Genomic DNA, 60,948 nt, shown 5'->3' with positions numbered 1-60,948 from the left:
GGGGCCAAGCCATTATTTTCTGGACTCCTTTTTCTTGTGTACACTGAAGATAGTTCTTAATGACATTGGCTGCATGTTTGAGTGTCGTTGTTCTGCTGCGGAATAAATTAGGGGCCAATCACACACCACAATGATGGTATGGCATGATGGATAAGTATCTGCCTGTATTTCTCAGCTTTGAGAACATCATTGATCCTGACCAAATCTCCAACTCCAAATCTTCAGCTCCATTTGCAGAAATACAGCCCCAAACTTGCAAGGAACCTCCACCATGCTTCTGTTACCTGCAGACACTCATTATTGTACTGCTCCCAAGCCCTTTGCAAACAAACTGCCTTCTACTACAACCAAATAGTTCAAATTTTGACTCATCGGCCCAGAACACCTGCTGCCATTTTTCTGCACCCCGGTTCCTATGTTTTCATGCATAAGATATGGAAACAAGGCCTAGGCGACTCAACTATGCATGAAAACTGGCGTGCAAAAAAATGACAGCAGATGCTGTGGTCCAATGAGTCAAAATATGAAATATTTGGCTGTGGCAAAAGGCAGGTAGTTTGCCAAAGGGCTGGAGTGCGGTATAATAATGAGTGTCTGCAGGCAATAATGAAGCATAGTGGAGATTCCATGCAAGTTTGGGGCTGCATTTCTGGAAGTGGAGTTGGAGATTTCCTTAAGATCAATGGAGTCCTCAATGCTGAGAGATACAGGCAGATAATTATCCATCATGCCATACCATCAGAGAGGCGTGTGATTGGCCCAAATGTATTCCTCAGCAGGAGAATGACCCCAAACATACAGCCAATGTCATTAAGAACTATCTCCAGTGTAAACAAGAACGAGAGTCTTGGTAGTGATGGTTTGGCCCCCATAGAGCCCTGATCTCAACATTATCATGTCTGTCTGTGACTACATGAAAAAACAGAAAGAGTTGCGGCAGCCTACAGCCATAGAAGATCTTTGGTTAGTTCTCCAAGATGTTTGGAACAACCTACCTGCCGGGTTCCTTCAGAAACTGTATGCAGGTGTACCTGGAAGAATTTATGCTGTTTTGAAGGCAGAGGGTGGTCACACCAAATATTGATTTGATTTGGATTCCTCTTCTGTTCAATTACTTTCCATTTTGTTCATTAATAAAAATAAATGATTAACACTTCTATTTCTGAAAGCATTCCTTATTGACAGCAATATATATATAAAATCTGTCTAAAGTTCCTCAAAGTATAGGTGGAAGAACTACTCACCCCCCTGCCTCTAGGTCAGGCTGTTCTCCACCTCCTACCCACTCCTAGCACAACCCTTTGTCTGAGCCGCCCCCTCCTTCTAGCATTGCTCTACATCTGCCTGAGCTACATGCAAACAGCCTATAGAAGTAGATGCATGTCACAATCTGGATCATCTGCACGGCCCTGTGTGCACACAATCTGCATTTGGGGCTGCGCAGCTATCACATTTTGACATGTGGCTGTGTCATTGCAGCTGCTGCATCTGCATCCGCTTCTGTAGTTTGTTTCTGCATCCACCCTGAGCTGCATGCAGGCAAAGGCAGCCTGCACACAGGACGGGGTCCAATGCCCATCTGAATGAGGCTTTAATTGCGATATTTGGCATGGATGCGCTTCATATTGTTGCGCTCTACTACTCCGTGCCTGGTGGGTGACAGAGAAGTTGAGGGCTCATGCACATAGGCCCTCTGAGCCATATAGTGTAATACCAGGCATATCTTTGCCATAGGTCTTATATATAGTTGTCTGCCAACAGCCTGTAGAAATCAATACCAGAATGATATACGCAGCAGCTGTATTCATATTTACACATCCCAGCAGTAATTCCATACAGGGACAAATACCTACAGGGATGCAGAGCATATGTCCCTATACACATCAATCACAAAACTCCAGTACCACGGGGGATGGGCATTAATAAATGGGAACTGCTGCTGTGTGTTGCACCTTGGCATTGATTTCTACTAGCTGAATGCAAGACCTGTTATTTGCTAGCACAGGAACATGCCCAGTTTTTATACAGTACAGCTCTCAGTTCCCATGTGCATGAGCCATTAGAACACATCTTTGCATGAACGATAACCCCCACTGACTACGGGAATTATAGGCCCCTTCTAGCAACAATAGTTACCCCAGCAGGAAGAATATATACCCCAACAACAACAGTAGATGTATGAGCAACAATAGATAGCAGTAATAGTTACCCCAGCAGCAAGAATATATACCCCAACAACAACAGTAGATGTATGAGCAACAATAGATAGCAACAATAGTTACCCCAGCAGCAAGAATATATACCCCAACAACAACAGTAGATGTATGAGCAACAATAGATAGCAAGAATAGTTACCCCAGCAGCAAGAATATATACCCCAACAACAACAGTAGATGTATGAGCAACAATAGATAGCAATAATAGTTACCCCAGCAGCAAGAATTTATACCCCAACAACAACAGTAGATGTATGAGCAACAATAGATAGCAATAATAGTTACCCCAGCAGCAAGAATATATACCCCAACAACAACAGTAGGTGTATGAGCAACAATAGATAGCAAGAATAGTTACCCCAGCAGCAACAATAATTAGCCAAGCATCAAGAAAAGATAGCCCAGCAGTAACAATAGATACCCCAGCAGCAATAATGTGCCTCTTAGCAGCAACAATAGATGCCCATACTGTTCCTCAGCAGCAACAATAGATCCACATTCTCTATGTAACATGAACAATTAGTTATGGGGAAACTGTGCACTCAGCCAGGAGGAGCGAGGACACTAGGAGTGGGCACAGGCAGCAAACCTACAGGCAGCAGATCTCTCTCAGTCCCTGCAGCCTGTTCCTGGCTCCCCTGTCAAGGCATATCCCCTACCCTATACAGGGAGAGGGCAGCTTCACATAGATCTCTGCTGGAGACTGTCAGAACTGCTGCAGCCGCCGGCCAGCACTATAGAGGCAGCGTTGGCAAATGCATCCGCCTGCTTACTCTGTGGCCGGCACAGCTGCAGAGAGCTGAGAAAGTCCCACTCGTTCCCCGCGTACATCAGTGGGGGTGTCAGACCCTAGTTCAGCCAGAAGGAAAGCCCTGTGTATATATATATATCTATCTATCTCACACATGGACATGTTTTCTGTTCAGCATTAGGGACTCAAGCCTCCACATCACAAGGCCCCAATGATGAAGAGAACTGAATGACATGTCACTTGGGACACTTCAATAACATTCTAGCAAAATGTAAACAACCCCATCCACCAAAATCTGATCTAGTGAATGAATTCTACAAATTCTACATAATTAGGGGATTAAAAATGCATTGTATGACAAGTGTATTATAAGGAAAAATCTATTGTTGCTATTAGCAACCAGTCAGAATTCATTTCACAGCCTGGTGCAGCACTGACAGCTAGAGGCTGACTGGTTGCTAGGGGCAACAAGAGATTTCTGTCACAGCACACTTCTCCTACATCATCCCCAGACAGGGCTTTCAGTGATTGCTGCATAGGGATGATGGCAGGCTGTGCATAACACACAGCCCTGATACCCAAAGGGATGCTGGGACTTGTAGTCTGCACAGACTCCAGCCTCAGGCTCATCACTACATCCTATATCATGGCATATGGGAGGGGCCTGGAAACCACAGGGCAGACCTACCACACCAAACCCCACCCACAGGGAGAATAACTAGTCCTCTAGAGGAGGGGTAGGCCTTGTAGGTGGGGCTAGCACTGTAATTGGGATTACTGGTGGGCCATTCAGATTCCTAGGGATACTGCTGGGGACAGGCCCATCAAAACAGAGAAACGGTAACCATAGCAACGGTTTAAAAAATTTATTTAATAACACTCACTTATTGTCTCTGGGCGTTCAGACGTCATCTCCGGTCTTCTCTGAAACGAAATCACTGTAAAATCGCTGTGGATGTGACTAGAAATTTCCATTCAAGTCTCTCTGCTTCCCTCCTCTCCAATCTCTCAAAGCAGAGTGAGCTGTTAGTGTCAGAAGTGACAGTTGGAGGTCACCTGACCCTGACCGACCAATCACTGGAGACTTTCTTCATTTTCTTGCACTCCGGCTAAACTGCACGATTTGTGGCTCACAATGACTTTATATTCCTAATAAATTATATATTTTCCGAAAGCAGAGACTCTGGAGAACACATTGATGCTAGTTTCAAATTTTTATCTTACAGCATACTAGCACAGCGGTTTAATAAACCCCCTATTGTTAGTAAAAAAATGTATATAAGTTAGTTTTGATGTATACAAACACTAAAAAATTCTCATTGTTTGATGAAATATAAAAGATAAGGTTGAGCCAAGTACAAACCCAACATGTCAAGCCATAAAATTGAAATGGCAACAAACTTTGATACCCCAAATTATCCATAGGTGATGCTTTAAAGGGCTCTTTGCAGGTCATCAGTTTTGTCTTTTTAGATCTGTCCTAATAAAGAAATGGTTTTATCGGATGGCAGTCATTCCTCCATGCTTAGATCTAAGCTAGACTAGCACTTGATAGTCCTGGCAGACAAGGGTGGACCAGCCTGGAGCAGTAGTTTTGGTGTTCTTCAGTTCACAGTTAACCATGAATGATGGCCCTAGAATTGTTCTCTCATTCATATTTAATATGTGTGATACAATCAGTTTTTCTTTGGCACACTCTACATACGTGTTTACATTTGTATGTGCATGCACTTATGTAGACGGTGGGGGGCATTACCCCTTGGTGACCAAAGGTAAAACAAATGTTAATGCCTGAACACCATTTTGCAACTTTGGCAAGTGTTAGTACAACTGTACATATCGGTGCGACTACTTATTGTATCCAGGTCCATTATACCATGGTGTATTTCAGGACAAATGGGGCTTTCTTATAGTGGTAAATGGTAATGGATAGCTCCTGATTTTTATTTTTATTATCAAAGGGAAACTGATTCAAATTATTTAAAAAGAAAAGCAAAAACTTATTTTTAAAAATTTAGCTTTTGTATTTTTTGCTATTACCATGCTTTACCACCAAGAAACAACCCAAAATAATATCTCCTACTCCTGATGATCGCAGCGATACCACATATGTGTACATTATTTGTTTGTACCCGTAGTACAGCCCATAGACAACAGTGTGTATTTTGCTTTTTTTATCCTACCTAAACAGTACTAATTAATAATTTAAAAAAAAAATTTATTTTTTAAATCCTACTTAAAATATACTGTCCTTGACCTTTTACCTTTACCTTAACCCTAATGCTGACCCTGGCATTGATTTAGATCGTACCATGGTATAGCTAATTTTTTCTTTGTTTTCATTTTTTCTAATATATTTTCTTTACACACATTTGTTTATTTACTTCTTCCTCTCGTGCAAGAAGAGAAAGATACAATGTATCCTCCTCCCACCTAGAGTAGGAAACACATGATCCACAATAATATAAAAATCCTGGGCACATGCTACATACGTGTTTACTTTTAAATATGCGTGGGGGTGGCGGCTTAAAACAATTTTTTTAATTCATTTTTTTCACAGGAACAGGTCTCTCCACTACGCCATTTCATTTCACTTCTTGCTCTAGTGGAAATGCTAACATTCTGCATTTTGTCGCACTTTCTGTCCCAGTAGCAGTGGTCTGCAGGATGCATAGAGAGGGTGAAGGGTGAATCTCCCCAGATGGGGACACCAATAGAAAAAAAGAAAAAGACAAAAATCGAACCCTTCCCCCAGACTATTTCAGTTTCATTCAGTAACAATGGTTGCTAAAACCAATGAAATGCAAAAAAAAAAAAAAATCCTTGCCCAGAGTAGTACAATATTACTATGGTAACATTGTATTGCTTTGGGCACCATATGTTGAAAATGGTAATAAAATAAAAAAGTAATAAAAAAACTGAAAAAAATAATTAAATTATTATTTATTTTTACATACTGTCACCAGGTCAGTGTCCCTAATCACCACCACACCACTTATATGATAATACTGGACTGGACTGGTGACAATATGTTAAAAAAAAATATATATATATATATATATTTATTTACAACTTCAAAAAACTTGCCGTGCCTCTTACTAAATAACTTTGGCTGTCTATTTTCCAAAAATGGGTCATTTGGGGGGTATTGGTACTGTCCTGGCATTTTTGGGCCTCAAGAATTGAGATTGGCCATCAGTACATTAGAATTGATTGATTGGTAGATATACAGTGGGGATCAAAAGTTTGGGCACCCCAGCTAAAAATTTGTATTAATGTGCATAAAGAAGCCAAGGAAAGATGGAAAAATCTCCAAAAGGCATCAAATTACAGATTAGACATTATTATAATATGTCAACAAAACTTAGATTTTATTTCCATCATTTACACTTTCAAAATAACAGAAAACAAAAAAATGGCATCTGCAAAAGTTTGGGCACCCTGCAGAATTTATAGCATGCACTGCCCCCTTTGCAAATCTGAGACCTGCCATTGTCATGGATTGTTCTCAATCATCGTCTGGGAAGACCAGGTGATGTCAAGCTCAAAGGTTTTAAATGCCCAGACTCATCTGACCTTGCCCCAACAATCAGCACCATGGGTTCTTCTAAGCAGTTGTCTAGAAAACTGAAACTGAAAATCGTTGACGCTCACAAAGCTGGAGAAAGCTATAAGAAGATAGCAAAGCATTTTCAGATGTCAATATCCTCTGTTCGAAATGTAATTAAGAAATGGCAATCATCAGGAACAGTGGAAGTTAAAGCAACATCTGGAAGACCAAGAAAAATATCAGACAGAACAGCTCACAGGATTGTGAGAAAAACAATTCAAAACCCACGTTTGACTGCACAATCCCTCCAGAAAGATCTGGCAGACACTGGAGCTGTGGTACACTATTCCACTATAAAGAGATACTTGTACAAATATGGTCTTCATGGAAGAGTCATCAGAAGAAAACCTCTTCTACGTCCTCACCACAAAAATCATCGTTTGAACTTTGCAAATGAACATATAGACAAGCCTGATGCATTTTGGAAACAAGTTCTGTGGACCGATGAGGTTAAAATTGAACTATTTGGCCGGAATGAGCAAAGGTACGTTTGGAGAAGAAGGGGCACAGAATTTAATGAAAAGAACCTCTGTCCAACTGTTAAGCATGGGGTTGGATCAATCATGCTTTGGGGTTGTGTTGCAGCCAGTGGCACAGGGAACATCTCACGAGTAGAAGGAAAAATGGATTCAATAAAATTTCAGCAAATTTTGGATGGTAACTTGATGCCATCTGTGAAAAAGCTGAAGTTAAAGAGAGGATGGCTTCTACAAATGGATAATGATCCTAAACACACCTCAAAATCCATGGGGGATTACATCAAGAGGCGTAAACGGAAGGTTTTGCCATGGCCTTCACAATCTCCTGACCTCAACATAATTGAAAATCTATGGATAGACCTTAAAAGAGCAGTGCGTGACAGACAGCCCAGAAATCTCAAAGAACTGGAAGACTTTTGTAAGGAAGAATGGGCAAAGATACCTCAAACAAGAATTGAAAGACTCTTGGCTGGCTACTGAAGGAATCAGCCTTTCAGCATTACCATACCGCCATTTTGTCTCTTAGCCTAAGCTCTGCCATTTTAAGATAAGTATCCATTTTAAAACTTAGTACTTAAAGATGAATTTGTGTTTTAAGACTGTTTTTTACTTTCGATAAGAGCCTAAGGTTCCTCTTTTCCCTTCAGGTATAACTTCCCTTTTTCTTTTAGCTAGCACAAGACTGAAAGTCTGCGGTTGGATATATCCTGTTGCAAGATTATTAATAATTATAGCCAATGTTAAATAGGGAAATTGTCTACTTTCTATACTGAACAAAAGGTCATGTTTGACGCACTTAATAATAATTTACATAAATGCCAAATGATTGGGCATGACTGACGTATGTAATATTCTGATTGGTTTATGCATATCTGACAATTGATTGGTTCTTCTATTTCCATGCATTGTTTTAAGTTTCATATATAAGTTTAAACACGGAAGAATAAATTCAGTTCCTTCTGAGATACCACCTTGTGTCTGTGTGCATTTCCTGTGTCTCAGAGGGGGCTCCAGGCCTGAGGACAGACACTGATCAAGGCCAGGGACTGACGGGGGTCAGTGGCTCGAGAGGAACGACAGTCAATTCCTTTCAATTGGGGGCTCGTGTCCGGGATGAGATAATCACCCTTCGGTAAGTAAGATTTTTTGTCATTCTGCCAAATAAGTCTCTTGCCGTTAAGGCTCTGATAAAAATTTCATGCCCTATTGTAGCACTGGACCTCACGTCATAAGACGCCAGTGGCCAGGCGCAGAGTGCTGTGGGAAGCACTCTGGAAAGACCGGAGCAGTTTTGGGAACTGCAAGTCTCTTAAGAGAAGGGACTGAAAAGAGTTTCTTTGAGAAGAAACCAGAAAAAGTCCGGGGTTGATCAGTTCTGTCCTGCAACTCTTTGCTTTTCTTCCTATCGCATAGAAGTATAAGATAATTTGTTTGTGTGACACAAGTGTCCAGGTGGTAAGTGTATGGACCAGCAGTTACTGAAGGTATTGTCAATTTCAGTGTGACATGCCCCACCCCTTCAGCTAAACCTTATTGGTTGATGATTTGGATGGGGTGATTGCGTGGCAACACTGAGTTGGGTGCCTATGTAAATGTCTTGTTCAAATTGTGTTGTAGGCTTATTGTTAGAAAAAGTGGGAGGTAGTCAGAGTCAGGATATTATTAGAAGTATTGTATATCCAGGTTATAATCTCCACTTTTGGTCAACCACTAGAGAAAGACCCAATCAATATCTTAAGTCCAGACATTTTTATAAAGTAAATTGTCATTTGGAAGTTGACCCCTGTCTTTTGGGACAGCCTATAGGACAGATTTGTAACACAGACCTTTGTAAGTGTAAAAAATGGGAAGTGGTCGAAGTAAGGATAAACTCCCCCCCCAAATGTTGGTGAGATATGTAAAGATTATGTAGCCCGTATCTGTGGGACAGATTACTATCTAGTTAACCCCTGGGTGGATAAATTAGCAGACTGGAGTGAATTCATGGGAAGTGTTGACCCGTTTCCCCGTGATGGGAGTAATGATACTTTTCATATGGATATGATTAGGGGTCTCTGTCTGGGGGATAAACAGGCTTTTCCATGGTATGAGGGAGATCCTGCGTGGGATCAGAAATATATGGCCAGAGGAGGACAAAATTGGTTAGAATTTGCCCCTCTCTGGTTTCATAGACAAACTGGGAAACAAAATAAAGCCAAAGCTAGAAATGTAGATGCCACTAAAAGACATGAATTAGAGTCAGAAATAGACAGACCCACACACCCTCTCATGCCATTCCCTCCCCCATATGTCCCACCTGTCCCACAGCCCACAAAACTTTATCCATCTCTAAGAAGATATTGATTTTTTAGCCAGACATTATGCAGTCCAGCACCCCACTGCACCTCCAGCACCAACACTTCCACAGACCCCTCAAATACCTAGTGCTGTTTACATTTGTACCACACAGCCTAGTACAGTTCAAACTCCCGCGCACTCCCAGGGTGTGGTTCAAATTCCTACCACACAGGGAGTGACAGGGGGAATAGCTGTTTCTTCAACTACTGAAGCAGATGACTCACTTGTTGATGATTCCTCTAGTTCAGGCTCTCTGCTGTTCAGAGCAGCTAATAGTCTAGGTATAGTGGACATGCTAAGTCCATCACACACACGCCATAATACCCAATATGGTATTGATTCCAATACACAACAGATGCCCTTCATGACAATAGGAGACAATCTATTAAAGATCCATTGAGATAGAAGACATAAATAGGATTGTCAAACATTGTCCAAGACCCACTGTTTCTTCAACGGCTACTGTGAGCTATTTGAAGAAAGCATGTAAAGGTAGAAATTACACACAAGAGGATATGCGCCTTATCCTCGATGGAATATTGGGACAAACATCCCCTTGGAATTGGGGTAATGTTGGGACCATATCCATCTTAGAAGCAGGCAACATTACTGCCACAAATTATAAATTAAACACAGAAGATGATAGGGACAATATGTGGAGAGAGGTCTCAGAAGAAATGGAATGAGCTTTCCAATCTAGATCCTCCCTCCCTACCGCAGTAGCCTGCAAGCAAAAGTCAGGAGAAACTGTGTTAGATTTTTGGAAAAGATTTAATGAGACATGGACACAAGAGGCAGGATTGACATTGCAAGACACCATGCATAGTCTACTGATTCAGACTTTCCTGTCCAATCTAAAACCCAGTGTCATGTTAACTGTAAAACAGATGATTTCTGAATGGCCCACTTGTACCAGAGAACAATTTCAATTAAAATTGACTGAGAAAGATGCTGCCGGATGTCTAGAGATACCCAAGGCGGTGGCCACTCATTTTCAGGAAGATCCTTTTCCCCACACAAACCCGCCGTACAAGAGAAGGGGGGGTTTCAATAACCGAGGCAGAGGCCGGTTTAGGGGAAGAGGGAGGAATAATAGGGGACGGGACACGGGTTGTTTCAACTGTGGGGCTGAGGATCATTGGAGAAATCAATGTCCATATGAAACTCAGGACCACGCCCAGCATAGCCCCTCCCCAGGCCAACCACAAAGGGACCTCCCACAGCAGAATGTGAGGTTTCCTATCTCTTGGCAGACACAATCACAAAATAAATGAAGGTGCCCAGAAGGTGGTATCCCAGCATTCCCGCTTGCCTCTCATTCTTATAAGGAACAACCCCTTGTATCCTTACATATACAGGGCAAATTAATCCCATTTTTGTTGGACTCCGGGGCCACTCGTTCGAGTCTGAGTGAGGATTATTATAAGGGAGAGGTAATGAATGCTGAACCTTCCATGGGAATAAATGGGATACTGACCAAGACTTATAAAACACCGCCTCTTCCAATTTTTGACCCCATACAGGGAATCACTCTGCTAGATCACTCATTCAGAATCATACCCAATTGTACAGTTAATTTGTTAGGGAGAGACCTCCTGGGAGAGTTGAACATCAACTTGAAATCCACAAAGAGAGGTGGTATTGTGGCTCACTCTGCCAAAATGCCAATCATCCCTGCCATGACAATGATTACTAAAGAAGACCCCTCATTTCCTGCTGGAATAATTAATGACAAAGTTTGGGCAAAAAGTGCCTTGGATGTGGGATCCATTTCCTGCACTCCATATAAGGCCACACTGAAACCATGGGCTCAACCTGTGTTTCACAAACAATACCCTTTGTCAAAAGAAAAGGAGGAAGGAATAACGCCCATGGTGGAACACTTTCTCAAGGAAGGAGTTCTTGAAGAGGTGATTTCACCATACAACAGCCCAATAAATCCAGTTAAGAAGCCGGACGGCTCTTACAGATTTGTGCAGGACCTGAGGGCCATTAATGATCTTGTGATTCCCATTGCCCCAATAGTGCCTGATGTACCAACACTCATTTCCTCCATCCCAGCTGATGCTGAGTTTTTCACAGTGATTGATCTGACAAATGCATTTTTTTCAATCCCTGTTGCCAAGGAGACACGCCCAATTTTTGCGTTTCATTACAGGAGAAAGACCCTTGCTTGGTGTAAGTTACCGTAAGGGTATGTAGATTTGCCTGTGGTCTACTCTGTCGTCCTCCAGGCTACCTTAAAGCCATGGACTCCTCGCCATGGTTCAGTTTTGGTTCAATACGCAGATGATTTGCTTCTCTGTAGTGTTAATCGGGCAGCCAGCCAGGGGGATAGTGTAGATCTCATGAACTGGTTATATGAATGTGGTCATAAAGTGTCTAAGAAAAAGCTACAATGGTGTCAGAAAACTGTTGAATACCTTGGTTTTGTTCTCACAAAAGGTGAAAGGAAAGTCAGCCACAAAAGAGCTGCGGCTCTTATGGGTCTGCCCCGCCCATTGACCAAGAAAGACATGCTCACCTTTCTTGGTATGATTGGTTACTGCCGCCAATGGATACCTGACTGTTCCTACTATGACAACATTTTGAGACAAGCCACAGGTTCAGAAATGTCAGATCTTGTGAAATGGTCAGATGATATGTGCAATGCTTTTGTGTATCTGAAAAATGCTATGGTAATAGCCCCTGGTCTTGGTCTGCCCGCATATGATCAAATGTTTCATCTGTATGCTAGGGAAAATTGTAAAACTATGGCAGGGATCCTGGCCCAGGAGCATGGAGGAAAACTCCGCCCTGTTGCTTTTTTCTCAAAAATGGTTCCAGTACAGGTCCAAGGCATGCCTGCGTGTCTCAGAGCACTAGCATCATGCGCTATGGTGGTCCAAATGGCTACGTCACTCACTCTGGGACATGAGACCACCTTACATACCACCCACAATGTGTCTATTCTACTCAAGAATATACATACCCAACACATGTCAGCCCAGAGACTTAGTGGATATGAGGTTATACTGTTGTCAAACCCTAAGTTGAGAATAAAATATACCTCTCCCACTTCAGGTCCAGCTCCAATTTTGAATGCCTTATTAGGCTTAAAGGGAGAGCAGGATGAAGTTGTTCCACAGCATGATTGCCTGGAATTGATTCATCAGGACACCTCCCCAAGACAGGATATGTCTTCTGTGGCTCTTCCAGAGGCACAGAATGTTTTTGTAGATGGTTCTTGCTCGAGACCCACTGATACTGTTTACCATGTAGGATATGCGGTGGTGCAGTTGCCAGATAAAGTACTTGAAGCAAAACCCATCCCATACCAGTCAGCTCAGGCCGCTGAGCTGATAGCCCTTACAAGAGCATGTCAGCTTTTTGAGGGACAGGATGTAAATATTTACACAGATTCCAGATATGCGTTTGGCGTGTGCCACGATTTTGGAATAATTTGGGAAAAGAGAGGAAAATCCATCTCACATTCATCTCTGGTGAAGGCTTTACTCAAAGCCATACAACTGCCAAGATCCCTTGCTATCCTACACTGTAGGGCACACACAAATGAACAAACTGATATTGCAAAGGGAAATGCTCTAGCTGACAAAGTAGCAAAAGAGGCGGCCCTTACCCAGCCTGCCATGATCCAGATGCCAATGCTCACCCCTGAAATGCCACTGTTGGATCAAACATTGCAGGATTTACAGACATATGCTACCTCAGAAGATATTAAGCAGTGGAATGCAGCTGGTGTGACCAAAGATCCATAAACTGGACTTTGTGTCACAGAGGGGAGACCATGCATTCCAAAGGCTAGTGCACCTCTGTTCATCTCACAGTATCATGGAGTAGGTCACAGGGGATGGCAGGTTACATGTGAACTGCTGGATAATGATTTTTTCATTCCTGGCCTTCCCTCTTTGGTAAAATCTTATGTGTCTAGATGCATTACATGCATAAGGAATAACCCAAACAATCCTCACAAGTCACAAGGCAAGACATGAACACCTGACATACCCATCAACACCTTTTACCCACCTACAAGTAGACTTTACACACATGCCAAAGGTAGGAAAAAGACAAGAATATCTTTTGGTAATTGTGGACATGTTTAGCCGCTGGGTAGAAAACTTTGTAACCACAAAAGAAGATGCCCAAACTGTAGTGAGGATCCTCACACGGGAAATTATTCCCAGGTGGGGATGTCCACTCCAGATTAATTCTGACAACGGTCCAGCATTTGTGGCCAAGGTATGTCAGGAATGTCCCACTCCCTGGGCCAGACAGCCACTCATGGTAGAAAGAGGGGATTTGGAATTGATTCAGGAGGAATATGTGAGAAAACGTATTGAAACTTTGGACAAGGTTGAAAGAAATGTTGCTCGCACCTTTCCTCTTTCTTCACAGGAACCAACTCACTCTTTCCAAGTCGGGGACCGTGTGGTGATACAAGCCCTCCATAGGAATCGGAAGCAAGAGTATCCCTTTGGGCCCCCTACTTCTGTGATCGCTGTCACCAGGACCGCTGTCCTGACTGAGGATTCCAAGGCCTGGATCCATGCCAGTCGTGTAAAAATGGTGAACCAAGCCCCTAAGAAGCAAGACAAAGACACAGATACAGAAGAAGAAAAAGGAAGTGAAGCCGGTGTAAAAGTCTTTGAAGAAGATGACCTTTCTGATGCTCTCACAGAACTCTGGGCAGACATTTTGCTTCCTCATACTAGCAACCCTGACTGTGTTCCTCCCAGTATGGACAATAACTAACTGTATTTATCACCCAGATGATTATGGAGTGATTAAGAGTATATGTAATACCCCCATCCAAGCTAATGACCCAGATAATGCAGAACCAGTGCACACACAAAACCATAGTACACAACATTCTAGTGTCAGAAAGAAACGAGGTCTAACCCGCACTAAGAGAAGGATGAGAAGAATGTCAATACAAGATAAGGGATGGGGGTTACAGGAAACACCAGTCTTGACTACTGAGGATGTAAATCAGACCATAGCGTTTACTCTGACTAAAAACCAGGTGTTTGACCCGACTAAAGTTACTTATGATATTGGACCTTATAATGTGTACATGTGTGGGAGGAATAAGCCCTGTGGTTACTGGGAGAATATATGGTGGACAACAGACCCTCATAAATGGGAGACCCAATCAGCTAGAATTCCCCTAGAGGACATAGGCACCTATCAAAGAATCTCTATAGCAAAAGGCCAAGGGAATATCATTTTCACAATAAGGAACCCACAGGTCAGAGATAGTGGGGAATATAGGTTGGGAATAACTGTGTCAGGAACAGACCCCTGGGCCAACCTCATATTACAGGTAAAACCCTCCCCAAGAGTCCATGTCAATACCATAGACAATTCATTCCCCAAAGTTAGGGATCGACTGGATAATGAGGTGACAGGAGTAGTGATGCAATCAGAAGACAGATTAAGCATTGAAACTGGTTACTCTGACAAAAATGAATGGATTGAATGGGTGAGATGGACCACTAAGAGCAAGGGACAGGGAGACTGTGTTTCATGTGCCAATCCCCGCCCCCTACTTGCCACAGTTCCTTTGTTAGAAGAAGAAACTAATATGTCCTGCCTAATTAGAATGTATAAAGATAACATCACTGAGAAGGAATGTTCTGATTTTGTTAAGAAGTTCCCTGTTACCGGATTACGAAATTTACCTTTGGCCTCTAAACCGGTACCAGGAAATTTCACCTGCTTTGAACATGATGATGCTAAGGGTAAAGATTTAGGTACATTTCCACCTAATTACTGTATTAAGACCAACCGCACCTCCGCAGAAGGCTACCGGAAGGAATGGTTTCAGGACCACCGGCAGCAACTGTCAGATGTGTGGTGGCTGTGTGGAGATATGAGACTCAGAGCCAGACTCCCCAGCAGATGGAAGGGAAGCTGCGCTCTGACCCATCTTCTCATGCCTTTCTTTATGATCAAAGTAGAAGATGGGATAAGAAGCTTGCCCATCTTGGAAAAATCCAGATCTAGAAGGTATAAAAGAAATGCACCCAGTGGTTCCTTTGACAATAGAGTTTACATAGATGCTATAGGTGTACCAAGAGGAGTCCCTGATGAATTTAAAGCTCAGGACCAGATTGCTGCAGGGTTTGCCTCTATTGCTATATGGGTACAGCCTAACAAAAATGTGGATTGGATTATTTACATTTATTATAATCAACAAAGGTTTGTTAACTATACTAGAGATGCTCTAAAGGGGGTCTCTGCCCAACTTGATGCAACATCCCTTACTGCTTGGCAAAACCGCATTGCTCTTGATATGTTATTAGCTGAGAAAGGAGGGGTATGTAAAATGTTTGGTTCCTACTGCTGTACTTTTATCCCCAATAACACCGCTCCTGATGGAAGCATTACTAGAGCCCTTCAAGGCCTCCAAATGTTGTCTGAAGAATTGGCTGAAAACTCAGGAGTAGAAAATCCACTAGCTGGTTTATTTGAAAATTGGTTTGGTAAATGGGGAACCCTGATGAAAACTATGCTGATTTCCATAGTAATGGCTGCTGCAGTATTAACTCTGTGTGGTTGCTATTGTATCCCCTGCATCCGAGGTTTAATGCAGAAACTTATTGACGCCACCATTACTAGAACCATGTGGAATCAGTATCTTGATAAAGGACCTACTAAGGGCCCCAGGTACCAACCTGTAAAAAAGGTGTAAGGTCACGTGCGTGACCTAAGAGGGGGTTTGAAGGAATCAGCCTCTCAGCATTACCATACCGCCATTTTGTCTCTTAGCCTAAGCTCTGCCATTTTAAGATAAGTATCCATTTTAAAACTTAGTCAGTACTTAAAGATGAATTTGTGTTTTAAGACTGTTTTTTACTTTCGATAAGAGCCTAAGGTTCCTCTTTTCCCTTCAGGTGTAACTTCCCTTTTTCTTTTAGCTAGCACAAGACTGAAAGTCTGCGGTTGGATATATCCTGTTGCAAGATTATTAATAATTATAGCCAATGTTAAATAGGGAAATTGTCTACTTTCTATACTGAGCAAAATTTCATGTTTGACGCACTTAATAATAATTTACATAAATGCCAAATGATTGGGCATGACTGACGTATGTAATATTCTGATTGGTTTATGCATATCTGACAATTGATTGGTTCTTCTATTTCCATGCATTGTTTTAAGTTTCATATATAAGTTTAAACACGGAAGAATAAATTCAGTTCCTTCTGAGATACCACCTTGTGTCTGTGTGCATTTCCTGTGTCTCAGAGGGGGCTCCGGGCCTGAGGACAGACACTGATCAAGGCCAGGGACTGACGGGGGTCAGTGGCTCGAGAGGAACGAGAGTCAATTCCTTTCAGCTACAAAAAGCGTTTACAAGCTGTGATACTTGCCAAAGGGGGCAGTACAAGATATTAACTCTGCAGGGTGCCCAAACTTTTGCAGATGCCATTTTTTTGTTTTCTGTTATTTTGAAAGTGTAAATGATGGAAATAAAATCTAACTTTTGTTGACATATTATAAGAATGTCTAATCTGTAATTTGATGCCTTTTGGAGATTTTTCCATCTTTCCTTGGCTTCTTTATGCACATTAATACAAATATTTAGCTGGGGTGCCCAAACTTTCGATCCCCACTGTATATACCATGGTTTGTGGACTCTATAACTTTCCTACAGACTAATAATATACAATAATTTGGGTTATTTTCACTAAAGAAATGTAGCAGAATACATTTTGACCTGAATTTGTGAAAAAAGGTTATTTATTTAAAACATTTTATAACAGAAACAAAGAAAAATGCGTGGTTTTTTTTTCAAAAGTTTGTGTTTTTTTGTTTATTTAGCAAAAAAAAACTCAGTGGTGAATAAATACCACCATAAAAAGCACCTTACAGCATCTGTCTCCATCCTGGGGATAATGGGATCCTGCCGACATTGGGGATCCCTGTAGACCTGCTCCGCTGCCTGGAGCGGGGGAATCGGGTTCTGTTTGACCCCCATCCGTAGAGCTGGAGGTTCACGGCCTACGTGGCTTCCGAGAGGGGCCACACTATATGCCACGGCTCATATATCCCCTCCCCTCGATGTGCTAGTGTCCTGCGATACCATGGGCAGAGTTGCTTCCCTCTGATGTGGGTTCAGTTTCCACCTAGTTTAAACTTATTCAGTAATATTCAAGAAAATATTTTTCCTAACAAATTCATTCAAGACCATATTGCAAAAATGAATACACCTCAATGAAAGTCTTAGACGCAAAGCTAAGTTTTAGACAATAAAATCCTAATTAACAAGAATTCAACTACAGGTGAGTCTAAATATTCATTAAACAGGTGTACAGCAGTTGATTATAAAAGGGCATTACTTAACAAAGAAAACCCCTCCCATTTCATGCTGTCAGCAATGGCACCACATGGAAGAGAAATGTCACAAGGCCTGAGAAAGAAAATAATTTCTTTACACAAGAAAGGTGAAGGCTACAAGAAGATCAGCAACACTTTACTTATCAGTCAGAATTCTGTATCAAAAGTGATACAAAAATTTAAAAAATATGGAACTGCAACCATCTCACAGAGACTTCCAGGCTGTCCACGGAAGTTGACACCTCGACAAGAGCGTCTTCTGATGAGAGGGGTTAAAGAAAATCTCCATGCAAGTTCATTGCAGTTGTCTAAAATAGAAAGCAAAAACTGGGGCAATTGTTTCCTATGACGCAATATGGCGTATACTGCAATGGCATGCATAGGAATGGCATGCATGGGTGTCATCCACATAGGAAACCTCTCCCATGCACAAAAAATCCTGCCTAGAATTTGCCAGGGAGCATACTCAAAAAGAAGACTACTGGGACTCTGTACTCTGGAGTGATGAGACCAAGATAAATGTTTTTGGAACTGATGGCTTCAAAACTGTACGGTGTTGCAAAGGTGAGGAGTACAAAGAAAAATGCATGGTGCCTACAGTGAAACATAGTGGTGGCAATGTCCTTCTGTGCTGCCGCATGAGTGCTGCTGGTGTCGGGGAGCTGAATTTAATTCATGGTATCATGAATTCACTGATGTACTGCTCTGTATTGAAAGAGAAGTTGTGCACTTTTCCAACATGACAATGATCCAAAACACACATCTAAGGCCACTGTTGCATTTCTGAAGAACAAGGTGAAAGTGATTCAGTGGCCAAGTATGTCTCCTGATCTGAACCCAATCGAACACCTATGGGGAAATCTTAAAAGACAAGTTGAGCATCACTTTCCATCCAGCATCCAGGCTCTAAGAGGTTGTTCTCGAAGAATGGAAAAATGTAGATGTTGCAATGTTGCCAACTTGTTCATTCCAAGCTTAGAAGACTTGGTGCTGTCCTTACAAATCATGGAGGTCATACAAAATACTAGATATAGTAGTTTTTGTTGTGGGGTGTATTCATTTTTGCATCAACTAATTGGAGTAAAACTGAAGATTTTGTAATCTACGTTATACTATTAACCTTACTTTCATGTAATGAGCAAAACAAATGTTACATAAAACTCAGTTTTGCCAACATTTTGGAAATTGTTCTTGTGTTGAGATGTTGAATAAAATCTTACTTTTCAAAAGGGGTGTACTCATTTATGCTGAGCACTGCATATATGGAATGCCTTTAAATTCTCAGTAGCACATAATGGTGTGATTTTATATAAAGTTTTATTACAGCCCAGTAAACATCAAATAGGAAAGTCCAACAGTTACTTATGGTGTCATTGAGTAAAAATGACAATTTTCAATTACGGAAGGTGTTGTGTAGTCTTTACTCAGTATGGTCTATAACTGAAAACAACCCTCAACAAAGAGCAGAGCCCACAACCCCAATTACCATGGCACTTTGTTGCCATTTTGGTTTGAAGGTCACGCTGCTGACAATAAACTGTACATGAATCCATGTTTCTAGGAAGTAGCAGAAGTCCATGGCCTTATCACACTGGTGTCCCTGTTTTGGCTCTCCTCACTTTAAGCTCCTTTTGGAGCTCATGATCAGATTCCCGTAATCTCCCAATGTCCAGCATGGGCTCTGTTAAAGGCTTTCCTTCTTTCTGCAACTGAGCCAGAGCAATAGCCCTCAGTAGTGGTGGGTATGGCACATAGCGGACAGGTTCTGGCTCCGGCAGAGGGATAAATTGCTTGAAGTTCTCTTCTTCATGCCGTGGTATAAGACGCCAGTCATGGTACATGACTTTGCTGATCTCCTGCTCTTCAGGCACGGTTTTACCTGGGTGAATGAAGAAGATGACCATCAATATAAGATCATCAAGTCACTCTACCTAAGATAGGCTCTGCTTATGATCCTGGATGAGAAATACGCTATATGGCCAAAGCTACAAGGACCCCACTCCAAATAATTGAGTGAATGTGTTTTAGTGAAGGGTACTGTTCATTCTACAATTCTCTAGCATACAAAGACATTTAGATTTGGATGTCAAGCCTACTACACACGGGCCAAATGTCGAGCGGTATTTTGGCATCTTCCAATTTTTATTGGATATTTGGCCCGATGTGGTAGCCGGTCTGTCAGAAGCCAGACGTTCGGTCGGCTTCTGTCAAAGAGGCATGATTGAAGAAGGTCTGCTGATCAGCTCCTGATCAGTGCTCTCAGCCAATGGCTGACAGTGTTGACCGAAGTGTTCTGTCCGGGATGGGGGGCATCCCTGTCAGAACCCAATAGCACAGCAGGGGAGCTCGCTGTACCAATATCGGATCATTAGTATACTATGACATACAAAGCCATCCACAACACTGCCCCAATTTACATATCTGATCTTATCTCTATCACCTAAACCGTACTCTTTGCTCCTCGCAAGACCTCCTACTCTCTAGCTCCCTTATCTCCTCCTCCCATGCTCATCTCCAAGACTTCTCCAAGGCATCACCCATTCTCTGGAACTCCCTACCCAAATCTATCAGACTATCACCTACTCTACTTACCTTTAGGCGATCATTAAAATCTCTCTCTTCAGGGAAGCCTATCCCGCCCTCTGCTAATACTGGAATCCTCTATGCTTCCAACCACTCCATCCCCCACAGTTTTACCTATTGTACCACTCACCCCTCCCTCCTAGATTGTAAGCTCCAAGGATCAGGGCCCTCAATTCCCTCTTGTATTGAACTGTATTGTTACTGTATTGTCTCCCACTATAATGTAAAGCACTGAGCAAACCATTGGCGCTATAAAAATCCTATATAACAATAATAATTAGTACAGTGGCTCCTCCTGAGCTGTCCGTTTTTTTTCTCATTCAGTGTGTACCAGGCTTTAGTGCAAATAAAAAAAGTATCATGGACAATACTCGATTGTTCCTAAAGACATTCAGACAATTACAATCTGGTGGCAATTGTTCAATACGAATACCCTTAATTAACCTGAGATGTCCAACAAACTCATATGGGTTTGATGGTCAATAAATGTCCGCAAATCGTTAACCATATAGTGTACTTCACTCTCTTTCTTAACTACCTGCCGACCGCAGATAGCCGAATGACGGCTTCACTGCGGCCGGCCAGTTCTGAGTGGACGTCATATGACGTTCCCCCCAGAACGCGCTCTCCTGCGCGCCCCAGGGGGCGCGCACCCGGCGATCTCCGTGATCGCTGTGTCCTACAGACACAGCTGATCACGTGATGTGGTAAAAGGCCAATCACAGCGCCTTTTACCACCTGATCAGCGGTGTCCAATGACACGCTGATCAGAGGGAAATGCAAGTGCCGGTTCTCGGCTGCACTTTCCTCACGCTGTCAGATCGTGAGGAAAGTACTGCCGAGAACCTGCAGTTGTCAGAGCGGGGATCGGCACCGATCATCAGGGCACTGATGATCAGTGCCCTGATGATCGGTGCCCAGCAGTGCCACCCGCAAGTTCCGCCCACCTGTGCCCAGCAGTGCGCCCACTAGCTCCGCCCACCTGTGCCCAGCAGATCACCCACCTGTGCCCAGCAGTGCATCCACCTGTGCCACTCTGCAGTGCCACCTACCTGTGCCCAGAAGTGCCACCTACATGTGCCCAACAGTGCCACCCACCTGTGCCCACCCACCTGTGCCCACCAGTGCCACCCACCAGTGCAGCCCAGCAGTGCTGCCAGTCAGTGCCACCAGTCAGTGCCCAGGGGTTGTGCCAGTCAGTGCTGCCAGTCAGTGCCCAGCAGTGATGCCAGTCAGTGCCGTCTATCAGTACCCATCATCAGTGTCACCTATCAGTGCCACCTATCAGTGCTGCATATTAGTGCCGCCTATCCGTGACACCTCATTAGTGCTGTCTATCAGTGCCGCCTATCCGTGCCACCTCATTAGTACTGCCTATCAGTGCCCTTTAGTGCTGCCTATCAGTGCCCATCAGGGCCGCCTATCAGTGCCCATCAGTGCTGCCTCATTAACGCACATCAGTGAAGGAGAAAAAAATGCCTGTTTGAAAAATGTTATAATAGAAACAAAGAAACTTTTTTTTTTTTCAAATTTTTTGCACTTTTTTATTTATAGCGCAAAAAGTAAAGCGCCCAGTGGCGATTAAATACCACCAAAAGAAAGCTCTATTTGTGAGAAAAAAATTATCAAAATTTCATATGGGTACAATGTTGCATGACCGTGCAATTGTCAATCAAAGTGCGGCAGCGCTGAAAGCTGAAAATTGGCCTGGTAAATAAGGGGGTATAAGTGCCTGGTAGGCAAGTGGTTAAACAGCTTAGTTCATCAATTACTTTTCTACACTGTTTACCAAACAATTCACTGCAAACTCTACAAAGAATTAAAAGGAAACAATAGGGGTTATCTACTTAAACTGGAGGGTGCAAAAGCTGGTGCAGCTCTGCATAGAAACCAATCAGCTTCCAGGTTTTGTCAAAGCTTAATTGAACAAGCTGAAGTTAGAAGCTGATTGGCTACCATGCACAGCTGCACCAGATCCTGAACGCTCCAGTTTTAGTAAATCTATTCCTATGTATATGTGTAAGAATTTATACTAGAATTTGGAAAATTAATATAATGAGTTAGTTTGGCCAATTATTTTTTTTTTTCACATTTCATAACCCCTCATTTGCTGTGGCTTCAGTTTGTGTTGCTTGCCTATGAGTAAAAGGTCGGATGTTGCAATCAAATTTTATGGCATACTCCCTTTCAGATGCTATCATTTGAAGGCTGCACTGGGTTCTAAGCAGTCCTGCCAGAAAGACTTGCTTTTTTTTTTTTTCTTCAATAAAGTCATCTGCAGACAACAGGATCTATGAAAACAGAATTATATAACAAAATGCATCCACAAGATTCCTCTACGTTGATATGTTCCCTCAAGACTAGCTGGACGGGATCATCAGAGAGCATGTACGCACGGTTTTAAGCAAACTCCCACACCCCTTCCTTTATAGAAAACAGTATTTTAGATGTCATCCAGACATTTTTACCACCAACCTTAATTATTAAACTAATTGTAAAGGATTGCTTTTTATTTTTTTTTAACCACTTCCTGTCCAGCTGTTGTATATAAACGGCCAGACGGTGGCAGTACAGGGTCGGGTAAACATTTATAAACAGCCTCCCCGCCCCCTGCTTGTGCGCACTCCCTGGGAGCACTGTGATCTAGTGCCCGCTGTGTCCTCCGGACACAGTGGAACACCGATCGTCGTATGGGACCTCTGTGCAAGGTACCGATCATGTAATCACTGATTGGCCAATCAGTGATCACATGCAGAGTATTAAGCAAGATGTTACTTCTGACATCATTGCTTACTACGTGTGAAATCTGTGAATGATCACAGAGGTCACATGGTACAAAGCTATTCACAACAGCCTTGTACCATGTGACAAGCTGTGACCAATCACAGCTCACACAGTAGTTCTCAATGGCTACAAGAATGCAGCCAGAGAGAAGGAGCAATGATTGCTTTTATAGCCTTTATGGGTGTAAAAGCAATCAGTGTAAAAAAAAAAAAAAAAATCTTCATCACCCCCCACAAGTAGTAGTGTCACCATGGTGACACTGTACTGCTAGGGCGACAGTATGTTAACATAATAATAATAATAATAATAAAAAATAAAATAAAAATGTACAAACAAATGTTTAAAAATTATAATTTTGGTTATAAACTAATTTGGGTTATTTATTTATTTTTTTTACTAAAAAGATAAACGGAATAAATTTTGGCCAAGATTTACGATGAAATATTATTTGCAAACTTTTGTAAGAAAAACACTTTTTTTCAAAATTTTGGGACTTTTTCATTTACATAGCAAAAAAAAATCTCAGTGGTGAATAAATACCACCAAAATAAAGCTTTATCTGTTTAAAAAAAATGCTAAAAAATTCATATGGGTACAGTGATGCATGACCGCGCAATTGTCATTCAAAGTGTGATAGCACTGAAAGCTGAAAATTGGCCTGGACAGGAAGGGGGTAAAAGTGTCCGGACTTGAAGTGGTTAAATAACAAACATGTTATACTTAACTGCTGTGTGCAATGGTTTTGCACAGAGCAGCCCCAATTCTCCTCTCCGTGAGTTCCCCTGCTGGCACTCCTGGCTCTTTGCCCCCACCGAGTGCCCTCATAGCAAGCATGCTTGCTTCCGAGCTGGCTCTGTGTGTCCATAGACGCACAGAGCGCGGCTCCTCCCTGGCTCTGATTGACAGCAGTGGGAACCAATGAGGAGGGAGAGAGCCAAGAGAACGGCTGCTCCTGTGCACACTGCTGGATTGAGATTGGGCTCAGGTGAGTACAAGGGGAAGCTACATGCAGAAGGTTTTTTTTACCTTAATACACATTAACTTTCCCTTAATAATTTCGTTGAACTAAAATATTAACATGGATTTCTATTAAACTTTTTACAGTATGTTTTTGGTCTGTTGCTTTTTTTTTAAATTTGTAATGACATTTAATGTACCAGGACCTACCGCGATATGTTAAATAACCCCAGGCTTGCCCATGGTCCATGTTCTGGAAGACACAAACACAAGTTAAAATATGTAAATTAAGATTAAAGAATGAGCACACTGTTAACAAAACCTAGCTAGTTTCATATATTATTTAGGAAAATCAAGCAAGTTGGCAAACATAACCTTTCAAATTTATCCATCCTCCTTCGGTCACCTTAGGTCTTCAGAGTTCTTCAGTGGTATTCTAGAATCCTGCAGCTATCTTCACTGGAGTACATAAAAAAAAACACCCCTTAAACCCCTTTATGTGTGCGTGCTCTTAGCTGACAGTCTTTCAATAACAACTCTAAATTATAATCTGTCCCTATCATAAGTATACACTGGAGGTTTAACTAAAGTTCTGCAAGATGTAGCTGGTACATCTATCATGAAATCAACAGCTCTCAGTTTGTGCTATCTAAACATACACTATATTGCCAAAAGTATTGGGACACCTGCCTTTACACACACATGAACTTTAATAGCATCTCAGTCTTAGTCCGTAGGGTTCAATATTGAGTTGGCCCCGCCCTTTGCAGCTATAACAGCTTCAACTCTTCTGGGAAGGCCGTCCACAAGGTTTAGGAGGGTGTCTATGGGAAGGTTTGATCATTCTTCCAGAAGCAAATTTGTCAGGTCAGGCACGAATGTTGGATGAGAAGGCCTGGCTCACAGTCTCCGCTCTAGTTCATCCCAAAGGTGTTCTATGGGGTTGAGGTCAGGACTCTGTGCAGGCCAGTCAAGTTCCTCCACCCCAAACTCAATCATCCATGTCTTTATGGACCTTCTTTTGTGCACTGGTGCACAATCATGTTGGAACAAGAAGGGAACATACCCAAACTGTTCCCACAAAGTTGGGAGCATGAAATTGTCCAAAATATCTTGGTATGCTGATGCCTTAAGAGTTCCCTTCACTGGAACTAAGGAGCCAAGCCCAACCCCTGAAAAACAACCCCACACCGTAATCCCCCCTCCACCAAACTTTACACTTGGCACAATGCAGTCAGGCAAGTACCGTTTTACTGGCAACCGCCAAACCCAGACACGTCCACTGGATTACCAGACAGAGAAACATCTCCACTGCTCTAGAGTCCAGTGGTGGCATGCTTTACACTACTGCATTCAATGCTTTGGATTGTACTTGGTGATGTAATGCCCGGATGCAGCTGCTTGGCCATGGAAACCCATTCCATGAAGCTCTCTACACACTGTTGTTGTGCTAATCTAAAGGCCACACAAAGTATGGAGGCCTTTAGCTACTTACTCTGCAGACAGTTGGCGACATCTGTACACTGTGCGATTCAGCATTCGCTGACCCCACTCTGTCATTTTACGTGGCCTACCACTTTGTGGCTGAGTTGCTGTTCTTCCCAGTTTGTTATAATACCACTAACAGTTGACCATGGAATATTTAGTAGTAAGGAAATGTCACGGATGGACTTACTGCACAGGTGGCAACCTATCACAGGACCACACTTCAATACACTGAGCTCCTGAGAGTGACCCATTCTTTCACAAATGTTTGTAGAAGGAGTCTGCATGCCTAGGTGATGATTTTATACACCTGTGGCCATGAAAATGATTGGAACCCCTGAATCCAATGATTTAGAGGGGTGTCCCAATACTTTTGGCAATATAGTGTATATACTGGAGCAGGGTGGATAAAAATCAATGATTTTTTTAAAAAAAATCTGATTTGTTTTTATTTAAATCTGATTTTTTTTATTTAAAATCGGATTTTTTTGAATAAAATGCTTTTTGAGAAAAATATATTACCATCCAAAGGTTATTCCATCATGAAATAAAGATTAGTTTTTTAATTATGTAGAATAAGGCTGTATATGTTTAATTTTTTTTGGTAAATAAATTCCATTACTACATTCACAATGTCATGCTCTTCCAGAGGTTTTTTTAAGATTATTGGGCAGTTTCTCTGCCTACAAGATATTATCACAGATGCTTGGTTTACTTTTGCAGTTCTCAAAACTGAATTTTACACAGCGGAGATCACATGCCTCTTCTTCACAGCAAAAATGTTATAACATGAACAGAGTTAAGAAAAAGACCTTAATCCTAACTTCTACAAACCTATGAATACAGAATCAACCCCTTCACTGCTAAGTTTCAAGAAGTTCAGTGAATAGAATAGAAACAATATTTTTCTGATTGTTTGGAGTGGAATAGATCTGCACAAAAAGAAAGTGAAACTAAGTGTGAGGAGGAAGGGGCTGACAGTCTAAGTTTCTTAAAATATATATATTTTGTTTAGCCAAATTAGTTACCAAACATGGATGTTTGTTTAAGGAAATCACATATGCTGGAATGTTATTGTTTCAGTTGAATAAATCTATTTAAATTGTTATTATTAAGGTAATGATTATTTTTCTCCTTCCTAAGTACAACAGAAAAGTTGTCCAAATATGAATGATTAACCTATTAAACTGGGGATAAAAAAACTAATATGAAAAGTTGTTATTCTAAAAATCTTCATCTACTTGCATATTAAAGATATACCAGCAAGAATCAGTCTTTATGTAGAAAACTAGGATTTAAATCAAGCCTTACTGACTAGTGATTTAAATTGTGATTTAACTCAGTTTGATTTAAATCAAATCCACCCTGTACTGGAGTATTTGTTACATCTGAACCTATGTCACCATACAATAAATAATTTACTATAAGAATAGTGATATGTAGAACTGTAGGGAAAATTATGGCAATAGATCTAGGAAGGTTCTATGTATTATTAAAAGAGCAACCTCAATGACCCTTTACCATCCCTGTGTTCTATTTTTGTTCCCCTCCTATCTTGTTAGCAGGGTTACCTTCAAAATACATACTTACACATCCAGCTGATATAGTGTTGTCCTGGGTCAAACCACCGATCCACTGCAGCATTCCAGGTCTTGCTCCACCATCTCATTTACTTACAACATCAGGGGGGAACTATCTATTTTGGGTTCTTGTAGCTGGCCTCATGATGGCATGCATGTTTCACTTCATCAGGGGGCTGGCTGCAAGAACCAGAGCCTCAGCAAGCCCCCTGATGACGTGGCATTGTAAAGTACCCCAAGGCCTCCCTCCCTTGATGCACCAGGAGGGAAAAAAAAAATGAAATGAGGTTCCCATGGCATCACCACAGCCCCATATTACACATGACCCCACCTTGGCTTCTAGCCCACAAAAATGAACACAACATGCAGAAGACGTAAGAGGCAGGCAAGCAAGTGTGCTGTCTTGTCTACCATGTCCATGTGTGCAGTATCCTTAAGGGCTGATTCACACTAGAATGCTGCGCGGGTTTCGTGCACCGCATTCTGAATGCGCTGCCCTTGCGACCTGCAGTGGGTGTCAGTGCAATATTACTGACACAGTAAACACAGTGCATTGGCCCACACCACATTGCATGGTACAAAAGTACCATGCAATCCAGTTGTAGTGCGTTTACAAAAGTAGTGCATGCACTAATTTAGGTGCAGTGCAGTACAATTTCAGCCCATTTAAAATGAATAGGCTGAAATCGTACTGCACATAACTGCATATGAATCGTACAGGAACGTGCAGCGCATACCGGTGCGATTCCTAGTGTGAATCAGTCCTTAGAGTCTGATGAGCTTAAATACCATGGTGTGTATTCTGGCTAAGATTGTCAGCGCCACTTTCTACCCTCTCAATTTTGCAGGACGGCGGTCATGATCTTCTGAACACTCCCTCACCTCAGCTCTGTAATCCACTTTGACCTTAGTAATATTCCAGTAGCAAGGCTCATCGAATTGCTCCAGCCAGGACTTCTTGGTCACCTCTATGTTCTTACATGCAGGGTTTACAAACAAATGGGGCACATTGAGAACTGGCTATATATATATATATATATATATATATATATAGTCTTTTGGCGCAAGCTACCATTTCAGATTAGTGTTTGGCAGCTTTTTTGGAGGACCAGAAGAGGGTATCTGCAAGGTTAGGCCTTGTGTTCTTACATGTAGAGTTTACAAGCAAATTTGACTCATTGAGAGTTGGCACTATATAAATTGTCTTTTGGTGCTTGCTAACATTACAGATCAACTTTTTGCATCATTGCAAATCACACATATATGTCTACATTGCGTTGTTGATTGATCTCTTATTGCGCAGGTCTTCTCCAAGATGCAGGGTCAGAAGGTATGCTGGAAGCTCTGAGTTCAGCTGGGTATACTTACTCCTTAGAGCCACACTCTGTGCCATGGAGCATTACCTGGAGAAGAGAGATGCCTGCTGACTGGACATGTGTAGTAAGTTGTGATTGGAACAGACAACACGTTTTTGTATTAGAGCCGCTTATATTTAAAGTGGAAGGATCAGTCAACTCCAAACTGATATTTTAGTTCTTTGTAGGTGCTGCTGAGATAAAATGCCTGTTAGTTCTTTATATCTCCTGGGGATTCTCTTATTGAGATCTTTGTTGAGCATCACAGGTTTTCACAACTGATGTGGCCATTATGAGATGTCCCATTCTCTCTATTGGGTTTTCATATTTATTCTAGACTGCGGAAAACATAGCCAGAGCAAAGGTGGCCAGGAACAGTCATGGATTATAGCAGGAAGATCTCCCTGTAAGAGCAATCAAGATCTAAGAAAGAAACCTGGGGCAGTCTCAGTCTGCCAGACGTCACCTGCAATAAAATATCCATCTGAGAGGGTTAGTCCTATTTGAGGAAATCTGTACTATTATTATTATGCAGGATTTATATAGCGCCAGCAGTTTGCACAAAGGATGACAGTACAGTTACAATACAAATTAATACAGGAGGGATCAGAGGGCCCTGCTCAGTAGAGCTTACAATCTAAGAGGGAGGGTCAATTGATACAAAAAGTAATAACTGCGGGGGATGGGCTGATAGAGAAAAATACATGTACCGTTGCTAGGAGGGGGCAGGATAAGCCTCTCTTAAGAGATGAGGTTTTTAGGGATTGTCTAAAAGTGGACAGGGTAGGAGATAGTCGGACACATTGGGGAAGGGAGTTTCAGAGGATGGGAGTACCTTTGGAAAAGTACTGAAGGCAAGAATAAGAGGAGGTAACAAAGGAGCTGGAGAGCAGGACGTCTTGGGAGGAAGGAAAAGAACTGGAAGACTGGAATTTTGAGACTAGGTTAGTGATGTAGCTGGGGGCTGAGTTGTGGATGGCTTTAGAAGTTGTTGTAAGTACCTTGAATTTAATTAGTTGAGTAAGCGGAAGCCAGTGGAGGTATTGTCAGAGAGGGGTGGAGGACACTGAATGGAAGCCAGTAGAGGGATTGTCAGAGAGGGGTGGAGGACACTGAATGGAAGCCAGTGGAGGGATTGGCAGAGAGGGGTGGAGGACACTGAATGGAAGCCAGTGGAGGGATTGGCAGAGAGGGGTGGAGGACACTGAATGGGGGCCAGTGGAGGGATTGGCAGAGAGCGGTGGAGGACACTGAATGGAAGTCAGTGGAGGGATTGGCAGAGAGGGGTGGAGGACACTGAATGGAAGCCAGTGGAGGGATTGGCAGAGAGGGGTGGAGAACACTGAATGGAAGCCAGTGGAGGGATTGGCAGAGAGGGATGGAGAACACTGAATGGATGCCAGTGGAGGGATTGGCAGAGAGGGGTGGAGGACACTGAATGGAAGCCAGTGGAGGGATTGGCAGAGAGGGGTGGAGGACACTGAATGGAAGCCAGTGGAGGGATTGGCAGAGAGGGGTGGAGGACACTGAATGGAGGCCAGTAGAGGGATTGGCAGAGAGGGGTGGAGGACACTGAATGGAGGCCAGTGGAGGGATTGGCAGAGAGGGGTGGCAGACACTGAACAATTGGTAAGAGCAAATAGGAGCTGTCAGTACTAAAGTCTCTTTTGGAAATTCTAGTTGCTGGACTATTATGCTAACCCAAAGGCTTTCAGTACTTTGAGTCAATAACTCAGATTAGATGAGCCGTTCTGATTTTTCTCTGGGTTCATTAGCTAAATTCTTGCCCTAGGTTGGAAGTAGAGATGAGCGAATCGAACCAGGCGAAGTGGAATTCGTTTCGAATTTCAGGAAAAATCCGAATATTAGCCAACTTCGGATGCACGAATCGAATTTTTCCCGATCAGCCGGCAAAAAGTGTCCCTGCAGAGAGCTCCACTATTTCTGACAGTTCTCTGACAGTTCCTTCACATTTACAGCGGTTGAAACATTGTATCTATTTGTTTCCATTTAGGATACAGATGTTTTTATTCGGAAACAGATACAATGTTTCAACCGCTGTAAATGTGAAGGAACTGTCAGAGAACTGTCAGAAATAGCGGAGCTCTCTGCAGATACACTTTTTGCTGTACTGGAATACTTCTTCTTTTCATTCTTCTTTTCATTCTTCTCATTCTTCTTTTCATTCTTCTTTTCATTCTTCTTCTCATTCTTCTTTTCATTCTTCTTCTTTTCATTCTTCTTTTCATTCTTCTCATTCTTCTTTTCATTCTTCTTTTCATTCTTCTTCTTCTTCTTTTCATTCTTCTCATTCTTCTTTTCATTCTTCTTTTCATTCTTCTTCTTCTTCTTTTCATTCTTCTTCTTCTTCTTTTCATTCTTCTTCTTCTTCTTCTTTTCATTCTTCTTCTTCTTCTTTTCATTCTTCTTTTCATTCTTCTTCTTTTCATTCTTCTTCTTCTTCTTTTCATTCTTCTTTTCATTCTTCTTCTTCTTCTTTTCATTCTTCTTCTTCTTCTTTTCATTCTTCTTTTCATTCTTCTTCTTCTTCTTTTCATTCTTCTCATTCTTCTTTTCATTCTTCTTTTCATTCTTCTTCTTCTTCTTTTCATTCTTCTTCTTTTCATTCTTCTTCTTCTTCGTTGTGCCCCGTGACTGCCCAAATGAGTGAAGTGTGCGGTGATTCTAAGATCGACGGCACTCATCTGCATGTCATACTGACTGACAGTATTATTTCTCTTCCCCAGCAGACTCCAAGGGCATTTAAATTAAAGGTACAGTGTTCTGCACTAATATAAAGGCTCTCTGAAGCCTAGAAACCCTTTTAATAAGTTAAATTCGCAGCGAATAAATTCGCATTGAATCAAATTTCTCCCGCAAATTCGGCGAATCAGCCGAATTGAATTTTTGAATAATTCGCTCATCTCTAGTTGGAAGCTCTGAATTTATTGATGCCAAAAATAGCCAAACAACAAACATTTTCAGGGGAAGGTCAGTAATGAAGGCATCCAGGCTGTGTCAGTACTGGTTTCCTTTATGTTATTATGTTAAAAAGAGAATAATACATTCCAATAATTCATATTTTATGAGAAAAGGTTTCCATTGTATTCTTTTTATGGCACCACCTTTGTGCACAAACAGCAAGCCACTGCACACAATGTAATTCTCACACACTGTTTTCTGTAATTCCTTTTACCTATATGCAGAATACATTTTTTAAACCTGAATGCCAAATGCTAAGCATGTATATAATGTCATCATGTAATCTGGTAAGTATTCAGTAAACTATAATCAATGTATCATAAAACTAGCATACAGTGTTAAAGTGGAATTTCACACAAAAGAGGGAGTTCTTCTTTTTTGCCGCCAACTCACCCCCCAACATGTTTGGTCATACGTTGTTACGTTACGGTCATACTGGGGGGGGGGTCGAGCGGGTATCTAGTTTTGACAGGTATCTGCTCCCACTTCCACTTGGATCGCTTAGGCAATCCGAGTGAAACTTCGCCCAGGCGATCCAAGAGAAACTTCACCCCCCTCTTAACCCGCAACATTTTGGGACACATCACAAGTCCCAGAAAGCTGCAAGACCATTCACAAAGTGCAGCTCAACTTGTGCATGCGCAGTAGGTAGCTGGCTGTGAAGCTGTTAGGGCTCACTGCGCACTTCAATTAATAAACATGCTTGCACCGGGCTGCCAAAGACCAGTGAGTAACCAGCCCAGGTGAGGGCGGCACTTGATCCATGGATATCTAAATATCCTTATAATGAAAGTCAGTAGCTACAGTATTTGTAATTTTTAATTTTTTGGGGGGGACTTTGAAAATCCTCTGACTTGATATCAGCCTGCACAGGGGGCACTAAGACTGAGAGAGGTATTCTGAGCTTATCATGGCTAACACTGGGAGCAGCCTCCAAGGGTGGGAATCAGAGGGATGAGATCATCAGTATTGGGCAGGGTGGATAAAAATCAATGCTTTTTTTAAAAAATCTGATTTTTTTATTTAAATCGGATTTTTTTTTAATAAAATTTTTTTTGAGGAAAATATATTACCATCCAAAGGTTATTCCATCATGAAATAAAGATTAGTTTTTTAATTATGTAGAATAAGGCTGTATATGTTTAATTTTTTGGGTAAATAAATTCCATGAATCCATTCACAATGTCTTGCTCTTCCAGAGGTTTTTGTAAGATTATTGGGCAGTTTCTCTGCCTACAAGATATTATCACAGATGCTTGGTTTATTTTTGCAGTTCTCAAAACTGAATTTGACTCAGCGGAGATCACATGCCTCTTCTTCACAGCAAAAATGTTTTAACATGAACAGAGTTAAGAAAAAGACCTTCATCCTAACTTCTACAAACCTATGAATACAGAATCAACCCCTTCACTGCTAAGTTTCAAGAAGTTCAGTGAATAGAATAGAAACAATATTTTTCTGATTGTTTGGAGTGGAATAGATCTGCACAAGAAAAAAGTGAAACTAAGTGTGAGGAGGAAGGGGCTGACAGTCTAAGTTTCTTAAAATATATATATTTTGTTTAGCCAAATTAGTAAATAAACATGGATGTTTGTTTAAGCAAATAACATATGCTGGAATGTTATTGTTTCAGTTGAATAAATCTATTTAAATTGTTATTATTAAGGTAATGATTATTTTTCTCCTTCCTAAGTACAACAGAAAAGTTGTCCAAATATGAATGATTAACCTATTAAACTGGGGATAAAAAAACTAATATGAAAAGTTGTTATTCTAAAAATCTTCATCTACTTGCATATTAAAGTTATACCAGCAAGAATTAGTCTTTATGTAGAAAACTCTGATTTAAATCAAGCCTTACTGACTAGTGATTTAAATCGTAATTTAAATCAGTTTGATTTAAATCAAATCCACCCTGGTATTGGGGGATTAAGTAAGAAAATTGTTACTCTACCGGGACCAAAGAAGAGAATTTTTACCAAAACAACAGCAAAATTATACAACAAGAACACAAACAGTAACACTAGCACTGTAATAATAATATGTTATGAGGCAAAAAGAAGTGTGTGTGTGTGTGTGGGGGGGGGGGATAAGGAGTGCACATAAGACCTACTACAAATATTTACTCAGAATGGTGATATAATGCCAGCTATTGAGAGCTGCTATCTTGGGGTGTCCTCTCTTCCTCTTAGATTTGGTTCACACCTGCAGATGCAACCAAATGCAGGTGCATTTCCATGTGTGGCATGAATGGCAGCCTGTTCATTTCCATGGACTGCTCTACACACGAGAAACACAGAAATTAAGTTCCGAACTCTTTTCATTCAGCTAACACAAAAATATTTATGGATTTTCCAATCGCTGTTTTTATATTCCAGGATGGTCTGGATCTATGTAAAGGGAAAGAAGAGCAAATGCTGATTCTGGTGGAGCCTAGAGAATTTCTCAAGAGTGTCTTCTATTACATTCAGGTAAAATTTGGAAAGGTGAAGAACATGCAGATTTATATATATTCTGTATCTGCCACCCCTCTCTGCCAATCCCTCCACTGGCTTCCCATTGCCCAACGGATAAAATTCAAAACATTAACAATAACATATAAAGCCATTTATAACTCTGCCCCAAATTACATCACCAATCTTGTCTCCAAATATCATCCAAACCGTACTCTCCGCTCCTTGCACGACCTTCTACTCTCTAGCTCCCTTGTCTCCTCCTCCCATGCTCATCTCCAGGACTTCTCCAGAGCTTCCCCCATGCTCTGGAACTCTCTACCCCAATTTATCAGAATATCGCCTACTCTGCTCACTTTTAGGTGATCTCTGAAAACCTATCTCTTCAGGAAAGCCTATCCTGCCCTCAGCTAATAATGGAATCTTCTACTCCTCCTACCAGTCCATCCCCCACAGTTACTAACTTTTGAACCACTAGCCCCTCCCTCTTAGATTGTAAGCTCCAAGGAGCAAGGCCCTCCTATCCCTCTTGTATTGTTGCTGTATTGTCTCCCGTTATATTGTAAAACGCTGAGCAAACTGTTGGCGCTATATAAATCCTGTATAATAATATACTAATAATAATATAGGGACCCATGGGGCATATAGCTCAATATCCATGTGCCATATGTACAATAATTGCATTTGCTGAGGTCAATTATAATAGATGTAAAAAAAGGTTTACAGTATGTGTCCTAGATTTTTTATTTTTTTGTGCTTAAAGTGTTACTAAACCCACAACAGTAAAATCAGTCTGTATATGCAGTAAATCATGCTTGTTATACTCACTGTGGAACCTAAGGGGTTAATCCTCTGCACTGTGTAAAAATTATGTTTGATCCAGACTTCTCTGATCCTCCCCTTCTACTGCTGTCCCCAATCCATCTGCTGATAGAACAGAGCCTTGGAGACAAGCTGCACATGCACAGTTTGGTGTGTATTGCTAGAGACCTTTTTTTATTTTCTTGGGAGAGTGCATATATCCAGCACAGGGTCAATAAGCACTGTCCAGACAGAGGTTTAGGGGTCATGCAGCCTCATAAGTCAGTCGGGAGAATGAAAACTCCTCCTACCATCTTTATCCAGTACTCTGCTGGACATTGATAGAAGTCTCAAGACTGCTCTACCCGCTGATAAAATAAAAGGTACTTAGCAGTTTATATTTACTAAAATAATTATATTTCCATGTTCTATGTACTGTGGGAGGCCAGATATAGTTAATGCAGGGTCCAGGGTTTAGTAACACTTTAAAGTGGAGTTCTACTCACTTGTCAAAAAATAACTCATTAGCTACAAAAACTGCTGACTTTTAAAAAACAGCCATTTACCTGTCCCTCGGTCCTGTGGTGTGTCTCCCGCAGCCCGTTTCACCGGCCGTCCTGGATTCCAGGAGGCCAGCAGGCCGTCATGTATTCCAGGAGGCCGGCATCTTCAGTGTGGGCACCCAGCTGTGATAGCTTGCGGCTTCACAGCCGGGTACCCACTGCACATGCGCGAGTAGTGCTGCACTTCCTGAATGGTCCTGTAGTCTTCTGGGACCTGTCACGTGTCCCAAAAGACTACAGAGAGGGAGGGAGGACAACTTCTGTTTCCAATCGCCTAGGCAATCAGACCGGAAATGGGAGCAGGTACCTGTCAAATTTGGGCACCCAAAGGTGCCAGTCCTTAATGGGGAGCGGGGGAGCAGTCCTTAAAGCGGAACTTCACCTTTTGGGAGGAGCTCCGCCTTAAGGCTCAGTTTACATCTGTGCGTTTAACTGCGTTTTTATCAAGTTCCTGTGAGTTATGTGTGGATCAGTTTATTAATTTCAGTGGGCTTCCCTACATATAGGAATCATGGTAAAGAAGCCCCTGACCCCTGTTAAAAATTATGCCGCATCAAAACGTACCCTGCATTTCAGTATGTGTGAAAACAGACGCATGGGAGTGCCATTAGGAGTTGATAAATACTACTACTAATAATAATAATTAATTAATTCAGAAATATTGGCACTGCCACGTGTCTGCCAAAGGACAGCCCTTTTGTTACCATTTAGTAACTTATATAAAGAGAAGTACAGACTCCTGTAGTGTTGGCTCTGAAGAAGTGGTTGTGTCCTCGAAACGCGTTAGCCAGTTGGTCATCCAGGGTTCCATCGTATGGACTCAGATGTTGTTTGGATCATACACCTTGTTCAGTTTGACATACCTGTGTTATTATGTCCATTGTGAGTATGATACCTATTTTTGTTTCTTTAATACATTATTTTAAACGATAATGCACTAGGTCGGTGCGCCCTTTTTCTGTTTCTCCATTTGTATCCAGTGTATTCGGACCACCCCGGTCTGTTGAGGGCAGCAAGCAGTGCATATTCCAGAAAATTCCAGAACATTCTTATTAGGTCTACTGAGTCCTTTCCTAGCGCAGGAGTAAAGTGTTTGTTGTACAGGATGTTTTGCGTCAGGAAAGCGCACAATTTTGTTCACAACCAACAGTAGTGTGAATCTTACCTTAGAGAGACTTGAAGTAGTAAAATGTTGCTAAATGTCTATGTATATTTCAGTTGTTTTCATTTTGGGAGATTATACGTGGAAGTAGTTTAATTACAAAGGAATATGTAAGAAAAGGCATGTACTGTAGATGGATATAGAAAAGATATGAAGTATACAGATAGAACAAAGGGGAAAACAAGGGAGTGATGCGAACTGAACCCACATTTTCTTCCACTCAGGCTTTAGATCACCTGAGCAGCCATTTTTTTTAATAACAACAAAAAGGTACTTTTTTTACTCAAAAGAATGTCATGGTAAAATGTTCCCATATTGATTCATGTGCTTTCTAATTTGTAATGATAGATCCGCTTTCATTGGTATTAAAAGCATGGCATGATCGGGGTGGAGGTTGTGTTTAATCCTTTCACTGGCACTGATGTAAGGGCAGAACTGCTTGCAGTAGGCCATGTCAGTAATCCTTTTTGCAGTTGCATTCCCTTAAGCCAAGGGTCTCCAAACTTCCTAAACAAAGAGCCATTACTGTGCTTCAGACTTTTGGGGAGCCGGATTGTGGCCCTTGGGAGTAGAAAGGTCCTAACATGAGTGGGAAAACGCAATGCCCCATTTTTGGTGTCAGTGGGAGGAATTGTGCTCCATCATTGGTGTCAATTGTTGATGTCATTAAAGGGAGTTGTGTCCCTTCATTGGGATCAGTGATGGGGGGAGGTATGGTTGGTATCAGTGGAAGAAATAGTGCCCTAAGGGCTGGAAAAAACAAGCAAAGGCCTGCATCTGGCCCCCGGGACACAGTTTGGAGACCACTGCCTTAGTCTATAAGCTAATAGCCACTACGCTGATCATGAACTTATGGCAGAGTGGTACCTGAGACTCTCCTAATTCATGAAGGGCCACAATCAGCAGCTGCCGATCATAACCAGTGAAAACATTGCCAAAGTGGTCTGGGTATGTGAGGTGAAAAAATGGACATCGGGCCCAGCAGTGAAAAAGTTAATAACAGCCTTGTAAGATCTAAAGTAGCTGATCCCTCTCCATTCCTGGCTCCTGAAAACGCCATGACTCCGACCTCTGTGTTTGGAATAGATAGGAAGTGTTCTGGAAAGAAGATCACCATGGCTGTTTTGGGGCTACATGATTATAGAAGGTAAGTTGGATTACAGACTGCAACTTTCATTAAAGAGGACCTTTCACTTTTGAAATAATACCATTAGTCTGATTCAAGTTAAACATTTTTATTTACATTTTTTTGTCCAAAAAACTTTCTGTTCAAAGCTACAGTGTTCAATAGTCAGTCTGATTTTAAGATGCAAGTCTGGTTTACAGATTGAAATTTAAAGCAGAACTCCATGTAAAATTTTACTTTCCCATGCAGTGGGGCTGTGCGCTGCATGGGAAAACTGCTCGTTTTGTCCAGGGGTTTAGTGGAAAAGCTATATATATCCCGTCCTCCGATCCTCCGGAAAACCACGCTCCCCCAAGTCCAGCGGTGGACTGTTCCTGCCATCCTCAGGCTCTGAGACGGTCTGTTGGCATGATGACGTCAGGAACAGTCCATTGACAAGACCGCTAGTATGCGGGGGGGGGGGGGGGAAGCGGCAAGGACCAGTGTTGCGCTCTGAGGATCATCTGATTCGGTAAGTATATTTTCACTCTTATGACCCCTAGACAAAAACGAGCAGATGGCCCGTGCAGTATGGGCACAGCACCACTGAATGGTTCAAAAAACATTTTGCCCCGATTTCTGCTTAAAGGTTAAGTGTTGAAGGTGAGGTTGCACACACATTAATAAAATCAAAAATGTGCATTTATTAAAAGAGAAGTATGGGCTATACAAAGAGAAAATCTTCTACTCACCTAGGTTGATGCAGCATCAATCTGATGCTGCATCTGTCCCCCACCGGCTATCCACTGAGAATTAAGTGATCAGACACTGCTGATCGCTCAGTTCTCCCCTCCACTCTGAGAAGGGAGCAGTGATTGTCAGTGACTGGCTCTCTGCTCTGCCCCTCCAGCACTCACTGGAGTGATAGGCGGGGGTGGGAGTGGCTGGCTCAGGATATCAGTGGATTGCTGAGAAGCTGAGTCAGTTGCCGGTCCAGGATTCTGGGTGGATTCCAACCATGTGGTTAGGATCTTTCGGAGCCTGGACTGGCTCTGTGAGGTCAGAAAATGGATCACAGGAGTGCAGAACAAGCTGCACACCTATGATCCATAGGAGACGATTGGCAATGCTTCTCTTTTAAATATATGCATTCAGTCCTGCAGAGCATTGCAAGTGTAATCAGTGCATAGTGGGTGTAGTTCACAGGCACCTGCATTATTTACCCCAAGTCCTCAGTTTTTTGCTAAAAACCGTGCACTAACAACACCAGACTTCTGGTTCCAAAAGCTAACGTAACAAAGAGGTGGGTTCTCTTTTTATAGTAAGTAAAGTGCAGCACTATAAATAAGTAAATAAATTATAATAATGTCCGTATAAATGAATATTCTTATGGTGACAATCCGTGTGTAGAGTACCCACTATGGCGGTACTTCAGTGCTTGTGCTTTTAAAAGTGGGGTAAGAATACGCACTCACCAGATGCGTAAATAAATTACGCATATAGATCAATGATCGGAGGTCCCCTTTAATGAAGTGGAGTCATTGATTTCCTAGAGCTCACCCCTGAATCAAGATCTACCTTATTACACAGAGGAGGGAGTTCCTGCTACACAGGTTGCTACACCCACTCATCCCTTAAAGGGGACCTCTGGTTTACTGGATCCATATACCACCCAGAAGTGCCTGACATACCACCCATACAGAGGGAGGATATCTCTATACATGGCTTAATCCGCTTCCTTAAAGGGGACCTCTGATGATTGATTTAAATGCGTAATTTCTTTACACATCTGGTGAGTGCGTATTCTTACCCCACTTTTAAAAACACAAGCACTGAAGTACCGCCATAGTGGGCACTCTACACACGGATTGTCACCATAAGAATATTCATTTTATACGGACATTATTATCATTTATTTAATTATTTATAGCGCTGCACTTTACTTACTGTTTTGACTGAAGTTTTATTTGGTTACCTTTAGTGCATAGCTGCTGACGTTGAAAGCACTCACTTTTTTATTTATTTATTTGGGGTTCTCTTTTTATGCTTGAAGACGGAAAACACTGAGATGGTATAAGTGAACTGACTGAGCTTTAATAGTAAATGTTTTTTTGACCACCAGATGTCAAAGACTGTCGCGTAAGATGGAGAGACACTCTCTAGAGCCAAGCCTTTGCTATGATGAACAGCCAGAAAGCCAAGTGACCAGGCGACATATAGATGAGGTTGGTAGCTAATCTACATTTAAATACCAGTCCTCGGTTAAAGACTTCTCCATACATCATCTTCTTTAGTATCATCTTCTAGGATTAGTTTTGGAAACTAAATTTTGAATACAATTTTTTGTTTTAAGCAAGAGCCTAAAATGAATTTTGTTTTGCTACATAGTTCTTTTACTTTGCTGCATTGTGTCCTAAAGGGGGGGGGGGGACTATGTGGCCCAGTGAGCTTATGCAATACATTTTTGTCTTAAAGTGGAACTAAAGGCACACGTACTTACCTTAGTTCTAGTTCCAACAATCTGACACCCATAAAGTCCCTGCTCGGTGCTGTTCTCTTCTCCCTGGGTTCTTTTGGACCCTGGTTTTTGTTTGTTTTGATTGGCTGATGTGGGATGACATCACTCCCATACATGTGCAGGAGTGCAGTCATCCGGGCACGCTGGGAGTTTGCCAGTTTGTGCAGTTCAGTGTACATTCTACAGAGGACTGCAAATAGGCAGGAAAGTGTAACATTGCATTTTTTTTCTGCAATAAAAAGACTGCCTGTTCACAAATGTTTCTATTTTACATTTAGTTCCACTTTAAGTTTACATGTTCCAGACACCTCAGGTCCCATGCACACTAGACATTTAGCAACGAAGCATGAGATCCCAGCATCTTGATGCGGGCGGAAGGCAAAGGTTGCACCATCCAGCCTCACTGTCGGCAACTTGTAAAACTCTATGAGAGGCTGAAAGCTGCTGCGGCTGGACAGGCCTGGATGTTGCACTGAGTGTTCCTAATGTTTGTGGCAGTATCAGGGGTGGACTGACAACTCATGGGGCCCCCGGGCAATAGGGGATTATGGGGCCCCTGTGTCCTTGTCCAAACTCAAAAAAGCCTATGAAAAAGGTACCAGGGGCATCTCATGGGGCCCCCTACTGACCCCGGGCCCTCGGGCAGTGCCCGAGTTTCCAAATGGTCAGTCCGCCCCTGGGCAGTATGTGGCCAAGGATGAATGCTGGGAGTGCACACTGCATGTATTCTGGGTATTCGTTCCTGGGAACATACTGCCCTAAATGTTAGTACCACTCTGCGCACCATCCAGTCCCATCCATCCACAGCAGCTTTCAGCCTCTCATAGATTTTTTCAGACTGTCAGCAGTGGGGCTGGATGGTGAACTTTTCATTTGCACCAAAATGCCAGGATTTCAGGCACGGGGGGCTAAACACCCAGTGAGCAATGAGGCTTTTATGTTGAAGCCATAATACATTTTTCAAACTAGCTTCTGGGGAGAATTTACTAAAGATTTGTCACTTTATTTAACCTTCCTGTGTAATTTACAGTAGAAACTGAGTTATTGTCAAAACTTTTTGCAAACTGACTGCCAAGTGGCAAGATCAGCCCTCTTTCTGATCAGTTTCAGAGCTGTAATAAGAATCTCAGACCTTCTCTGCATCAGTGGCCCCGGCTTAGGTGTTTTTTTTTCTTTTGTTTTTTTTTTTACTTTTTGTAGTCATGAATGTAAAATTATTTTGTAAGAAAAGGAGCGACCTTTGCATCTCTTTACAAGATCCTTTTAGATTGGGGCAGCACCTAAATATGGGCGTAACATGGGGCAAAAAGATGGAGTTGCCCTTTAACTCTGATTTTTCTCTAGTTTATTATCACTGTTAGGCATGCTGTCAAATCTAAATTTTAATGTGAAAGCATTATGTATATTCTAATAAAGTTTTCTCTGTGATGTCACCTTCTTTGATAACTGTTATCCTCCTCTGTGGAGGTAGGCACTTATCTTTCTACAGCTGTACCATGAGACCGAAGTCTTATTCTTGGATACATGGAGAGAACTGGGGCAACATGTGTGTGCTGTGACCAAGAGTATAGCTCAGCGCCCGTTCCGGTGAGTTCACAAAAAAGTGACTGGACAATGTAAATTCCTTGTGAGTGAAAGGTTATACAAGTGACATGAGCAGCCTTATAATCATTGCCCTGCTTTAATGGATTATTTAGATTTCTGTTTTTCAGCAAATCAGCATTTTCAGGTGGTATAAAGGAAAAAGAATTTACATTTAAAATGAATTGTCTATTTTGAATCCACTGAATGCCTACTAAATTATTTCCGTTTTAGGTGTACGCCAATAACCAAACTGCAACATCTTGAAATAACATACACTTAGAGCAGAGCTAAACCCTCTTGCCCTTTACAGCCAAGGAAGCTATTTTCTTAGCCTCTGTTTAATCATTTGACCTCTCGAAGGTTTTACCCCCTTCATGACCAGGGAATTTTTTTTATATTCACCACTGTGCTACTTTAACTGGCAATTGCTCAGTCATACAACACTGTACCCAAGTGAAATTTGAGTCTTCTTTTGGTGTTATTTTTTATTATATAAACAAAAAAAAACCCCAAAAAAGTTTGGGGAAATAAAACACAATATTTTCTACTTTCTGTTATAAAAAATAAAGAAATGTAAAAAATCTAATTTCTTCATAAATTTAGGCCAAAATGCTGCTACATGTCTTTGGTAAAGGAAAAATCCCACTAAGTGTATAATAATTGGTTTGTTTGAAAGTTATAGCATCTAAAAACTATGGTGTATATATGCTGGAATTTACGCAGCTTTAACGCTGTGCTGGTGATCAGTGACTTACAGTTGGACTGTGATAGTGTGGTGGGCAATCTAGTGCTAACAGACCGTCACTGGGAGGTAAATTAAATGACACTGACATCACTAATACAGTGATCAGATATAATACTTTACACTGTCCCTGTACTAATTACACTGGCTTGGAAAGGGTTCATATCAAGGGGCAGTCAAGGGGTTAACTGTGTGCCTAACAAGTGTTGTATGTGTAATATGTGCTGCTTTTACTAAGGCCCCTTTCAGACGGGGTGGACCAGTCAGCGGATCAACTGTCTTCTATGAGCGGTCGAATGGAAAACAACCGCCTGTGTGTTTCCATCCAACTGCCATCCCATCCGATCCGGTGGACAGAAGGGGAATGGATCCCCATCCATCTCTTTTCGACGGATCAAATCGGATTGGATGTCGTTGGGTGTAAACAGACACATGTCCATTTACACCCGCTGCTCCATAGAGGAGAATAGAGGTTTCAATGGGTCCACCTGAAAAACGGGCAGATGGACCCGATCAGAACGTCTATGTGAAAGGGGCCCAAGAGATCTGGCTGTTTTTTTTCCCTGCTTTTCAGGGAGAAGAAACAGACAGATCGCTGTTCTGTGTACAGAGTCCTGTGTGTTTGTAAACACAGGGCTGTGTGCTGTGAATGGATACAGCCAATCAGCAGGTGTCAGCCATAAATCATTGGATGAAACCTGCTGACAAAATTGCACAGTGTCCAGTCTCAGTGGGGGTCAGCAGTGGGCACACGCATGCATGCCCCAAATTTTTCTTTTCTTTGCAGCAAACATTGAGGTCAGATGACCTATAAGTGATGGTGCAGCAAGGTGGACCGTGGTAAACAACGTTCTCTCTCTGTCTGCAGGTTGCACTGGGAGGCTCAGAGCTACTCCTTCTGCACCTCAGCAGGCACCTGGCGAGGGTGGGGACCCAAAGGATCGCTCACTGGCTTACCATTGGCCTGGAAGAGACAGATTCAGCAGTTTAATAGAGTCAGTCCAGCAATGGCTGCAACTATAACAGAGGCCTATCCTTCTCCACAACTCCTTATGCAGGTCAGTGTCTTTGTGTAATGTGTTTTCTGCCCAGGATCCACATGCAATGGGGGAGATTTACTAAAGCTGGTGCAGCTGTGCATAGTAACCAATCAGCTTCAATCTTCAGCTTGTTCAGTTATCCTTTGACAATAAAACCTAGAAGCTGATTGGCTACCATGCACAACTGCACCAGATTCTGTGTGCACCAGTTTAAGCAAATCTCCCCCACTATTTTTCACACTAAAGGGAAAGCTTGAGCATCTGCAGATATTAGACAGAGGAGTGTATAGCCATAGGGATCATTGGTCACTCCTATCAAAACAATGGACCATCTTCTAAGGCAGGGTCTCCAAACTTTCCAAACAAAGGGCCAGTTTAACCTCTTGACACATGCAAATGTGCGGCCTCCCGGTGTCTGGGCCTAGACGCTGAGCGGCCGCACATTTGCGTTCTATTAAAAAAACATATGTGCTGAGAGCACACGCCTGCGCACTCCCAGCACACATGTCCAGTACTCATGGAAAGGTCCCAATCTCCTCTTTCGATCGCGACCTTTCCCGATCATGTGACAGTGTGTCACGGCGGTCACATGACGCTAAACCCTGCCCCGCCTCCCGACTTCTGAAACCCTTAAAGGGCCAGGAGGCGCCGGTGCCAAGGGGTAATGTCCTTTAGACTTTCTGGGGGCTGGATTAGGAGTAAAAAAAGTCCCTGATGTTAGTGGGGAAAAGTCATTGACGCCATCTTTGGTGTCATTGGGAGGAAATTTGCCTCATCATTGGTATCAGTGAGATAAATTCTGTCCCATCTTTGGTGTCATTGGGAGGAATTGTGCCTCATCGTTGGTGTCATTGAGATGAATTGTACCCCATCATTAATGTCATATGGCCCTATTGTTAGTGTCATTGGGAGAAATTGTGTCCCATCCTTGGTGTCATTGGCAGGAATAGTGCCCCATCATTGGTGTCAGTGAGGGTAATTATGCCCCATTGTTGGTATCATTGGATGAAATAGTTCCCCAAGGGCCAGATAAAAGCAAGTAAAGGGCCGCATCTGGTCCCCGGGCCACAGTTTGGAGACCACTGTTCTAAGGCATGCCGTAGAAAAGCACATATCTGAAATTGACTGGAAGTAAGACATTTACTTAGTTACATCAAGCTGATGTACAGTATATATAAAAATAGACCTTGTTTTTTAATTGCTTGTATAAGATGGTTTTGAAATTTTACAATCTTTCCCAAAGCCCCTCTCATCTACTATTCCCCACTGACAGGTAAGCTCAGTGGCCAATAGGGAGGCACAGGAGCCAGGAGAGGGGGAGGGGGTGTCAACCCTCACCATTACTCTTTTAAGGCAATATTTGCATATTCGAGCACCCCAGAATATGGGGATCTCTGGTGGATCTGGAAAATATTAAAAGGAAAGTGCTTCAAGTATTTCTTAGACTTTACCATACTAGTCTGGAAGGTATTAAAAGGAAAGTGCTTCAAGTATTTCTTAGACTTTACCATATTAGTCTGGAAGGTATTAAAAGGAAAGTGCTTCAAGTATTTCTTAGACTTTACCATATTAGTCTGGAAGGTATTAAAAGGTAAGTGCTTCAAGTATTTCTTAGACTTTACCTTACTAGTTTAATAGAAACATACATTGATGCTGTTCTGTAATCATTATTACATCATATTAATGTATTTTTTTCAGTGTCAGCAGTGTAAGCACCATGTTTGGCTTGGTATCAGCCTGCATTCCCCTGTACAGCAGAGCTCAGAAAGGAGGAAGCACAATCAGCCAGGTGTTGCTGCAGTGCAAAAGGAGCATGCTGATAAAAGAGCAGTGATGAAGGGATGAGCGCAGTGTGCTGCTTCTCCTTTCATTGCCCTGACACAGGGTGGGGTGGAAAATAGATCTGTAAGTAAAAATGAATCCACAGCAGAGACAAATCAAGTCCCCTCCCCTTCCAGGCAGGGATGTGCTGTGAGGCAGAGCTGTGTAAATGGTAAGACCGGATGGACAGAAACACAAATCCTTTAGCAGGTAAATAAGCTCACATGTACGCATTTCATCTGTTCCGTATTAATTCTAGTAGTCGGTGTATAAAGCTGATGTTATTCAAAGAAAGTAAATTCTGTATCTTTTCTCTCTATCCAGGCATACGTGGCATGTAATACTGATAAAGAGAGACTATCTCTCCTCAGTAACCTGAGGGTACCACGTGCTGGAGGTGCCACAGACGATATGGAGTATCCAGATGAAGATGTCACACAGTCTAATGACCAAGACCAGACAAGAGAGAGGCGCATTGGTCCTGATTTGTCACGACGCATCTGGCTGTTCATGACCTCAACCAATCCAGAACTGGTATTGGACTTAAATTCCTAGTACATAATCACTGGTGCTTTTGTACTGTTATTTGGCAGTAAAGTATTTATAATAAAAATATGTTTCCAATCATTGCAGTAAGGAAAATGTGCCTGTGTGTTTTAATGACTGGCTCATTCGCACCCTATGGAAAGATCTATAGTCACTTTAGATCAGTGGTTGTCAACGTATGAGATAAAGGGGGCATCAAATGTGGCCCCTGACATCACCAAAGGACCGCACATACTGTTCAATATATATAATGCTTGAGTGGACTGTCGGAGACTTCAGACTTTAATAGATGAAAATGAGGGCTAGAGAGTGTAGACGTGCCACATTTTGGGCTGGGGGTGTGCTTTTGAAGACAATAGAAAACAGGGAACACGTTACATGAAACTAGTAAACATCAATTCTATTGCCCCAATCGATGTTTCCACTATAGACCACTAAGGTCTGAGGGCCACACATCATATATGAAAGGGCCACATGCCTACAGTCAATAAAGTGGTACTTTAGCTAAAATAATAAAAATGGGCAAAGAGGCAGGAAGTTTAATGCAGAAAAGACATGCTTTGTCTCTTCTGCACTGAAGTTACTTACCTGCTGATGATTTTTAGGTGACAGGTTCTCAGTCTAAAAGATGTCTCCTCTGTACTTCACTGAGTGTACTGCAATGCAAATCGCACTGCAATACATTCCTTCCCGACTCTGCTAGCCAACGAAAGTGACAAGTGACCTGGAAAAGATGTCATACACATAGTTTTCTGGGTCACAGCAAGAAGGGGAGGAGAGTGGACGTGTGTCCACTCTCCTCCCTCCCCTCCACCACATAAAATACCCCTCAAAATAATTATGAGGCCACTCCCATATACACTATATTGTCAAAAGTATTGTTCGGCCTGCCTTTACACGCACATGAACTTTAATGGCATCCCAGTCTTAGTCCATAGGGTTCAATATTTAGTTGGCCCCGACCTTTACAGCTTCAACTCTTCTGCTGTCCACGAGATTTAGGAGGGTGTCTATGGGAATGTTTGACCATTCTGCCAGAAGCACATTTGTGAGATCAGGCACTGATGTCGAACGAGAAGGCCTGGCTCACAGTCTCCGCTCTAATTCATCCCAAAGGTGTTCTACCGGGTTAAGGTCAAGACTCTGTGCAGGCCAGTCAATACCTTCCACCCCAAACTCACTCATCCATGTCTTTATGGACCTTGCTTTGTGCACTGGTGCGCAGTCATGTTGGAACAGGAAGGGGTCATCCACAAACTGTTCCCACAAAGTTGGGAGCAGGAAATTGTCCAAAATGTCTTGGTATGCTGACGCCTTAAGAGTTCCCTTCACTGGAATTAAGGGGCCAAGCCAAACCCGTGAAAAACAACCTCACACCATAATCCCCCCTCCACCAAACTTTACACTTGGCACAATGCAGTTTGCCAAATACCAGTCTCATGGCAACCGCCAAACCCATCGGATTGCCAGACAGAGAAGCGTGATTGGTCACTCCAGAGAACACATCTTCACTTCTCTAGAGTTCAGTGGCGGCATGCTTTACACCACTGTATCCGATGCTTTGCATTGCGCTTAGTGATGTAAAGCTTGGATGCAGCTGCTCAGCCATGGAAACCCATTCCATGAAGCTCTCTACACACTGTTGTTGAACTAATATGAAGGCAGCCTTTAGCTATTGACTCTGCAGACAGTTGGTGACTTTGCGCACTGTGCGCTTCAGCATGCACTGACCCCGCTCTGTGATTTTACATGGCTTAATTGCTGTTGTTACCACTTTGTTACAATACCACTAACAGTTGACCGTGGAATATATAGTAGCAAGGAAATGTCACGGATGGACTTATTGCACGGGTGGCAACCTATCACGGTACCACACTTGAATTCACTGAGTTCCTGAGAGCGACCCATTCTTTCACAAATGTTTGTAGAAGCAGTCTGCATGCCTAGGTGCTTGATTTTATACACCTATGGCCATGGAAATGATTGGAACAGCTAAATCCAATGATTTGGAGGGGTGTCTCAATACTTTTGGCAATATAGTGTGTATGGAGGGAGGGGTGTAGAGGTGAACAGAGGAAGGGAGTGGCTGCAGAGGTGAGCAATGGAGGTGATATGGGGGGTGCAGTGGTGACCAGTGGATGGAGGGTGGTACAGAAATGACCAATAGAGGAAGGATGCAGAGGTGACCAGTGGATAGAAGAGGGGGGGGGGTTGCAGAGATGACCAACGTATGAAGGTAAGGGATGCAGAGATTGCTGGTGAATGGAGGTGGGGGTAGAGGTGACCAATGGATGGAAAAGGGGTGCAAAGGTAAGCAGAGAAGGAAGGAGGTACAGCAGTGACCAGCGGATGGAGAGGGTGCAGAGATGACCAGTGGATGGAGGGGGTGCAGAGGTGACCAGTAGATGATGGGAGGTGGGTAAAGAGGTGACCAGTGGATTAAGGAAAGAGGTGGAGAGGTAACCAGAGGATGGAGGTGGGGGAAGAATTGACCAGCAGGTGGAGGGGGTGCAGAGGTGATCAGTGGATGAAAGGAGGTCGGGGCAGTGTAGGATCGTCTTTAAATTTTAAGTCAATGTAGAACTCTCCATTTTTTTTCTGTGGTCAGCGTAATTGCTCCATTACATTGGTGGTTAATGTAAATGTTCCATTATATTGGTGGTCATTGTAATGCTCAGATTACATTGGTGGTCGGGGTAGAAAGCCCTCATACTGACCACCAATGTAAAGGGGGATCTGAAGATTTTACACTTTGAAAAAAAAACGAATTTGCTCATGTTCGCCAGGGCAATCTTCTTCCTACTGACCACCAAAGTCAGGGCATTCTTCTTCCACCAGACAATGATGCCAGATATTCAGCCTCCCACTAACCACAAGTATTTGTTTCTAACCACTGAAGCTAAGGCATTTTCCCCTACTGACCACTGCTGCTGAGGCTTCTTCCTTCCACTGATGCTGGGGTATTTGTTCTGCCATTGACCAGAAATGTAAGTACATTCTCCAGCACTGCTATGTACATTGCATAGTCCTGACCGCTATGCTCTATATACGGTTTAGAGCAGTGGTTCTCAACCTTCCTAATGCCGTGACCCTTTAATACAGTTCCTCATGTTGTGTTGACCCCCAACCATAAAATTATTTATCCAGTAATTATAATTCATGAGTGTCGTTTTACCTCCAATACTGCTGCTTTCAACACAGCAGCTGCTTTCTACACAGTAGCTGCTCTTTACACATCGGAAATATGTGTTTTCTGATGGTCTTAGGGGACCCCTGTGAAAGGGTCGTTTGACCCCCAAAGGGGGCGCGACCCACAGGTTGAGAACCACTGGTTTAGAGCGTCACATAGACCTGATATGCTATGTTATGTTTTACATACAGTAATTATGCATAAAGTGTTTATTTTCTCAAAAGTTGCTCATTGCTGTGTAGTTTGTAACTATTTTAAACCAATACTAAAGGATACTTTTTTTGCTTTAAAATAAAAAAAGATGTTATACTTCCCTGCTCTGTAGAAGGATATTCTGTGATATTGCACAGAGCGGCTCCTTAACTCCTCTTTTGGGGTCCCCTGCCAGTGCTGTCTGCTCCCCTTTCCTCTGGGTGCCCCTTCAGTAAGCCGTGTGCTAAGGGGGCACCCGTGCAGCAGCGGTTCCGAGCAAGGCTGTATGCATCCATAGACACACACAGCACTGGTAAGCCACATCTGTGCTCCCTCCTCAGAAGTTTGATGACAGCAGTAGGAGCCTTTGAACCCAGGAAGTGGAGGGGCAGTGCTGCAGCCAAGACAGCACGGGATTGGTGAGATGAGCCAGCTAGATGTTTAGGGGCATGGGGGCTAGGACAGGTATTGCAGTACTTTTTTAACTTTAATGGTAAAAAAGGTTTTGCGTTTAGAAGCACTTTAATGAAATTCTTCTTCAAGGTAGGCTCAGACAAAGTGTTAGCTATCTGTCTATATTCTGTTTCATTTCAGTAAAATATTCCTTTAAGTTAAAGTGGAACTACACTGCATTTGAGCACCACAAACCAAGATCGCTATTTAATTCATTTTTATTATGCAAAGCAAACTCCCCCATCAAGCCATGTCTCCATGGTTTATTGTCCTTTTATAAATCACTTTGAAAAACAACTCCCTAGCATTTCTGGCTGCTGCCATCTTGAGTAAGGGCAGATGATTCATGTAACATTCACTTCCTGGAATTTATCTGCCCTTAGCTCAGGAATACAGGCAGGAAGGTGTGCTTAGCTGAGAAAACCCCTCCTCCCCTCCCGAAGACTCCTGGGATGTATGACCTCATTTGCTGGCAGCAAAAAAATTAAAATAATCAATGTTGAGAAAGTGGAGTTCCACTTTAAGCAAGGTGGGTGGGGTGAGGGAAAGTAAGTAAACATGTCGCTTTTCATAAATTACACTACATGGCCCCCATCCTTTATTTTCCATACATGAGCATCCATTACCTGTGATTGTGCAAACCGGGACATCCTGGTATATGTTGGGCAGCACAGTGGCTAAAATGTTAGCACTTCCACCTGGCAGTACAGGGTCGTTGGTTCAAATCCAAACCACAGCACCACTTGCCTGGAGTTTGCATGTTCTCCCTGTGCCTGCTTGGGTTTCCTCCGGGTACTCCGGTTTCCTCCCACACTCCAAAGACATGCTGGTAGGTTAATTGGCTCCTGACTAAATTGTCCCTAGTATGTGTATGTATGAATGTGAGTTAGGGACCTTAGATTGTACGCCCCTTGAGGGTTAGCGACTGATGTGAATGTACAATATATATGTAAAGCGCTGTGTAAATTGATGGCACTATATAAATACCTGGAATAAATAAATATGTGGAGATTATATTATTATTATTATACAGGATTTATATAGCGCCAACAGTTTGCTCAGCGCTTTACAATATAACGGGAGACAATACAGCAACAATAAATAAAGAAAAATAGTGAAGCGCTTACATTACATAAAAATTAATATAAAATAAAAAGTGCCTTCAAAAATGATAATAAATATAATAATATGTGACAACTCTATATAATATACGCTAATATCTCCCTCTAGTGGAGGAAGAAAAATGGTGCAACCAAACTTATTAAATTGGTGAATTAACACACACTGTGAAAGATACTATTTTGCAGGGCATATAATCAAAAGGACTCCACAAATCAAATTAAGAGTGAATATACAAGTGAATAAAAACTCATATAATATATCAATTAACCACTAAAATATCGTGCCTAATTTACACACATTATATATACATCATAGGTGATAAAATGTCCATGCATGTGACTCTGTGCTTTTAAAACCACTCGTGTTCTCCACTTCTAGGTGTAAAATGAATCCTCCAAATGGCAGCAATGCCTGCTCACCTCCCCTCCTTGACCCTCACAGGGCCGCAGAGCTGTTTCCACCTCAGTGGTATATCCCTCCTGGCAAACTCCTTATTCCTTCTCCTCTCTTAGTTCTCCACTCCAAACTCTTGCACAGGCTCTACAGTCCATTGGTCCGCCACTCATGCTGGTAGGTTAATTGGTTCCTGTCTAAATTGGCCCTAGTGTGTGTATGTATGAATGTGAGTTAGGGACCTTAGATTGTACGCCCCTTGAGGGTTAGCGACTGATGTGAATGTACAATATATATGTAAAGTGCTGTGTAAATTGATGGTGCTGTATAAGTACCTGAAATAAATAAATATGTGGAGATTATATTATTATTATTATATAGCCAACAGTTTGCTCAGCGCTTTACAATATAACGGGAGACAATACAGCAACAATACAGTTCAATACAAGAGGGTTAGGGGGGCCCTGCTCCTTGGAGCTTACATTCTAAGATATCGTCTGAATCAAGGAGCACTACAAGCCCCAGCAGAGCCAGAATTTCCCACTAAGTGCTTTAGAGTCCAAGTCTAAGAGTCCGCTGAAGTCGGTGAGTGAGTGGGATCATTGGTGGGGAGCACAGCATGTGAATTTGCCACTAATTGTATGGAGAACAGCACACTGGCACTGATATTAATGTACTTTTGATATGATGGACTTTTTATAGTGATATTTGTTTACACGTTGTGTTGCACTTATGCGTTTGAATATCCAATAAGGCAACGCTTATCTACCCGTATTTGTACAAGTTTACTGCTGGCTGAAGGTCAGAAGTAAAGAATCACCAACCCAAGACAAGAATGCGGATCAGGTGCTGTCATTTTTTCTACCTCTCTGCTTATTTCAGGCCAGTGGCTCAGTATTGACACCATCTGGAGTCCTTGAGAAGTCACCTATTCCTGAGATTTCTTTCACTTTCATTTTGCTCTGTTTAGTATGGCGTCTGCTGCTATGAGAGAAGAACTGACTTGTGGTATCTGTCTGGAAATTTACATGGATCCCGTATCATTGAGATGTGGTCACTACTTCTGCCATGACTGCATAGTGAAGGCACTAGACACCCAGGAAGGGGGTAGATCTTATACCTGTCCTGAATGCAGAGGAAAGTACCCAAAGAGGACTTGTCTGAAGAAGAACAGGAAGCTACGTAATATAGTGGAATACTTCAGATCAATGCAGAGAGAACAGGAGAAAACCGGGGTATCATGTATGTATTCTATTTCATTTTCTGTTCCCGTGTTTGTATCCTTAAGTCTGTTGGTATGAGATCACATGGAAGTCTTTATTGTCTTTTGTGCTCAGGGAGTGTTTCTCCAGCTTTAGCAACCCCACAACCACTTTAAGCAGGGCTCTCATTCTGAACCCTGGTCTCAGATAAGTAGATTCTAGTATTGGAATCTTAGTCTTGTGTTCCAGTATAGAGGCTCCGAGGCAGAGGATGATGTGAATATAATGCGGAGTAAGTAGTAGAGTTTAGACTAGGATCCAAACACACCAGAGTTCATCCCTATTTAGCACTACCTTGCTGTGCAATAAAATTGTTAAATGTCCCCCACAATGTATGAAGAGGACATGCCAGGCTGGTGATTTAGGAGCTCACTGGCCAATTTAAATAGCTTCTTGTTGTTTCTTAGATTGTATTTCTGGCATACCACACCTTGTTCGCAACTCACCTGCATCTATCCATGAATTCTCTGTTTCCTGTCCACAACTTGTTCATCTCTACACAACCCTTCTCCATACACCCTCTGCTCCCTGACCACACGTAATCTACCAATGCCCAACACCTCTCCATGAACCCCTGCTACCAATTCTGTTCTGTATATATTTGTCATAAGGGTATTCTGCCTGTGTTTCCATTTTTGCCCTCCACTCTCCTTCTGTAATCTCAATCAGTGCTCTGCTACCTGTCCCCACCTCGCTCACCTCTTCTCAACATCTCCCTATGAACCCTCTCCAACTTGTTCCCACCTCTCACCTCTCCCACCCGCTTTCTTCCTGCCCACACTTCATTCACCTCTCCCTGTTTCCTCTCCATGAACCCTCTGCCTGCCCACACCTTACTTACCTCTGCCTGACACCTCTTCATGAACCCTCTGCTTGCCATCTACACCTCACTCACATCTCTTTGTTTCCTTTCTATGAACCCTTTGCTGCTTGTCCACACCTCCCAATACTAGCTATTTTATGCCTTGTCCACATCTCACTTGCATTTCTCCATAAACCCTCTGCTGCCTGACCACAACTGACCCACTTCTCCCTAACACCTCTCCATGAACCCCTGCTGCCTGACTACACCTTATTAATTTCCTATATGTCCTATATTTTTTACTTTAAGAGCATTCTGCTCATGTTTCCATTTTTGCCATCCACTCTCCTTCTCTAATCTCAATCTATTGCTTGCCCACTTCTCGTTCACATTTCTCAGGAGCCCTCTTCCTACCTGCCCACACCTTGCTTACCTCAACCTGACACCTCTTCATGAACTCTTATTTTTGTGTCCACACATCACTCACCTCACTCATCTCTACCTGTCTGTTCTCTGTGAACATTCCGCTGCCTGCCTACAACTTACTCTCCTCTTCCCGACACCTCTTTGTGAACCCTCTGATTCGTGTCCCCACGTCACTCACCTCTCCGTTTCTATTCCAGGAATCCTTTGTTGCCCAACCACACCTTGCTTACCTCTGTCCTACACCTTTCCATGAACCCTTTACTACCTTACTACACATCACTCCTCTATTTCTGATACAGAACTTCTCCATGAAACCTGTGCTGGCTGTCCACACCTAAATCACATTGACCAACACCATTTCATGAACCCTTTGTTGCCTGACCACACCTCACTCACTATTTCCAGGTAACTCCTCATAAACCTTCAATGACCCCATATAACTCACCTTGTCATCTTTCCTACTTGTACAATATTCCTTTGGCCACCTAATCTTCACCTTTTGATCACTTTCGTCCCATGTAATTCTCAGAATATTTTTCACATTTCCCTTGTGTTTCCAGTTACCATTTCCAGTCTGATGAGTGAATTCGTTCAGTTGGCCATAGGGCTGCCTATCAGATTTGTCAGAGAGGCAGCCAAATGGACAACTAAGGCAACTTGCACAGCAGACTGACAATGCCACTGTCAATTGGAAGATAGTGGCTTAGCACTATCAGTCTGCAACCTTCAGGTTGCTAGGGCTTGGTTTGCTTTGATATGATTGAAGACTGTTTTGTATTTAAGTTAAATCAAGAGCCTTCCCCGACAGATTCAAGGCAATGCTTGGAGCATAAAGCTAACACTTTGTTGTAGGTTTTTTGTTTTTTCTGACTGCACTTATTAATTTTTGATTGAAGTGGGTAAGTTTTTGTCAGCTCTCTCTATGTCTGCCCCATGTCTTTATTGCTTATACACTTTATTGATTGAATAAAGTATGCTTTATTTTTAGCGTATGTACTTTACAGTGTTTGGATGTCTTCTTTCCATTCTCCAGTCCCCTTTACAGGCTTGGGTTCACCCGGTAGCCACAACTCCTACCACTGAAACCAGCACAGGTACACTTTCCTCAATGGGAACCAGAACCTTTACTGGCCTAGAACGTCGCAAGCTTATCCAGCAGCAGTTGGTGTTATTGCTACATGCACACAAGTGTCAACGACAGCAGAAAGGCAGTGGTGTCATGCATGTATGCAGTCTTCCCCATTGTCTTACCATGAAGAATGTTCTGAATCACATGCCACATTGTAAAGCTGGGAGAACCTGCCAGGGTAAGCTGTTATCAAATGTACCAAGTTGTTAAAATAACCTTTACTGCTGCTCCGTATTCACTGTACCATGTTCCCAACTAGAGATGAGCGAATTATTCAAAAATTCGATTCGGCTGATTCGGCGAATTTCAGTAAGAAATTCGATTCGATGCGAATTTATTCGCTACGAAGTTAACTTATAAAAAGGGTTTCTAGGCTTCAGAGAGCCTTTAAATTAGTGCAGAACACTGTACCTTTAATTTAAATGCCCTTGGAGATGAGGAAGGAGAAGGAGAAGGATGAGAAGAAGGAGAAGGATGAGAAGAAGGAGAAGGAGAAGGATGAGAAGAAGGAGAAGGATGAGAAGAAGGAGAAGGAGAAGGAGAAGGATGAGAAGAAGGAGAAGGAGAAGGATGAGAAGATGGAGAAGGAGAAGGATGAGAAGAAGGAGAAGGATGAGAAGAAGGAGAAGGATGAGAAGAAGGAGAAGGATGAGAAGAAGGAGAAGGATGAGAAGAAGGAGAAGGATGAGAAGAAGGATGAGAAGGAGAAGGATGAGAAGAAGGATGAGAAGAAGGAGAAGGATGAGAAGAAGGAGAAGGAGAAGGATGAGAAGAAGGAGAAGGATGAGAAGAAGGAGAAGGATGAGAAGAAGGATGAGAAGAAGGATGAGAAGAAGGAGAAGGATGAGAAGAAGGACAGTTCTGTGACAGTTTCTGTCTATTTCTAACAGTTCTGTGACATTCACTCCATACAGCGGTTTCAACCGCTGTATGGAGGGAATGTCACAGAACTGTCAGAAATAGCCTATTTCTGACAGTTCTGGGACATTCACTCCATACAGCGGTTGAAACATTGTATCTATTTGTTTCCATAAATGAATCCATTTATGGAAACAAATAGATACAATGTTTCAACCGCTGTATGGAGTGAATGTCCCAGAACTGTCAGAAATAGCCTATTTCTGACAGTTCTGGGACATTCACTCCATACAGCGGTTGAAACATTGTATCTATTTGTTTCCATAAATGACATTCTGCAGATACACTTAGAGGAGCTCTGCAGATACACTTTTTGCCGGCTTGGAATTATTCTTATTTTCATCCTACTTCTTCTTCTTCTTCTTCATCCTCATCCTCTTCTTCTTCTGAGGATGAGGATGAAGAAGAAGAAGAAGTAGGATGAAAATAAGATTAATTCCAAGCCGGCAAAAAGTGTATCTGCAGAGCTCCTCTAAGTGTATCTGCAGAATAGAGGAGCTCTGCAGATACACTTTTTGCCGGCTTGGAATTATTCTTATTTTCATCCTACTTCTTCTTCTTCTTCATCCTCATCCTCAGAAGAAGAAGAAGAGGATGAGGATGAGGATGAAGAGGAAGAAGAAGAAGTAGGATGAAAATAAGAAGAATTCCAAGCCGGCAAAAAGTGTATCTGCAGAGCTCCTCTATTCTGCAGATATACTTAGAAGAGCTCTGCAGATACACTTTTTGCCGGCTTGGAATTATTCTTATTTTCATCCTACTTCTTCTTCTTCTTCTTCATCCTCATCCTCATCCTCTTCTTCTTCTTCTGAGGATGAGGATGAAGAAGAAGAAGAAGAAGAAGTAGGATGAAAATAAGATTAATTCCAAGCCGGCAAAAAGTGTATCTGCAGAGCTCCTCTAAGTGTATCTGCAGAATAGAGGAGCTCTGCAGATACACTTTTTGCCGGCTTGGAATTATTCTTATTTTCATCCTACTTCTTCTTCTTCTTCATCCTCATCCTCAGAAGAAGAAGAAGAGGATGAGGATGAAGAGGAAGAAGAAGAAGAAGAAGTAGGATGAAAATAAGAATAATTCCAAGCCGGCAAAAAGTGTATCTGCAGAGCTCCTCTATTCTGCAGATACACTTAGAGGAGCTCTGCAGATACACTTTTTGCCGGCTTGGAATTATTCTTATTTTCATCCTACTTCTTCTTCTTCTTCTTCATCCTCATCCTCATCCTCTTCTTCTTCTTCTGAGGATGAGGATGAGGATGAAGAAGAAGAAGAAGAAGAAGAAGAAGTAGGATGAAAATAAGAATTCCAAACCGGCAAAAAGTGTATCTGCAGAGTTCCTCTATTTCTGACAGTTCTCTGACAGCTCCTTCACATGTACAGCGGTTGAAACATCTGTTTCCAAATAAAAACATCTGTATCCTAAATGGAAACTAATAGATACAATGTTTCAACCGCTGTACATGTGAAGGAACTGTCAGAGAAATGTCAGAAATAGCGGAGCTCTCTGCAGGGACACTTTTGCCGGCTGATCGGGAAAAATCCGATTTGCGCACCCGAAGTAGGCAAATATTCGGATTCGCCGCGAATCGAATTTTTCCTGAAATTCGTATCGAATTCCGGTTCGCCTGGTTCGATTCGCTCATCTCTATTCCCAACCTTTGACTCCCTACTTTTAGATATTTTTTTCCATTGCCTTCAGTGCAAAAACTGTCAGGCTGCTCAGTCATTGTAGCTTCTGAATGTGACATCATAGTGCCTGTAAAATATGAAATTAAAAGAAAAAAGATGCAGAATGTGAATAGGATTCCAATATGTAAATCTTAGCGTTCAGGAGCCAGCTATTAAATCATTTTCGATGTCTTTACTGTATATTTCTTGGTTCCATAAAATTGCTGCTGGAAACCAAATTTGACTCTTCAATTCTACATTAAATAGCCCACCTTGCTTATGATTTGGTTGCCCGTTTGAGATGAAACAATTTTAAGCTTTTAGGTAGGCTAAAACTGAATGTTTTAAGAGTGTTTTATTTTATAACAGAGCTTTGTCTAAAGAATTGTAGGCTTCTTCTTCAACTTTTGAAATAAACCTGTGGGATTCACAAACGAAGATGTAGGTCTAAGTGAATTCTCCCTTTGAGGTAGACCGACGGTGCTCCAAAGGACAGTGTCTTCTTGGCACTTTAAATAGCATGAGAGTATAAGGTGAAGAGCCAGCAATCGCTCTCCAGATAAAACTACTTTATTAACCACTTCCAGTCCGCACACTTTTACCCCCTTCCTGTCCAGGCCAATTTTCAGCTTTCAGTGCTGTCACACTTTGAATAACAATTGCGCGGTCATGCAACACTTTACCCATATGAATTTTTTAGCATATTTTTGAGACAGATAAAGCTTTATTTTGGTGGTATTTATTCACCACTGGGATTTTTATTTTTTTTTGCTATGTAAATGAAAATGTCCAAAAATTTTGAAAAAAAGTGTTTTTCTTATAAAATTTTGCAAATAAATAGTATTTCATCATAAATCTTGGCCAAAATTTATTCCGTTATCTTTTTAGTAAAAAAATAAAAATAACCCAAATTAGTTTATAACCCAAAATTATAATTTTTAAACATTTTTTTTATTTTTTTATATTCTTTTTTATGGGTTTTTTTTACATACTGTCACCTTAGCAGTACAATGGTGACATTGTACTACTTGTGGGGGGTGATGAAGATTTTTTTTTTTTTTACACTGATTGCTTTTACACCCATAAAGGCTGTAAAAGCAATAATTTCTCTGTCTCTGTAGCTGCATTCTTGCAGCCATTGAGAACTACTGTGTGAGCTGTGATTGGTCACAGCTGTTGTAAATAGCCTTGTACCATGTGACCTCTGTGATCATTCACAGATTTCACACGTAGTAAGCAGTGATGTCAGAAGTGACATCTTCCCTACTACTCTTGCCAATCAGTGATCACATGATCGGGACCTCGCACAGAGGTCCCTGTAACAGCGTATACCCAGAAATGGACGCAGTTCAACCATTTTGGCTTCAACCTCCATCTTGGCAAAGGGATTAACCATCCTGACAAATATATTTCTCCCTCATTCTTCCCCCCTCCCTTTCTGAGAGTCCCAGCGACATTTGGCCAGTGTGTATGTGTGTCACAGAAGGGTCATAGGAGCTATAAAGCCCCCCAAGGGAGCCGGGGCCTCCCTGTCCAAAGATCCTGAAAATTGTAACACCTCAGAAGAGATAAGGTAAGCTTTCCCAGGAGTTGAAAGAGATTCTGACCTAATAAACCTAACTCAGCGTATGTGACAGAATCAGATAACCATTGTTAAAATCCATTTTCCCCCTATGTCTCATATCTTGGAATATGAGAGACTTACATAAAAACCTGACATATCGTCAGATTGGCTACAAAAAGGCGAACAGTTTGTTGGATTACTTGCCTTGTCTCGAATACACAGGAAAGCAGAAAAGTAGATCTCGTGAACCGTTCAGTATAGAATTACATATTTCACCTCTAATCAATCCTCAGACGTGTCTGCATAATAATCTACCTGCGGGTGGAATGTCACTTGTGCAGATGGAAAGTTAAGGGCCAAAATATGAGTAACGGGAGATTTTGGCTCTAGTTGAGGTATCCACCCATACCTCCACGCCCTACACGGGGTATTGGTCCTTGACTTCAGAGACACCCCCTGCTGGGGACTACAAAATAGGCTGTCAGGCCTAAGAGTGGGAGTTGAAGACGTCTCCCATTTTAACATCAATGCCACCTGGGGAGACCCGTGCCCTTTTGCTCTGAAACTTGGATCTGCTAACCCAGGATTTTGGCAAGTACCTTAACCCTTTCACCTCTCTCTGATATCTCTTTGCTGTGCTGTTGGTCTCTGTATGTTTATATATATATCTTAGTTACCTCTTTTCTGTAAATATTTTTATTGCACCCGTTTGACCTTTTAGTAATAAATCTTTCCTTCTGAAAGTGTTGAACTGTTTCTATAGCGCTTTTATTGCAATTTACGAATTCCTGCCTCTAAAGAAAATGCTGCTGTTTGTTTAATCCTCTGTATAACTGTGTTATGCAGACGATTACCTCAACCATTATAGTGTTATTGCTGAGATTTCCGAGGTTCCTCTTTCTCTGTACAAAAAGGAGGTAGTGGCAGTGTGAAGGGTTAATTGCGTAATTAACCTGACCCAGTAACAATCGCTCAGGCTGCCGGTACATCGATTGTGGTCCAATTAGCTGGAAAATCATTGTGCAGGGTGCAGTTGGGTGTGGCATTGTTACGCACGTGACATCGCGGTTTTAGATCAGCTAGTCCTTCGGTCACAAGTTTGGTGAGAAGGCCTGGGGTCTGACGCCGCGATCGTGACAGTCCCATCTGACGATCGGTGTTCCACTGTGTCCGGAGGACACAGCGGGCTCCAGATCGTGGTGCTGCGTGCTCCCAGGGAGCGCGCACAAGCAGGGTGCGGGGAGGCCGTTTATAAACGGCCACTCCACCCTGCACTGCCACCGTCCAGCCGTTTATATACAACAGCAGGACGGGAAATGGTTAATAAAGGGTACAGTGTGCAAGTTACAGCAGCTTACGCATTTTGGTAAAAAAACATTATTCATAGCCATGGCTATGAATAAAGACCTAATAAAGACTGGTCACTGCTAATCTCTCTCCCTGTGCAGGGTGACTAGTCTTGTATCTGCCCCTATTGTATTTTGCAGGCAGCGTGTAGTGGGTGGGCCACATTAAATGAAATAAAGTTTTTATTTATATCTTACCCTACAGTATGCACTTACAGAATATTGTGCCTTTTCATCCCTTAGTTCCCCACTGCGCTTCCTCCAGGCAGATAATCTCTCATTGGAAGAATTGCACACGACGTGACTGTCCTGTGTGCGCACCTGTAGGGAATGCCAGAAGCAACAGGAACCAGCTGTGTAAGTGTATTCATTGCCCATGTATTCTTTGGTGATATAGAACAATGTCCCACAAAAGGGCATAATTGTGAGCCATATCTGCCCTTACTGATGATAGAATATTGTGCATATGATATGTTGCAGAGCAAATGCAATTCCAAGCTTTAAAGTGACCCTGTTGTAATACCAGGATATAAACCCAAAGTACTCTGTAAAAGAAGGAGCTGAATACTTTCCTGTCCGGTGGGCAGAGAGTCCAGTATTTGTTTTATTCCAGAGCTAAAGGGTGCTGCTGCTATCTGACACTTCTGGGTGTGTCAGATAGTGTGTACTCACTGCACTCTGTGGTTCC

The 60,948-nt window shown here is 42.2% G+C and overlaps 1 protein-coding gene and 1 pseudogene across 1 annotated transcript; one reads left to right on the top strand and one right to left on the bottom strand.

Annotated features, from left to right (window-relative positions):
- Window positions 1–19,322: 19,322 nt before the first annotated feature.
- On the bottom strand, window positions 19,323–19,640 carry LOC149473127 (small ribosomal subunit protein mS34 pseudogene; annotated as a pseudogene).
- Window positions 19,641–19,953: 313 nt separating this feature from the next.
- On the top strand, window positions 19,954–45,806 carry LOC149473126 (structure-specific endonuclease subunit EME2-like). Its single transcript, XM_089684085.1, has 8 exons — window positions 19,954–19,966; window positions 28,429–28,565; window positions 33,841–33,932; window positions 37,484–37,588; window positions 39,669–39,771; window positions 41,536–41,651; window positions 43,259–43,448; window positions 45,576–45,806. The coding sequence occupies exons 1-8, from the start codon at window positions 19,954–19,956 to the stop codon at window positions 45,804–45,806; spliced, it is 987 nt and encodes a 328-aa protein (XP_089540211.1).
- The last annotated feature ends 15,142 nt before the right edge of the window (window positions 45,807–60,948 follow it).

This window comes from Staurois parvus, unplaced genomic scaffold (assembly GCF_062004578.1).
Source record: "Staurois parvus isolate SC_StPar_1 unplaced genomic scaffold, SC_StPar_1.0 ptg000018l, whole genome shotgun sequence".
Lineage (NCBI taxonomy): Eukaryota > Metazoa > Chordata > Amphibia > Anura > Ranidae > Staurois > Staurois parvus.
The sequence above is the reverse complement of the archived record's forward strand: the minus strand, read 5'-3'. Positions and strand labels throughout refer to the sequence as shown.

Coding starts and splice junctions, on each gene's coding strand:
- LOC149473126 (XM_089684085.1), top strand. Junction 33,933..37,483: donor AGTGTCTTCTATTACATTCA/GGTAAAATTTGG, acceptor CTCTCCATTCCT/GGCTCCTGAAAACGCCATGA. Junction 39,772..41,535: donor CCAGGCGACATATAGATGAG/GTTGGTAGCTAA, acceptor CTGTGGAGGTAG/GCACTTATCTTTCTACAGCT.